General features: G+C 37.7%; 2 protein-coding genes across 6 annotated transcripts; one reads left to right on the plus strand and one right to left on the minus strand.

The window, feature by feature from the left end:
- Positions 1-4592: 4592 nt before the first annotated feature.
- On the minus strand, positions 4593-11765 carry Tmem70 (transmembrane protein 70). Its single transcript, XM_027947345.2, has 3 exons — positions 11432-11765; positions 9776-9881; positions 4593-5166 (listed from the first exon to the last, which is right to left on the minus strand). Exons 1-3 carry the CDS (start codon positions 11639-11641, stop codon positions 4709-4711), a joined length of 774 nt encoding a protein of 257 aa, XP_027803146.2. The 5' UTR covers positions 11642-11765; the 3' UTR covers positions 4593-4708.
- Positions 11766-18099: 6334 nt separating this feature from the next.
- On the plus strand, positions 18100-40443 carry Eloc (elongin C). Of its 5 annotated transcripts, none has more exons than XM_027950537.3 (4): positions 18100-18203; positions 31501-31553; positions 34036-34179; positions 40023-40443. In XM_027950537.3, the coding sequence occupies exons 2-4, from the start codon at positions 31550-31552 to the stop codon at positions 40211-40213; spliced, it is 339 nt and encodes a 112-aa protein (XP_027806338.1). In that variant the 5' UTR covers positions 18100-18203; positions 31501-31549; the 3' UTR covers positions 40214-40443. The 5 variants fall into 5 exon arrangements, with proteins under 5 accessions (XP_027806338.1, XP_027806332.1, XP_071458382.1 ...); XM_027950531.2 differs by lacking the exon at positions 18100-18203 and adding an exon at positions 18292-18371; XM_071602281.1 differs by lacking the exon at positions 18100-18203 and adding an exon at positions 19608-19686.
- The last annotated feature ends 28950 nt before the right edge of the window (positions 40444-69393 follow it).

Here is a 69393-nt window from a genome sequence, read left to right on the forward strand (position 1 = left end):
TTCAAGTAAAAGAGAAGGTCTCTCAAGTTAGTCAGAAAGAGGAAAAGATTCAAGTAAAAGAGAAGGTCTTTCGAGCTAGTCAGATAGAGGAAGAAAGCTTAGAGCAGAAAAAGCCATCAGGGGAAAAATTACAACAGGAGACTGCTACTAACACCTTTCTATCACCAGAGGGCGTAAGTGTCCAACCAACAGCACCACCTCTACAGGAGACTGCTACTATCACCTTTCTATCACCAGAGGGCGTAAGTGTCCAACCAACAGCGCCACCTCCATATGCTGGGAGGCCCCCAACCCCTGCAGTTGATAGTTGGGATCCTGAGACAGGATCTCAAATATTAACATGCCCTGTATTTGAGGCAGGAGGGCAGCAAATTCACCATGCTTTAAATTTCAAAACAGTGAAGCAGCTAAAGAGGCTGTAACAACCTATGGTCCTCAAGCACCCTTCACTGTAAGCATGGTCGAATCCATTAACAACTTGAACATGATGCCAGCAGATTGGGCTAATATGTGTAAAGCTGTGCTAAATGGAGGTCAATACCTGTTAAGGAAGGTTGCCAATGAGGAATTTTGCAAGGAGACGGCTAGGCGAAATGCCGCAGTCTGGCTGGGCACAATTCAGGAGCCACTTGTCAAAAGAAACGAACTTTATTTTTAGAACCACATATGCCAAACAAAACGGCTCCTCAGGAAAAACCTTCAGAGCCCAACTGCCACCACCTGCTTCCCACAAGCCTCTCAACCTCCCCCACTCCTCCTGCTCTTGAGGCCGATTGGCTGGGTCGCGAGGGCGGAGCCAAAAAAAGTCCCCCAATGAGCAGCTCCGTAGTCTGAAAGGGCGGGGAAACAGCCCAATGAGCATCACCACAGAGGAGCCAATCAGCTAGAAGTTGCTGGGGCCGCTGTGAGCCAATCATCAGCTGGCAGTCTGAAAGTTTGCTGGGGCCCCTTCGGCTGAGGCTCTCAACATCTCCCCCTCTCTGTTTAAACAAACCACTGCGCTATAACCCAGTCCCTCTGTCTACTTTTATATGTTTGAAATCTGCAATAGAAAGAAAAGCAACAACAAAAGTGCAAGGTATTCTGAAATAATTTGAATACTATTTTAGCAAATACATCCAAACTAAAGCTATCTTTTATACCTAATAGCCGTTTTGTTACCTTTTTTTTTTTTTTTTTTTTTGTACTGGGGAGTGAATATAGGGGCACTTAACCACTGAGCCACACCCCAGCTCTATATTGTATTTTATTTAGAGACAGGGTCTCACTGAGTTACTTAAGGCCTCACTAAATTGCTGAGGCTGACTTTGAACTGGTGATCTTCCTGCCTTAGCCTCCTGAGCTGCTGGGATTACAGGTATGCACCACCACACCTAGATCATTTTGTTACTTTTGCATTTCAAAATAGAGGGTTTTCAGTACAAGGAAAGTTTTCAGTACTACATTCAGGAAAAGGATTGCAATGATATATGTTTTTGTGAATAGGCTTATTATCTGAAATACCCCCAGATGTTAGCTGGAATCACCCAGCCTTTTGAGATTCAAATAAAACAGACTCACCACCCTTCCACCTGGACAATGGCAGACTCATTACCTCCCCAGTCTTTCTGAGATTATTTTGCCTGGGTGAGAGTAGAAAAGTCACATTAAAAAGTACATATATTTCTCCTTCCCTCAGCCTGAGTTCTTTCTGCTTACTTATTTTGATGAATTGTCATGCTGATCCTTTCTATGTTCTGTTCCCACTCCAGACCAGGCTCTTGAAGTCACCCATTTAGCCTAAGCTTTTTTATTTTCCCCTCCCAAACAAGTTATCTTCTTAATTATTCTGACAGCAGCTAATAAAACTGTTTTTCCCTGATGGCAAAAAAAAGATCACATGAGTGTAGGGTGTTTAAAGTTATATTCACACCTTGCCAGATTGTACATTACCTATTATTTTATTGTTGTTGTTATACTGGGGATTGAACCCAGGGATGTTTTACCACTGAGCAAAAACTCCAACCCTTTTTAATTGTTTTTATTTTGAGACAGGGTCTCACTAAGTGGCCTCAAACTTTTGATTCTCCTGCCTCAGCCTTCCCAGTTCACTGGGATTACAGGCAGGTGCCTCTGGGTCCAGCTTTCATGGAGTTCTTTTGCTCAGTTCAAAATAGAAAATTACAAAAAGGTAAAAGTACAGCTCTTTTTGATTTACCAGATCTTAGTTTTACTAGTTCAAAGGCTCTTTGACTCAATTTGGAAAAGAAATTGCAGAGGCAAGTAATACCATCTGAACAAGGCTTTATTGGGGTTTTGTGCTTGAGCACAAGGTAGACAGTACATGGTACTAGGTTGCTAGTTAAGAAATATGATATGTCAAGAGCTTTGTAATGTTTCAACAACTAATAATAATAATTTTAAAAAAAGAATACAAGGAGTAAAGTTTATCCAGACCAAAAAACAAAACAAAACAACAACAGGGAGGGGAGGTTACGCAGGCACACAGTCAGCTGTTGCACATGTCAGGATTTCTACACACCTATCTCATCCGTTCTTTGTTTGCACTTGACTTGTTGATTGACACTTCTGCATTGGGTTCCTCTGCACTAGAGGTGCTCACTACCGCCACCCCAAGAAGGTCACATACTGGTCAAGTTCAGGCTTATTTTACTGTGTGTGGACTGTGGGAAAATTTGAGGGAATGGTCATCAGTTCCTAAACTACTGTCATTGGGAGAAACAATATTCTGAAAGTAACTTGCATTAGACAGGAAACCATGGGGGAATCAGGCCCTCCCTGCTGTCAGTTCCTTGCAGTTCACTTCATGATGGACACTTACAGAATAGTAGTGTGTCCAATGAATGTTTCCTGGTTTTGTATCTTGTGAAATGTGTCTTTGCATTTTTATTGAGGTAAATAGAAATGTTTATATTTGTATAAATTATAAATATCTTGGGTTTATTACAGTAAAGGCTTTTGTACCAATTGAGAAATTTGGTTCTCAAAACAAGTTGAGAAGAAATCAAGAAAACCTTAAAATGTTAACCAATTTTTTCCCCTAGGTGGAAGTAGGAATGATTTTGGGGTTTGTTGTTGTGGAGGGGGTATGTGTTTTTGTTTGCTGACTTTCTAGTATATTCACAATGAACATATGATGATGGCATATTTTTATAGAAAGATACCCCATTATCTGCTAGATTAAGAACAAGCATCTATCTAGGCCACAAAGGACTGAAGAACAATCAACCAGAGGCCCAATGTGAGTACAAGATGGCACAGAGGAATAGGGTGTGGGGGATTTTGAATCTGATGAGCTGGCCAATAGGCTCTAGGTCACAGAAGGATGACTTTTCTGCCTCAAGCTATTCCCTATGAATAAGCTTCTGGCAACCTGAGATTTGAAACTTTTTCTTGAACTAGTTATGCCTAGTCCTGCTGCCCCCATCAACCTCCCTCGTATACATTCCAGGCATAGTTGGTTTTTTTTTTTTTTCCAATACTGGAAATGAAACTCAGGGGTACTTCACCACTGAGCTACATCCCTAGCCTTTTTAATTTATTTTGAAAGAGGGTCTCATTAGTTGCTGAGGCTGCAATCCTCCTGCCTCAGCCTCCTGAGTCACTATGAATAGTTGTGCACCACCACACCTGGCCAAGATTCAATTTAAATTTACTATCATGGTTGGCCACAAGACAGCTATTAGCCAACTCCATAAAGATAGACTGAGTGTTTTGCTCCTGTTACTCTAGTATCTAGCAAAGTACCAGACACATTCTAGGCACTTAAACATCTACCTATCTAAATAGCATGGTTTGAAGCCTCTTGTTCCTTGATGAATCCTTTGCAAGATTCATTTAACTTCCATTTTACCATTAGAGATAAAAATCTTAAAATGCAAATTCTAGATAAAGTTAGCATAGATTGCTATTTTATAGAAGGTATTATCCCTCTATTTAGTATCAATGATTTTTCTATTCTGATAAAGTGTGCCAAGGAAGAAGAGCACATGTGGAAAAACAGATGGCACTGAAGACAGCCCTACTTAGGTTGCCATTTGGGAGCTGACCACAAACTCAACCGTTCATGGATGCTCATGATGGGCCACCATGGAAAGGGAAGCAAAAACCTGTATTCTGAACCAAAGGAGACAAACTAATACTGCTTCCCATAATTTGTGAGTTTTTCAAAAAGGAAAAAAAAAACATTCATATAATTAAAAATTCCAAACACAAGAAAAATATCTCTCCTTATTGCTTTTGACATCTGATTCCCCATTTAGAGGCAACCACATATAATCCAGGTACACATCAATAGGTACATAAATATTCACATTTTTCCCTCCATTACTGGGACTGGACCCAGGGACAGTGTACCATTGAGCTGTATCCCCAGTATCTCTCTCTTTTTAAACATTCTATTACTAAATTGCCTAGGCTGGCTTTATACTTATGATCCTTCTATCTCAGCCTCCAGAGTAACTAGGATTACAGGAGTGCACCACCATATCCAACAAATATTCACACTTTTTAAAACAAAAATGATACTCTGCTTTGTTTTACAAATATAGCTTATTTTATTATAAAGGAACATCATTCTCTGAAAATTAGAATCTGGTAGTTCTAAATTATTTTTATTAATCACTAACAACACAAAAGTAAAGACAATCTTATCATACAATGAAACAAAAATCACACTTAAGCACAAACATAAAAACAAACAACAAGCTCATTTCTCATCCTCAAACTGCTTCTTTTCATTGGTTTCTTCTGTGTCAAAAGTGAATGGTTTGTCATAACCCATTAGATGGTTATAGTCTTCAGGGTTTGGAAAGAGCCCTGGATTAACTAACAATGATTTTGTTTTAGCATAAAATGTGGTAAAAAGATGTGTGCTGTCTGGAATCTTCACATCATTCTGGTGAAATACCGTACTCTTTTCTGAAAGCACAACGCTGTAAGTAATGGCTTTGTAAGTGTCCGTTGTGGCCTCATGGTATAGCCGAATAACATAGCCTTTTGTAACAAAGTGAAGCAGCACTGGAGTGATCACTGTAAAGCTTCCTATGATGCCATAAAATAAGATTTGCAAAGGCAGACTTCCAAATATAATATTATTTTGTGCTAAAATGTATGGTAGAAATGCAAGGCTGAGCATACTTGTAGAATAAGAGAAACATTTCACACCTAAATAGAAAAAGAAAATGGGAGAGGGTTAATACATTTAAATTTTATAAAAGAATCAATCTATCCTAGTAATTCTTCTACCTTTTCTTCCTATATCACCACTGAAACATCAACAAAATCAAAATACAAAATAGTGCTTATTTTATGATGGGCTCTGTCTGAACACTTTACAGACTTTTCATTTTTTATTCATGAAATTCACAGAAAAGCCCTATAAGATGGATGTACAATTGTCATTATCAGCCCATTTAAAAAATACAATTATGTCTGAGGTCATAGCTCATGGTAGAGTACTTGCCTAGTGCATGTGAGGCCCTGGGTTGATCCCCAGAATTGTGAAGAAAATAAATAAGATAAAAAATGAGAAAGATGAGCCACTTCTGCAATGATATATACCTATGAAGTACCTGGACTGGGATTCAAACCCAATCAAGTTGACTCTATAGTCCATACCATTGGCCATTATAATGCACTGCCTCACCAGGTAAGAAATCTGCTTTAGGGTTATATAGCCTCAACCATTAAAAGATTTAATATTCCTCAAAGAACTGTTTTATACTATAAAAGTTGATTCAGACAGCTGGTTTTCAAATAAAACTCTACTAACAAGTAAAACAAAAATTTTTAACATGGGCAATTCTATCAAGCTACTTGCCTCTTCTTCCTGTATCATAAGCATATCATTACACCTGTAATCCCAGCAGACTGGGAGGTTGAGGCAGGAGGATCATGAATTCAAAGCTAGCCTCAGCAAAAGTGAGGCACTAAGCAAGTCAGTGAGACTCTATCTCTAAATAAAATACAAAATAGGTTCGGGGATGTGGCTCAGTGGTCGAGTGCCCCTGAATTCAATCCCCAGCACCATAAATAAATAAATAAATAAACAAACAAAAATACCACTAGGGTTTAAGAAACATATTAGCCTGAGCACCGTAATGCACACCTGTAACCCCAGCTACTTGGAAGGTTGAGGCAGGAAAATTTCTAAGTTAGAGGCCAGTGTCATAAACTTAGCAAGACCCTGTCGTAAGAAAAAAAAAAAGGGCTGGATGTAGCTCAGTGTAGAGCGCCTCCAGGTTTAATTCCAAGTACTGCCAACACAAAACCAAAAATCATACAGTAAGATACTATTTTGGGCTGGGGTTGTGTCTCAGCAGTAGAGCACTCATCTAGCATGTGCAAGGTGCTAGATTCGATCCTTAGCACTACATAAAAAATAAATAAAATAAAGGTATTGTGCCCAACTACGACTAAATATATATATATATATACATTTTTTTTTTTTTTAAAGATGCCGTTTTTCCCCAAAATTGGCAAAAGCCTGAAGTTTCACAACATACTACTGGTAAAGCTTTAGCAAAGTAGACACTCTCATACACTGCTGTTGGCTGGAGGCTTAATTATTGTGCATCAGTAATTTAAAAATATTTCCTTCCATCTTCCGACAGGCAGTTTGCCATGACACTGGTACACAAGGGAGAAATGGGGACCAAGTTGCCTCCTATATAGAAAAGTCTCTTCAATCCTTCCAAAACACCTTTTTTCTCTATTACTTTTGTCACACTGTAGTGGGTTAAACAGTTGCCCCACCACCACCACCACATTCATGTCCACCCTGAACTTCAGAATGTGACCTTATTTGAAAATAAGGTCTCTGCAATTTTAAAGATTGAGATGAGATTGTGTTGGACCAGGGTGGGCCCTAAATCCAATGGCAGTGTCCTCCTAAGGACAGAAAATGATGAACAAGGGACAGAGAAAAGGCTGTCATGTGAAGACCAAGGCAGAGAGGAGGTACACAGCTACAAGCAAAGGAATGCTGCGATGCCAGGAGCCGCCAGAAGCTCGAAGAGGCAAGGAAGAATTCTTCCTTGGAGCCTTAAAGAGAGCAAGGCCCAGTCAATACCTTGATTTTATTTCTAGCCTCCAGAACTAGAAAGATAAATTCCTGCCGTTTTTAAATCATCATGGTTTTGGTAATTATGAAAGTCCAAGGAAACTAATACACATGTATACTTTATTTTGTAGGAATGAAGTAATTGCTATTTTCTAAATATATTCTGGCTTTCCCACTTTTGTACCTTTGCTTGTAATACTTCTGAGCCTGGGATTCCCCCCTTTCACAACTCTTCATATTCAAATTTTACTTGTCTTAAAAGATCCAACTGGAATTCCATCTTCCAAGTTCTTTCTGTTATATTCTTCTTCAGTCTTTTTTTTTTTTTGAGTTGGGGGTGGTACTGGGGATTATAGTCAGTCACTATCACTGAGCTACATCCACAGCCCTTTTGTTTCATTTGTGGAACTGAGATTGAACCCAGGGGAGCTTTAGCACCAAGTTACATCTCCAGCTCATTAACAATAACTGAGAACTAAAATGTCCTTCAAGCCAGGCACAGTGGCACACGCCTGTAATCCCAGTGACTTGGGAGGCTGAGGCAGGAGGATCAAGAGTTCCAAGCCTGCCGCAGTCCGGCTGCAGCAAACTAACCAGGGGGGACGAATAGCTTGTGTACGTTGATACAGCAGGAGTGGGAGCCGTTTATTGCAGGACAGGAGCAGTATTTATACATTCCACACAGCTTATCTAATTAGCATAAACTCGATACAGCACTGAACCAATAAGAAATCTCCACACTTAATGGCTCGCTTTTGTTACTTTTCAAACCACTCCCTCTGGCATTTTGCCAGGCACCATCCAGACTTGTTTACGAACTTTAACATTCCCCTGGCAAAATGCCAGGTGTTATTTTGACTTGTTTACAGACTCTAACACAAGCCAGCCTTAGAAACTTAGCAAGGCCCTAAGAAACTAAGCGAGACTCTGTCTCTAAATAAAATACAAAAAAGAGCTGGAGATGGCTCAGTAGTTAAGTGCCTCTGAGTTCAATCTCCAGTTCCAAAACTAAATAAATAAATAAATAAATTGTCCTTCAAGTGTCAACATTTAGAATTTTAGGAAACCTTCAAGAATGGTACAACAACCTGGCATGATGGTGTATGCCTATAATCCCAGTGAAATGGGACACAGAAGCAAGAGGATCACAAGTTAGAAGCCAGCCTCAGCAATTTAGTGAGACCCTGTCTCAAAATTAAATAAATAAAAATGGCTGGATATGCAGGTTAGTGATGAAGCACCCCTAGGTTTAATCCCCAGTACCAAAAAAAGAATGGTATTACTATCTTAATGTCTCTCCCTCAATTTCCATATAATATTAATCTCAGAGTGACTTCCTACTAATCATAATATTGAAAGAACTCAAATTACAATTCTAATGGATAGTTACACTCTTCCACAAATATTACAACCTACACATACCAAAATTAACTACTGTTTTATGGTTTCCAAAAAAGGAGTCAAGTGGGAACAAAATATAAGTTAATAAGCCTTCCTATATTTGAAGAAATAGCATTCGTATTCAGACAGAAAGATAACACAGGGATCACTGTTAAAACATATCTCAATGACATCAATGTAGGTATCCCGAGACAAGACACTAGACTGAATGATCTATTTATGAATTAACTTCAGAAGAAACTACATAACACTGATTGTTCTACTAACTTTAGAATACTACTCAATTGTGATTATAATCAGTTCTTATTCCTAAAAAGTTCTAAATAATGCAAACTATACTTTGACACCATCATCAAATGTGGGTACTGAAATCTTGTGACCATACTAGGCTATAAATCAATCCTGCAGATATTTCTGATTGTACTTTAAATCATAATATTACTAAGTTTTTCCCACCTGTATTTTGTGCTAAATTATGATCTAAGGAAAGTGCTTTAAACCTGTAGTTATTTAATAGTCTTTTCCTCCTCCACAAGTACTCTCTACCACTTGGGAAAACCACTAAATAAATGTCTCTGTTGCTAATTCTAAGATAATCTGAACAAATGCATAATTTATATAATTTCGAATTACAAAAGCATTACATAGGCTGAGGTTGTGGCTCAGTGGTAGAGTGCTGGCCTAGCATGTATGAGGTACCAGGTTTGATTCTCAGCACCACATATAAGTAAATTAATTAGTTAATTAATTAAAGGTCCAACAACAACTAAAAAATATAAAAAATAAATTTTAAAAAAGAGCATTACATGCTTCCTCCACCACCACCACCTCCAATGCTGGGAATTAAACCAAAGGCCTAAAGCATGGTAAGCAAGCATTCTACCACTGAGGTATGCCCCCCAACCCCATGCTCATTTTAAATGTCAAATTTAGCCACAAAACAAAAATGGAAAGTTCCCCTATTATACTCCCCCCCAAAAAAAATTCTTAGCAGTAATCTTCCACTTTTCTCTGCACATTCAAACATTACACTTTTTGTTATTTGTTAAACATCTTAAGAGAGGACCAAAGAATGGAAGTGTGAATGTCATAAGATCACAAAGTTATAATAAAGCCTTCAAACATATTTTTTAAATCTCTCTAAAATGCAGAGATCTCAACCTCTACATCTTATCAACAGGCTTTAAGGGAAAAATTATCTAATTTTTATGGTTTGTAATTAAGAGATGCTAAAATAATACCCAACATATAAAAATGTTCTTTATAATAAAAGAAAAAAAAAAAGGAACCCCCTCATTTTTGATTACCCACCAAATACTGCACGAGCCAGATTCCCAGTATAAATCAGCCTTCCATCTTCTGATTTGTCAAGTTGTGTATGTAAGTATCGAACATACCTATCCCAACAAACAGGTATCTATTGAAACAAGAGACCATTATGAGTACAGATTAAATTGCATCTTGAATCAACTTCTAATTTTTTAAAGGTTATTTTAATAAAAATAATGAAGAGTAGATGAGAATCTGTCAATAAGTTTACAAGAATAATTCTCCCATATAGTCTACAGAGCTAAAGAAATCAAATTGGTTATCAGCGCGACTTTGCTTAAATTCAGTCAAAAGGAGAAGGGTGCTGAGTTGAGAGCTTGGTAGGCTTTCATCCAGTTCTCAGTTTGACCTTAAACAAGTAAAAAGTTAAACAGGATAGTTTCTTAATGAAAACATCATTTTCATTTGATTTAAATGCATTGGTTTTTTTCAGAAACAAAATAAGTAAAATTATTCGGGCACAGTGTCGCACGCCTGTAATCCCAGAGACTAAGGCAGGAGGATCGCAAGTTCAAAGTAAGCCTCAGCATCTTAGTGAGACCTTGTCTCAAAATAAAAAATAAATGTGGCTCAGTGGTAGGAAGGGAGGGAGGGAGGAACGGAAGAGGAGGGGAGGGGAGGAAGGAAGAAAAAGAAGGAAAAGAAATTAATTTTAATACAATAATCTAAGTAAAACACTGCAAATTCTATAGTATACATAGTATTTTTTTAAGAGCAAGTCTTTTCCTAAAGGCCTTGTAAATACTTTGCATTTCTTGTTTCTTAACATGGAAAACATTTGCGAAATCCTTCATCAAATATCACCGAACACAAGAGTTCCCCACACAGTGCCCACACTTCAAAATGTAAGACATGCCCAATTCCTTTATGCTAAAATTCTATTCGATTCTAATCTCTTAGGTAGTTCTACGTTTCAACCAGGCTTGCCAATTTTGACATTTTATAAGTGAAGGAGACAATTTATTTAGATTAAAATTAAAGAATTAATGTACACACCTCATCTTTCTCCTGAGATAAAAGCGGAGCCACCTATGCGGGCTGGGGTTGTGGCTTAGTGGTAAAGCTCTCGCCTAGCACATGCTGAGTTCGAGCCTCAGCACCACATTAAAAATAAATAAATCAATCAAAAGTATATTTATTAAAAAAAAAAAAATGAAGCCACCTAGCCTGGGGATGCAGCTTAGTGGTGGTAGAGCACCCGCGAAAGTAAGGTCCTGGGGTTCGATCCCCCATGGGTAGGGGTGAGAGTGGTCAAGCCACTTAATCTAGAAAATAGAACACAGGTTACTCGAATTCTTTCAGTTCAATTTCTAGGTGCTGCATCCAGTTTCTTTACAAATTAACTCTTTCCAGCTTCTGCTTATGAGCAGAAAGGGAGCTAATACCAAATTGTCATCAGAAACCGTCTGGATCAGCAATCACAGGTAGAGAGTTTTGGAACCACCCAGGAAAGAATCCACTCTCCACTTCCCACGGTGCTCCCAGACTCGAGGAGGCAGCTAACCGCGGGACAGAGCCCCGCACAGGAAGGGCTCCTGCCACATTCTAGCCAGCAACAGTCAAGACACCGAGGTCACGGAGAGCCGCGAAAGCTCCCCGGTCCGAACTCTACATCGCCCGAGCCCTCGGACAGCCGACCTGTACTGGCCCAAGACGCCGGAGAAGGGGGTGGGCTCCTTGCAGCCCCGCGCTCCCGCCGACGACCGGCCCCAAGGGCCTGCTGCAGGAGATCGCTCGCGAGACCGCCACACTGGGCCTTCGGAGCATGGCAGCCGCCCACCATGCCATCCTCTTCCCGCCAGGCCTCAGCCCGGCCGCCCACTGGCCGCCCAAAGATAGCAGCAGCATCCCGCGGACGGGAACTGGCGGCGGACTGCTCCGCAGCACAGGCCAACGGCGACCAGACGCTGCTCTTTACAGACTGCAACTTCGGTTTGGGGAGCACGCCTCAACGCGTCGGGACGGACCGGCATCCGCGCGTGCGCAGAATATGAGGCCGGCTTGCAACCTTACCCGCCCCACGGGTTCCGGCCAATTGAGCTGAGAGTTGGGCGCGCTCTCCCGGGCTCGAGATCTACAAAGCCAATCTGTGACCTGCGTCCCTTTCTTGGGGTTTGACCCTTATTAGAGTAGTGCCGAAGGACAGAGGGGAGAGCCGCATAAGAATGACAAAGCCTGTCCTTCATTCTTTTGGACATCGTTTTCTAGGTCCTAAAAAAATTGTTTGCTTTGAGGAAGTGATTCTTTCTGCTTATGAGCAGAAAGGGAGGAATATGATACGATTTGAACAAAAGTGAATAATTTGATTTAGCCATTGAAATGACAGAAAAACGAGACATGCTCATGTGATATTGATACTTGTTATCAAAATTTTTGTCAGAATCCACATCATATACACAATTGTTCATGACCCATAACATAGATACACATAAATAAATAAATAAATGATTTAATAATATTATTTACAGGATTTAGGTAGAAACAGAATTGAACTCAGGAATCCACGATGTTAACAGTGTAACATAATATGATTGAGATATACTGGTATATAAATCGCTACAGAAAAAGGAGCTCATGATTAATTTGGCCTCATAATGTCTTCAAATCGACTTCACATTCAGCTTTCTTTAAGAAGGATCTGGTAGAAATAACGGTTTACCACTGTTTCAAAACGAGGGCTGTTTTTAGCCGGGCAGGGCACAGGCCTGTAATCCCAGCAGTTTGGGAGATTAAAGAGGTAGGATTGCAAGTTTGGGGTCAGCTTCCACTATTTAGCGGGACCCTCGGCAATTTGAGATCATATTTTATTTTATTTGAGAATTTTTTTTTTTTTTTAATATTTATTTCTTAGTTTTCGGCGGACACAACATCTTTGTATGTGGTGCTGAGGATCAAACCCGGGCCGCACGCATGCCAGGCGAGCGCGCTACCACTTGAGCCACATCCCCAGCCCCTGAGATCATATTTTAAAAAGTAAAAAGAACTGGGGATGTAGCTCGATAGTAAAGTGCCCTCGGTTTCATTCCCCAGTACAGGGGAAAAAGGAGAAATATTTTTGATTCAGCATCTTGTTTGCTTAAGAGAGGAACAAATTCACAGTCGAAAATAAAATGTGATCTCCGTGACAACTCCAAAAATATTTGGGGGTGAGGAGTGGAGAGGATCTCTAGAGGGATAAAATGATGCTACTTTGTGATAAATTTTCCTATAGTTATTTTTTTATCTCCCCCTCCCCCTCTCCTCCCCCTCCCCTCCCCTCCCCTCCCCCTCCCCCTCCCCTCCCCCTCCCCCTCCCCTCCCCCTCCCCTCCCCCTCCCCCCTCCTCCTCCTTCTCCTCCTCCTCCTTTAATGGTGCTGGGGATTAAGGCCAAACCCTCCCACATGCTTAGTGAGCACTCTGCCACTGAGCTATACCCACAATCCTGCCACTTAAAAAAAAAAAACAAAAACAGTTTAGTGTTATTCATATTCATTATCCAATATCTTACTGATACCTATTTAATTTTTTTCATACAAAAAGTGTTTTTAATGTTATTGAATTTGAATTCATATCATTTGTCAAGCTTACTTTCTTCCTACAGATACTGTTGGTTGAAAATACTTGTTCTATTTCTCAAGGTTTCTAATTAGCTAAAATGAGATTATATTCTGAAAACTGTGCTATACAGTTATATAGGGTTGTTATTTATGGTCACACAGATTTTCCATTCTTATAATTTAGAGATATTTGTTGAATATAAGCTATTTGAATGGAATTTTAGACTGCTTCTAAGGTTGCTTAAAAAGAAAATAGCCTCTAGGCTTCATGTGGTGGCACACACCTTTAATCCCAGCTACTCAAGAAGCTGAGACAGGAGGATTATAAATTCAAGGCCAAACTGGGCAATTTAGTGAGACTCTGACTCAAAAAGTTGAGCCAGGAACAGTGGTATGCGCCTGTAATCCCAGCAGCTCTGGAGGCTGAGACAAGAGGATCAAGAGTTCAAAGCCAGCCTCAGGAAAAAGCTAGGTGCTAAGCAACTCAGAGAGACCTTGTCTCTAAATAAAATACAAAATAGGCCTGGTGATGTGGCTCAGTGGTCCAGTGTCCCTGAATTCAATCCCTGGTATCCCCAAAAAATGGAAAATAAAAATAAAAAGTTGAAAGGGCTGAGGATATAGTTCAGTGATAGAACTCTCACCTAGCATGCAGGAGGATCTGGATTCAATCCTCAGCACTTGAAGCAATTAAAAAGAAGATGGAAACCTATGGAAAAATTGAAAATGGACGTAACTTTTAGAAGGTATGACCTCCACTGTTGTAACATATGTAATGTTTGTGAGGTTTTGTTTGTTTGCTTGTTTCTTCTAAACTAAAAGAGGAAACATAATTGAAAATGAGCCCATGGAGCCCACAGCCTTCTCTTTGTTACTGAGCCAGGCCCATTTTGCCTGATGGTCAGTATAACCCAAATACAATGGGTTTCCTCTTGGTGAATACAAAGCCAATAAGCACAACCAAGAGATAAAAGAGAGAAGAAGGACTTATTACTTGCAGCAAGTAAGAAGAGCACAGGGGATACTTCCCAAAGCAATGTCTTTCTCAAGACAGAGGGTATGGGAAAGACTTACGCGTTTTCATCTTGAAAGGACTTATCATCTGTAGAGGCAGGCACATTCCTGAACAAACTTAGTTGGTGTAATAGTTTGGATTGAGAATGTTCTTTGAAAAAATCATGTGATAGGCAATGATTCAGAGGTGAAAAGACTATATTACAAGAGCTGTAAACTCCTGAGGGGATTAATGCATTCGATGGATTAATAATTTGAATGCAGTACCAGCTAGTAACTGTAGGCAGGTGGGGCATGGCTGAAAGAAGCAGATTACTGGGATGTGCTCTGACGTCTTTATTTTTATATCTCTATCACTATGTCTTTCTCCTTCTGAACTGACATGAGCTGTGCAGCTTTCCACCAAGATGTTTCTGCCTTGCAGTCAGCCAGCCATGGACTGAATTTCTGAAACTGTGAGCCAAAATAAACCTTTCCTCCTTTAAATTGTTCTTGTCAAGTATATTTTGGCCACAATCATGAAAAACTGACTAGCACGGTGGAGACTATGCTTCATACACTGCATGTTCAAAGATGGCAGATCAGATCCCCAACTACTCAGTAGAGAATTTATCATCATGGGCTGGGTATACAGCTCAGTTGGTGGAATGCTTGCCTCACATGTACAAACCCTGGTTTCAATCCTCATGCACCACAGAGAGAGAGAGAGAGAGATTAGCATCATAATCATAGTGAGAACTTTTTTTTTTTTTTTGTACCAAGGATTAAACCCAGGGGTACTTTACCACTAAGCCACATCTCCCAGTCCTTTTAAAAATATTTTACTTAGAGATAAGATCTCACTGAGTTGCCTAGGACCTCACTAAATTGCTGAGGCTGACTTTGAACTTTCAATCCTCCTGCCTCAGCCTCCCAAACCACTGGGATTACAGGCATAAGCCACTCTGCCTGGTTACAATGAGATTATGATGACCAAGTTTTATTCTAGGTCACCTAAAAGAATGACTCAGTGATTTTGGCTAGTTTAAGCAGGTTCCTTGTGGTTTTCTCTGGAGGGCATTTTCTGAAACAAAACAAAACAACTCTTAATGAATGTTAGCAGTCATTTAAAGAGGTAGCAGCTTCTTCCCTTGCAAGCACAGGTTCTTGCCCCTAAAAGTTCCTGCCTAGGGCTGAGTGCAGTGGCACAGGCTTGTAATCCCAGCAGCTCTGGAGGCTGAGGCTGGAGGATCACAAGTTCAAAGTCAGCTTCACCAAAAGCAAAGTACTAAGCAACTCAGTGAGATCCTGTCTCTAAATAAAATACAAAATAGGACAGTTGGGGATGTGGCTCAGTGGTCAAAGGCCCCAGAGTTCAATCCCTGGTACTTCTCAAAAAAACAAAGTTCCTGCTTAGCAACTAACAAAACAATTAATTTTGCAAAAGAGTTTATTCACTAGGTGCCAATCATGTGGAAAGAGGAAAATTAGACTCAAATCTTCCTCTCCAAAGATAAGATCTAGAATTGTGTTAGTCAGTTTGTTGTCACTGTGACAAAAATACCCGGGAAAAACAACTTAAAGGAGTAAAGATTTCTCTTGGTTCATGGTTTCAGATATATCCTTCCAGGGCACACCTCAGTAATCTATTTCCTCCAACTAGGCCTTACCTCTTATAGTTTCCACCACCCTCCAATAAATCCATTCAGCTATGAATCCATCATGATGATGTTAGAACTCTTATGATCCAATCACTTCTCAAAAGCTCCACCATTGATCATTAGGGACCAAGTCTTCAATACATGAGCCTTTGGGGGTCATTTCATATCCAAACCTTGAGAAAGGTATTTATAGGTTCAAAAAACAGAGTGGTCATGAGGCTGGGGTTGTGGCTCAGTGGTGAAGTGCTCGCCTAGCATGCATGGGGCACTGGGTTTGATCCTCAGCACCACATAAGTGTAAAAGAAAGATATTATGTCCACCTAAAATTTAAAAAATAAATATTAGAAAAAAAAGAAAAAGGGTGGTCTTAGACATGGGGAAAGGCAATTAGGGGCAGGGAAAAGTGAAGTAATCAGTGGTCTATGAACATGTAATCAAACTCCATAACTCTTCATTCCGGAGAATAGCAGCATTCAGGTGATCTGTGAGTGCTACCCTTCTGTTATCAAAGGTCACCCATGGACACCTGCACAGGCCTACACAAAGGGTTAGTGGTTTTAACCAGTTGGAGATAGACAAAGGCATCTTTACAAGTTCCTGGAAAACAATTTAGGCAATTATTATCATTAAGACCCATGTATGGGGGGGGGGGGCTGGGTTGTGGTTCAGTGGTAGAGCACTTGCCTAGCATGTGTGAGGCTGTGGGTTCCATTCTCAGCACCACATATAAACAAATAAATAAATAAAGGTCCACCAATAACTAACAAAAATGTTTTTAAAAAAACCATGTATCAGAGGTGTTATTTATAACAAAGCTAATGGGAGTATACTGTTTAGTTATGGGACCTATAAAATTGATGATTAAAAGCAAGTAACTAAAAAGCAGTGAAGCTAGATTGTTTATTACAGTTTTCCCTCAGTTTCATCTGCACCCCAATGCCCCCCGCCACCCTCATGAAACTCCATCTTGAGCTACTAACACGGCCAAAATCTTTATTATTTCTGCAAAGGCTTTGAAAAGTTAATATAGGGCAGCATGTTCTATTCTGGAGATTAATTCTAAAAATACAATATCTTTTTCTGACCAAAATAAATTTTAAAAAGCCTTTTAGGGCTGGGGATGTAGCTCAGTGATAGAATGCTGGCCTGCATGCATAAAGCCCTGGATTTGTTACCCAGCACTGACACACTTAAAAAAAAAAAAAAAAGCCTTTCAGGCAAAAGTCATTAATCAGTTCAAAAAGAAACTGAGTCGCCCATGTATCTAGTTTCCTTTTGTGGGTATTATTATACAACAGTGCCTCGCTGAGTAACTTGCAACGTTGAGTGCCTTAGCCCTAACATCCTCTTCATGCCACACTCCATAAAAGCAGTAGAGGGTGAACTTAATTTAGCTGTTTCAGCCTTCTTGGAAAGGTGCCTATATCTAACCACAGGAAAGCAAGTAAAAAGGAAAGGCTGTTCGAAAGAATGCAAGATGAGGGCATTCGGAGACGGGGTGGGCAAAGCCCGGGGATGGGGGGCGGGGATGGGAAATATGGTTCCTAAATTGAGCATCAAAGCCCAGGACTTTCCGTGAGTGAGCTCAAAATCTACAAACCCAGGAGACTAGACATCGGGGCGGAGAACGGCTCCCAGAGTGGGAGTGGGGGTGTGGCTAGTTTTCAGTAAACACAGAGCGATAACCGGGAAAAAAGGAAATGAAGCTAGCGGATTAAGCGAGCCGTTGAGATGCTCGTCAACACGCCCTGCAACTTTTCAAAAGGCAGATGCTGCTTCATTAAGAGCACGATTTTATTAGCATGGGAAACCCACTCCCACGTCTCAATCTTTCCGTTGCACTATCTTCCACTTCCAAGCGTACCCACAAACCAGAGGCAGACAAAACCTCTACCACTACCGAAATCCTAACGTGCAGCACAAGAAACTACAAGTTCCAGGATGCACCGCTGCCTGGGGCCAAACACCAACAACAGCAACCCTCCAGAAAAACTACAAGTCCCAAGGTGCAGTTCTGCCTAAGATTCCCGAGAGCCTTTGCAGAAATTGGATTAGGTTGGCGCGGCATGCTGGGAATCCAAAATATCTAGAATCGTACTGGTGGAGGTTTGCCAGTGACGTCTCTTTGGAGGGCCTGAGTTACTGAAGGGGAAGGGAAGGGACGCTACGCACTTCCTGCAGACCCGTGGGCGAAGGACGGCGTCTCAAGCCTCACCAGGTACTAATCTCCCGCCCGTCGCAGAAAGCGGCAATGACCCGGCGGAAGTAATTCCTTCGACTGCCCCGGAACTCACAGGGGCAGGCAGCTGGGGGTGGGGGGGTGGCCCTGGAGTAGGGGCTGTGGCGGTACGAGGGGACTCGGCTGCGGTGGCTGCGAGGCTGACGAGTGAGTGTCGGGTTGGGGCGGGAACCGAGCTGCTGGTACGCGTGGAGAGTGAGGGAGGCTGGAACTGGGTGGTTTCACAGTCCCACTTCTCACCCCTTCCCATCTGGGCGGGGAAGGAACGGAAGCTCTTAACCTCCCGGGCCTCCCCAGCTCTTGGTTTGGGGGAGGGGAGAGGAGGTTGGCGGGACCTTTTCTGGCGCCCCTCGGTGGGCTTGGAAAGATGTTGAAGGAGGGGAGGCTCCCGGCGAGATTGGGCCTTCGCTGGGCTGAGCGCGGGAGGGTGGAGTTAGGAGTATGGCATCCCTCTCGTCTTTTTCTTTTTTCTTTAATCATGTGCGTTCAGTTCGTTCTTGTCTTGAAGTCAGTCTCTAGTCCCAGGAGTGGGTCCTCACTCTTCCAGCAGCGGGACCCCGAAAAGAGTTTATCTTCCAGGCAACTCCTTGGATGATCTCTGCCTGACTTTGGTTGGTTGGGGTTTTCGTGCATCTACATCCCAGTCTTGCCTGAAAGAAGGTATCAAATATAGTGTCCAATTGATTTCTTACTGAAATCTCTTTAGTAGCATTTAACTGTGGAATTTGGGTCATTTAGTGTGAACATTTCTATTGAGCATCTCTTTCAGTGTGGAAAGTAACTGAACTCTTTAGTCTTATTTATTTATATGTGGTTCTCAGGATCGAACCCAGTGCCTCACACATGCGCTCCACCACTGAGCCACAACCCCAACCCAATCTTTAGTCTTTATAAAAAACAAACAAAAACTTATTTTTAAAGTTCCAGATTTGCTTTTTGATCTCCAATTATTTCCTTTTTCGTTAAGTGGCCTAAAATGACAAATATCTAATCTCACCTACGTTATAATCATGTTGAAAAATCACAGTTCACATGTGAGTTAAAAAATTATTGGTATACAATAATTATGTATATTAGTGGGTTTCACTGTGACATATTTGTACGTGTACATAACATGATTTGGTTAATTTCATTTCCCAGTATCTCTCTTTGCCCTGCCTTTTTCCTCCTGGTGGTCCTTGTCCTCTCTTTTACTGGTCTCCTTTCTATTTTTACCAGATTCCTTTTTTTCTCTCTAATATCTATGATATAACATAACAGCTCTTGACTTTCTTGAGTCTGGTTAGTTTGCTTAACGTGATGTTCTGAAATTCCATCCATTTATCAGCAAATGACATAATTTACTTATTTTTTTATTTTTTTTTTAGAGAGAGAGAGAATTTTTAATATTTAGTTTTCGGCGGACACAACATCTTTGTTTGTATGTGGTGCTGAGGATCGAACCGGGCCGCACGCATGCCAGGCAAGCGCACCACCGCCTGAGCCACATCCCCAGCCCAATTTACTTATTTTTTAAAGCTAAATAAAACTCCATGATGTGTATGCAGTGAATATATGCCACATTTTCTTTATCCATTCATCTGTTGAGCCTGGTTACTGTGAGTTGCACTCCTATTGCTATAAACATAGGAATGCATGTATTGCTTCAGTTGACTTTAATTCTTTTGGATAAATACCAAGAAGTCACAAGTGGATTTATTCTTTCTAAAGATATAATGGCAAGGAAACAGCTGTGATTCTTCCCATCATGGATATTTGTTGTGATGATTCAGGGTTCTACTTCATTTTCATCTTGTGTTGATTTATGTATTTATTTTTATTTAATTTTTTGCAGTTTTGGGGATGGAACCCAGGGTTTCCCATATGCTAGGCAAGTGCTCTACTATACCCCCAGCCTCCTATTTAAATTTTTAAAAACTCTTTTTTTGTTAAATGTGAAGGTTTAGCCAAGTGTGGTGGCACATACTTGTAATCCCAGCATCTTAGGAGACTGAGGCAAGAGAATTGCAAGTTTGAGGCTAGCCTCTACAATTTAGTGAGGCCCTGCCTTAAATGATAAAGGGTTTGGTGATGGCAGGCACAGTGGCACATACCTATAATCCCAGCAACTCCAGAGCCTGAGTTAGGAGTATTATAATTTCAAGGCCAGCTTTAGTAACTTAGGGAGGTCCTAACCAATTTAGTGAGACCCTGTCTCAAAGGATGAAAAGGGCTGGAGATGTAGCTCAGCAGAGAACTCCCAGTTTCAGTCTCAGTACCATGGGCATGGAGAGTAAAGTTTTGTCTAAACTATCATTCAAAAATTACACATTTATTTCAAAAGGAGAGAATCTTTATCACTACTAGATGGTACTTCTGTAAGAAAATTAAGCAGTAGTTGACACCCAGAAATTATAGTCAGCCCCATATATCGAGTTCTAAAGTAATATTAGTTTAGTGCTTTTTTTTGGTATAATTTTCAAATGCTGCAAATTAAATTTATGCTCTTATGTGTTTATGCATTTCAGCTAACCTGCCATCCTAAATGATTTATTGTTCCATTATTATATAAGGTCAGACATAGCTCATCCAGTGGTGCCTCAAATTTAAAAAAATATTTATTGAGAATCTACTATTATTGTCACTGTTTCAGGCCTGCCCTCAAAGAACTTGAGAAAAGAGAGTATATGTATAAGTAATCAAATAATAGTTTCAGGTAGTGCTTAAAGGAAATATATCAAGATTAGGGGTTAGTGTAACTGGGATGGGAATGTCTAATTTTGATAGACTAATCAGGGAAGACCTCTCTGAGGAGTTGGTGTTTTAGCTGTCTTAAGGAAGACTTAAAGGAAGAATTTTTCAGACAGCAGCAACTGCAAATGCAAAGATCTTGAGATGTGAGTAAACTTGACCTATTCAGAGAATACTAAGAAGATCAAGGTGAGTGGAACATAGTAAAGGAGAAGTAGTGCAAGATGAGGTGAGAGAAGTTAACAAGAAATAAATAAGATTGGGGCCTTATAGTCCTCTTTCTATCTGTAATGAGAAGTCAAAGCATTAAAGGGTTTTGTGCAGGAAAGTGATACTGATTTATGCTTGAGATGGTAGTTTGCTGGGTGGAGAACAGACCAGCTGGGAAGAAAATGGGGAAACAATCTCATGAGTAGACTTTGTAGTATTCTATTTGAGATATGGTAGCTTGAACTAGAGGTATAGAGTTAGAAATAAATGAGAAATGGTCTGATTTGGAATTTAATTTGAAGCTGGAGTCAAATCAGTTCACCCTGGGACAAAAGAAAAAAAACAAAACTCAATGATCATATGTTTTGCCTGAGCATCATTTGAGTACCATTTACCAAAATGAGGAAGACTGGAAAGGGACCATGGTTTCTGGGAGAAGTCTCAGGAGTTCTATATGGGACTCGTTGAGTTTGAATATTAAGGTAGCTGAGAATATGTGAGAAGGCAAGTTAGAGGTTCATAACTTGCACTTAACAGAGAAACCAGTCTAGGAAGTTAATCTGGAAATCCTGTTTTATAGGTGATATTTAAATCTGTGTACTGGAGGACATCAAGCGAATGTTAATAGAGAATAAGGCAGAAAACTACAAGTGATAAAAGTAAAAAAAAAAAAACAGGAGAGTATAGCATTAGGAGCACTAAGGGAAAAAAAATATCTCAAGGAAGGGAGAAGGCAGTTGTGTAAAGTTGCAACAAATAAGGTGAGGATTAAAAATTGGCCACGTGACCATGCAAAATTTGATACGACGAGACTCTTGAGCAAATTGATAGGCCAAAAGTCAGATTGGAGTGGGTTTAGGAGTGGATGGCAACCTAGGGGTATAGTTTAGTGGTAGAGCACATTTTCCAGGCCCTGGGTTCAGTCCCCAGAACCAAATGAAAAAAAGAGGATGGTGAGTTGGAGGGCGTGAGGATATGAATGACAAAAGCAAGTCCTTAGGGGAAAAGGTATAGGACTCAGTGCTTAATGGAAGAGCTGACTATGGGCAAGATGTATATTTTTTTTTCAACTTTTGAAACAAAAACATGAATAGTATATGGTGTATAGATGCAGGTAAGTTGTAGGTAGGAAGATAAGGTAATTGAAGTGATTTATTTCAGTGTATTTTTAGCCCATCATTCTAAAGGTTCTTCTAAATGATTTTATAACGTACAGAATCTATGAGTAGATGTACACAATATATTGGAAATAACTGCTCATAATTTTTGCAAACTGAAACAAAGGAATCTGGAGATGTTTAAAAAGGTGATTAGGCAGTTTACAGGGTGAAGCAAACACTCAGAGGGAACATGCAGTGCTCTGTAAATTCTGTATTGTAGCTGGGCTCGCACATGCCTGTAATCTCAGCAGCTTGGGAGGCTGAGGCAAGAGGATCAAGAGTTCAAAGCGAGGCTCTAAGCAATTCAATGAGACCCTGTCTCTAATAAAATACAAAAAAGAGCTGGGGATGTGGCTCAATGGTTGAGTTAAATCCCCAGTACCCTCTCACCCCCACCTGCCCCTCCCCCCAAAAAAAATCTGTGTTGTGTGGAGATAAATGCTTAATAAAGATGGGAAATTGAGTTAAAGGCAGTTGTAAGGGCAAGGTGAACTTAAGATGGACTCAGGCATTAAAATGGTAGCGCTAGAAGGGACTTGTTGACACAATCTAGTTTATTTCCTTCATTTGGGAGACAAGAATCAGAAATCCTGTCCCTTAACCTAATATGGTCTCAAGATAGAAATTAAGGGTTTAGGATTCTTTTGCTTCTTATCCATGAGCCTCTAGGACTGAGGGATTTAAGATTAAGAACTAGAAATGGTTGTTAACATTTTTTAACAGTTGAACAAAAATTCAAAGAAAATTTTTATAACTCATAATAAAAATTATGTGAAATTCAAAATTCTCTGCTGTAAATAAAACTTTGTGGAAACACAATCATACTCATTTGTTTACATCTATCTTGCTGCTTTTGCCTTCTACTCATAGAGTTGAAGTAGTTGTGACAGAGAGCTTATGACCTGGCCTGCTAAGTATAAAATATTTACTTATCTGTCCCCTTACAGAAAAAGATTGCTATCTCCCACACTAAAATGTAATTTCCAGACTGGGAAATAAAGACTAAAATAATGTCTTTATTTTGTCCACAGATTATCTGAAGCATCTAGAAGAGTGTGTGTGTGTGTCTATACACATATATACATACGTGTTCATATGTAGATAGGCATAGATGAGTGAGCCTCTGGTTTGGAAATAATCATAGAAGTTAGTGTTTCGATGTGTTTGCTCTGTGCTAGGCACCATTCTAAGTGCTTTTTACATAAACTCATTCTTTAAGGCTCTGGGGTAGACTCTGTATTCCCATGTTATAGAAACTTAGGCACAGAAAGGTTATATAATTTCCCCCAAGGTGACATAGCTAGGAATCTGCAAAGGTCAGTTGCGTTTAAGCACTATTTTATGTGGAGGGCTAAAATCAAGTCTTCAGGGATGATAGAAAACAATACTAGAATGGTTAGGTAGGAGAAATGAAAGAGGATAGTGTTACAAAGGACTGTGTATCTTCCCCTGTGTTCTTAAATTAGGCATAAAAATCCATATCTCAGCCTGTGTTCCTTATCAGTCACTCTTTTGTTTCATAAGGCCCAACTCCCCAATCTCTGACCTCTTTTCCTACATTCTCTCCTTGACTCACTCCTCTGGCCAAACTGGTGTCTTGGTGTTCTCTTCCTTCAAAGATTCATTCTTTCAGGCCTCAGATAACCATATCTTACTCCCTACTTTGTATGGGTCTCTGTCAAGTGTTGGTGAAGCCTGTCTTTACCACCCTGAATACAATACCAGCCTCATCTCCTCTCTGCCCATTCCCTACTTACCTTACCCTGCTTTACTTTTCCCCATAGCTCTTCTTCTATCTCACACGTTATTTTAATCTTCTGTCCCCACCTTTCTTTCCATGAGAATCTTCTGTTAATGTTTTTCTCTGTGTCCCCAATGCCTAGGATAGTACTTGGCATTCTAACCCTCAATAACTACTTGTTGAAGGAGCTGGGTGTGGTGGTGCATGCCTATAATCCTAGTGACCCAAGAGGCTGAGGCAGGAGGATCCCAAACCTGAGACCAGGCTCAACAACTTAGACCCTGTCTCTAAAAATAAAAATAAAAAGGGCTGGAAAATAGCTCAGGGATAAAGCACCTCTGGCGCAATCTCCTGTACCACTAAAAAGTCCTGGTGGGAGGAATAGAATTTAGTGGTAGAAAGTGAAAAGCACTTAGAATGGTCCCTAGCATGCATGAGGTCCTGGGTTCTATATCCAGCAAAAGAAAGAAAAGGAAAGGAAAGGGGAAAAAAAATTCAGTAAGTTGAATAAGCATTTGTATGAGCCAAAGAACCCTTAAATATGAGTCCAGGAGGATTCATCTTTGACATCCAGGCCAGTATTTGAGCTATTCTGTACCACAAAAGTTCCCAGGACCTATCTACCCCACCCAACTCACCTGTATGATCTGGGGCCACATTAATGAGTCTTAATTTGAAGTCAAACATAAAAGTTATATCAGGCATCACAGATGAAGATAGAGTGGGGAGCTAGCAATGTTTTCTGTGATAGGTTAGTGTCACCTTATACTGAGCTGTGGAAAATTCTAACGTATATATTTAGACACTGAAGGTCCCAGGGGAGAATCCAGATAAGAGTAAATATTCGAGAGTTTTGTAGTTAAAAGTAACATAATTTTCCAGTTCTCAGGAAACAAAACAGTATAAACCCTGAGTTGTTGTAGAACAAACTTGTTCATCTTTAGCTCAATAGAATGATTTCTTATCCTTCGAATTATGAGTTGTAATAGGTTAAATGGAAAATGTTTGGAGCCTGCTTCAAAGATCTTTAACAATGGTAAGTACTAATTAGTAATTAAAGGTAACTGATATCTAGTTATTAAGGTAGAAAATTCTAAGGTACAGTTTTAGTCAACCTCGGACAACTTAACCCAGATATCTCTGCAATGGTATATTCTTATTAAAGTTCATACCAGCCCATGTGGTAGGTATTAATATTCTTATTCTTTAAGCTGAGATGGAACAATTTAAGTCTACAGAGTGGCACTGTGGGGATCTAAACATGCAGCCACCTGGTCTCCCTTAACTGATGGCAGAAGAGTGGACCCAGGCAAGCACAGGAGTGGGGATCCAATTTATGCTATAAGGTTTCAGTAAGAAATCCTCTAGCCTAGCATGGTGGTACACACCTAAATCCAGGCTACTGGGGAGACTGAGGCAGGAGGATTGCAAGTTCAAGGCTAGCCTGGGCAATTTAGTGTCTCAAAATAAAAAGGGCTGGGGAGATAGCTCAGTGGTAGAACACTTCTGGGTTCCGTCCCCAATATAGCAAAAAGAAAAATAATATCTGTTGAAGGAATGAATTTGTAAACTGGTTTCCAACAACACTGAGTTATGCTGTATGCCCACCATCCAAGCTGTTTGACTTTGCTCATTACTTTGCCTGGATCACTCTCCCCTTACAGTCTAGCCTGATAAAAACGTCTTTATCCATTGAGACTCATCAAAAGCTATTTTCCTTTTATGGCTGTTCACTTAACAAATTTTCTATTGCAGCCTTGTACCTCAGAATTACTTGCTTTGAAACAAACTCCCCATCCTCCTCTGGTAGAATCTACATTTTTATTAAATCTAGGGTAATGTCAGTATGTCTTTGGAAAGGTTAATCAGACAGAAAACCTTCCTGGATTGAAAACATCTTTGGAGTTAAGAGACTGCAGCTTCAGGGGCCGGAGTCGGGGCTCAGTGGTAGAGCGCTTGCCTAGCACATGTGAGGCACTGGGTTCAATTCCCAGCACCACATAAAAATGAACAAATAAAATAAAGGTATTGTGTCCGCCTACTAAAAAAAATTTAAAAAGAGGGAGAGAGAGACTGCAACTTCAGTGGGCGAGGTGGCCCACGCCTGTAATCCCTTTGGCTCAGGAGGCTGAGACAGGTGGATCTTGAGTTCAAAGCCAGCCTCAGCAATGGCGAGGCTCTAAGCAAATCAGTGAGACCCTGTCTCTAAAAAAAAAAAAAAAAAAAAAAAATACAAAATTAGTGGTCGAGTGCCCCTGAGTTCAATCCCCCATAACCCTCCCACCCCCTCCCCCCAAAAGAGATACAACTTTAGAAAAGCCATCAATAATTTTTTTAAACTTTTTCTTTCACCTTATATTTTTTAAATTGAGGTATAATGTACATATAGGGAAATGCTCATTTTCTCTCAGTTTGTGAGTTTGCTTTTTGATTTCTTCATGGCGTGTGGGTTTCTTCTATTTTTTGTTTTTTTAATGGGTGTTTTTGCTTTTTTTTTTTTTTTTTAAGGAATCCAGTTTTTAAAATTTGTGCTTTCTGTATCTTTTATGAGAAATCTTTGCCTACATGAATATTATGAAAATGCTCTGTTTTCTTCTAGTAGCTTTATTATTTTGCCTTTTACATTTAGCTCTGTGAAATATCTCAGATTTTTATGTATGGGGAGAATAACAGTTCTTTTCCAGATTGCTGTCTAGTTGTTCCTGAATCATATGTTGAAGAGATTTTCCTTTCTAGCCATTTTGTTTTTGTTTTTGTTTTTTCCTATACATATGCTTTGATTTACTTACTGGTATAAGGATTCAGAAAAGCCATACTTATTTTTGCAATTTGCTATGAAACAGACGTAACCCACCAAAACATAAATAATTAGTGACCATCACATCATTCACTTTATATCTAAGGACTACTTAACATGACTGTGTCTGTTATAGGGTTCATACTTTGCTTCTTTTTATTTTTTGAGACTGTTCTTGCTCAGTTGCTGAGGCTGGCCTCAAACTTGTGATCCTCTTGCTTCAGTCTCATGAGTGAGTTGAATTGCAAGAGTGTGACTCGAGATCATTACATTCTTACATCAAGTTAAGAATCATCAGGTCAACCATTTGTCAGCTTTTCATTGCTGTGACAAAATACCTAAAAAAAAAATCAACTTTAAAGGAGGAAAAATTTATTGTGGCTCATGGTTTCAGTCTGCGGTCATTTGGCCCCATCTCTCTGGGCCTGTTTTGAGGCAGTGCATCATGGTAAAGGAGTGGTAAAGCATTGCTGCTCACCTCATGGCATCTAAGACCAGGGAGAGAGAGCAAGAGAGGAGCTAAAGACAAGCCCAAACTTAATGAAAAGCCATCTCCAAAGTTTCCACAACCTCCCAATAGTGCCACCAACTGGGGAATCAAAGCATTAAAGACATATGAGCTTTTGCGGGGCGTTTAAAAAATCAATTTTAAATCATAGATGAAATACATGAATAGATACTCCATTTAGAAGAATATTTCAGACAAGCCTACATTCTCTATTGGCTATGTCTCTCTTTACCAGTCTTTATGCCAGTGATAAGGATTATTATCAGTTTGGAAACTATCTTTCAAGACCTTTTTCTAGTCATATACACTTTAGAGCATGTATTCACACATTCTTTTTTTTTTTAATTTTTTTAAAGAGAGAGAATTTTAATATTTATTTTTTTAGTTTTCGGCGGATACAACATCTTTCTTTTGTATGTGGTGCTGAGGATCCAACCCGTGCTGCACGCATGCCAGGCAAGTGCGCTACCGCTTGAGCCACATCCCCAGCCCCAACACATTCTTATTTATCTGCAGATTAGAAGGTGAGAAGCCACTTCTGTTACCTAAGGGACATCAAATTGTACTTATCATTCTAACATACTTTTTTAAAAGTCAGTGGTTTATTTTGTGGGCCTTTTGTGTCATTATATGTAGACTTTTACCTTATTCACAGCCCCACAATATTTCAAACTATGGGTATAATATTTTCATTTAGCTCATGCCCTAATTGATGAACCTTTTAAAGCATTTTAGTTTTCTCATGTGTACATATTGTGGTAACTATTCTCCTTGCCTTTGCACACAGTGCTAGTGTTTCTGTAATGTAAATGCCAAGAAGTAAATTCCACAAAGATTTTTAATTGATACTATTGATGCTTTCCAAGACTGTATAGCCATTTCTTTAGTGTTATCCATCCCTGCCTCCTCCACTTAATTTTAGATGGTTTTAAAAGTAAACTTTGCATTTTTTTGTGATTAGTTTTGGAACCAAGCAATTTTTCTTATTTATTTATTTTGTGGTGGTGCTGGGGATTGGACCTAGAGTTTTACACATGCTAGGCAAGCAAGTGCTTTACCACTGTGATACATCCCCACGCCTGACCTCCATCTTTAACCTGTTTAGTTCATATTCCCAGAACTCAGCTTAGTTATCCAACAAATATTCAAACTGAATTTTTTTTTCCTCTCCAAACTTACATTTCTACAAGTAATTCACGGGTCACAAACTTAATTACGTTTCACATATTTTTAAATTCTCTCTAAGAATTAGGAAATTTTAATTCTTAATGTTGATTTAGTCTTTTCTCTGTTAGTGACAGTGAACCTTTCCCTCCCTTCTTAATCTCTGTTGTATAAATGGTAAAACTGATTTACTATATTAAGTCTGTAGAGAAACTGTTGCTACCCAAAGGGCTTCTAAGATGACTGCATGGTTGCTTAGCTACTGCTAGTTAAATAAACATTTTAGATGTTTTACTCTGGAAATTGTCCAGATAGAAAAGTTGAAACTTGAAATTCTTGTACTTCAAGTCTTTCTAGAATTTTTTTCTTTTTTAAATAAGGATTACAAAGTACTGTAAAAAGAAGATGACATTGATGAATATTTTAATTGCCTATTATTATAACATGGCATAATACTATTTTTAAAGCTTAGAGAACTACCTAAGGATTTATATCAGCAGCTCTCAAGAGAAGTAGAAAATAAGTTTAACTGGAGCCAGCATTAAGAACAATAATTCTGTAGAAGAGCTGTTATTTAAATAAGATACTGTCTGTAAAGCATTTATTGCAATCTTTACCAATTATTAAAGACCCACAATTTGTTGGTTAAAATATAATATGCCAGTTTTGCCCTTTTTCTCTGTTTTAGCTCACATTAAAACTAGTGCTTTAAATGTGTTCCTGTTTAAAGTGTTCAAGGCTAAGGTAGGTTTGATTGGGGGGTTAAGGTCTTACAATGTAGTCAAAGCTGGCCTCAGACTCCTGGGTTCAAGTGATTCTTCTGCCTCAACCCCCCCTAGTAACTAGTACTACAGACATATGCTTCCACCATCAGCTCAAGAGATTTGATTTCTACCACTATGTCACTATGGGAGCAAATCACTCAAGCTTTCTGAACATCTTCTTTCCTAAACTGAGGGATTTGATTGGTTATCTCCCAAGTTCTTATACTAAAATGTCATGTTTCATTTTCTTGATTCCTTAAGGCTAGAATTAAAATATTGCTCAGTAAGTTCTTAGAATATGTGTGTGTACATGCGTGCATGTGCTAGGGATCAAACCCAGGGCCTTATGGCATTCTAGGTAAGCACTCTGCCACTGAGCCACAAACCCAGCTCCAGGATATACTATTTTCCTATTGGTGACAAATAATATTTGTATAAAAAAGACCCTTTCAAGAAATGCTGTCATGTTGTTAAAATACAAATTATTGGGCTGCGGGTATAGCTCAGTGGTAAGGTACTTTTCTAATATGTGTGGGACCCTGGGTTCACTTCCCAGTACCACATACACACAAAGTATAAATTACTTGAAGGGCGGGTGCTGGGATACCGACCTTTTTTTTTTTTAGGAATCTGTTATTTTGGGAAATATTAAGATTTTTCAAATTATATGTATTTTGGAGGGGGTGGGTACTGGGGATTGAACTCCGGGGCCCTCAACCACTGAGCCACATCCCCTGCCGTATTTTGTATTTTATTTAGAGACAGAGTCTCACTGAGTTGCTTAGTGCCTCAGCCTCCTGAGCCGCTGGGATTACAAGCATGCGCCACCATGACCAGCTTCAAACTGTATATTTTTACCATTTTGTTGTTAAATTTCAGATCTTAGGTAGCCTATATACAGAAAGAATGGAAGACTAAGATTATGTAGATGTACACACTTAATATAAGTAGAAGACAAGTCTTTTTTTTAATATATTTTTTTTAGTTATAGTGTGACACAATGCCTTTATTCCATTCGTTCATTTTTACGTGTGTTGAGGATCAAACCCAGGGCCACGCATGTGCTAGGCGAATGCTCTACCACTGAGTGACAGCCCCAGACCCCAAGTCTTGTCTTTTTAAATTTTTGTGGAAGCTTCTTCCTATTGGGTATATCATGTTTTCATTCTTTGAAACCAATATTTGCTTACTGTCTACCACTATATAGTAAATGGATACAGAGCTTCTGGTATCCTTACCGTGTTGAGTAAGGAGTCATTGCCTGGCTGGCACATGGACATGTAGGAAAGCACAAGGTTCAGTATCCAGGGTATTTATTGAGTTCCCAATATGTAGACATGATTGATGGAATCATGACCAAAAAGGCTGAACTCAATCCTCAGCCCCCTCCATCTGAAGTCTTTTTCCAAGGTCCTCAAATTCCTCCAGCCTGAGTCCTCTAGTTAGCTTACAATATCTAGAAGCCTTCCAGTCAATTGGTTAGCATAAAGTAGGTGAATAATGAATAACAAAGACACTGTTATCATTAGGGAAATTTTAAGGGTTTAGAGGCTACTTTCCAGAAAGGAGGGACAATGGCCTGCCAAATCCTTCTGTTCTACAATAGACCCATAGTTTTCTTTAGATTATTGGCTGAGCTGGGGATGTGGCTCAAGCGGTAGCGCGCTCGCCTGGCATGCGTGCGGCCTGGGTTCGATCCTCAGCACCACATACAAACGAAGATGTTGTGTCCGCCAAAAACTAAAAAAATAAATAAATATTTAGATTATTGGCTGAGACCTTTACTCAAAAAAAAAAAAAAATAATAATAATAATAATAAAGAAACACTGCCTTATCTCAGTGTAGCATTTTTCTTTATCATTATGATGCATGTTTGAATTTTCATATGCTGTACTTTTTTAAGCATATGTATTAACTCAACATGGCACATACTTTACAACCTCCCCTTAGTACCACCAACCCCCAATTTAGAATGGTTATTTATTATACTTCTATTTTAAATAATCTTCCTACAATTCAGAATCCCCATCTGATCAATTCACAAAACATTTTGATATCCTTTACTTGGTTGATAGAAGTGTATGTTGGAGTTATAACCCCCATGCATAAGAAGGAGAGTCCTTAAACTGTTAACACCAAGAATGTGTTAAATAACAGTGAGCAAAAACATTAATCTTATTGTGGTGTTGTTAAATTTTCAGGAAACTACTCACGTTCCTGTGGAACCAAACTAGAATTTATAAGAACATAATGGGTAAGTTATGTAAAGATAATTTTGTGTTTCAATTAGTAGAAGCTATTTTTTCTTCTCAAAGACAGACCTTCAGAGTCATTGAATGAAAGTAAGAAAATGGTTAGAGTAAACTGAAATTAGTTGTTTAAGTTAAGACTTGTGTTTATTGTACGTTCCTGAAAGGCACATCAGTAACAATATTGTGCCAGATCAAATTGGTAAAATGCAGTGAGTAATTGTACCTTAAGAAATTTGAGGGCTCATGGGGTTGTGGCATGGCTCAGTGGTGGAGCGCTCATCTAGCATTTGCGAGGCCCTGGGTTCGATCCTCAGCACCACATAAAGACAAATAAATAAAATAAAGGTATTTAAAAAGAAAAAAAAAAAGAAATTTGAGGGCTCAGGAAGTAGTTCAGTGGTAGAATGTTTACCTGGCATGTGTGAAGCCCTGGCTTGAAAACCCAACACTGCAAAAAAAAAAAACAAAAAAGGAAAAGGAAAAGAAATTTGAAACTTCCCCAATAAATATAAAATGGTTTAACTTGGGGGTGGGAATTAGAAACATAAATTGAAATAACTGATAGCTTTTTAGTTTTGTTCTTAGACATTGACAATAACTGTTAAAATTCTGTATGCTTGAATAGTCTTATCATTTAGAAGTTATTTACATCTTTATAAGTTCCCCAGACTTTATTACGAAAAATTAATTACACTATCATAGCTTTCATTGGATACTTAATCTTTTGTCTCAATTTGCTTTCTCTGCATGTTTGTTTGTGTTTTTCTGTACTCATTTAAGACTTATAGAATAACACTTCACATCTAAACACTTAAGCATTTATCTCCTAATTTAGTCCATATTCGGAATTTCCCAACAGTTTTAGTAGTATTCTTCACAGCAGGTTTGCTTATTTTAATCTATTAATCCAGTCAGGGATCACTTATTGCATTAACTTGTCTCTCGTTCTTTTAAACAATTCCCCACTTTTTGAGGGGTGGGGAGAAGGACTTTTCATGACTGTTTTGGAGAGTAGGCCAATAGTTTAAAGACTATTTTTCAATTTTAAATTTGTCTGTTTCCTTGTGATTATATTCAGAGTAAATATTTTTTGCAGTAATAGGTGATTTTAATATTTATTAATCTTAGTTTTAGGGCTTTCTGAGTTAACTATTAACAAATCGGTAAGTGGATTTTTTAAAGATTTTTAAAAAATTTTTTTAAAAATTGTAGATGGACACAATACCTTTATTTTATTTATTTTTATATGGTGTTGGGGATTGAACCCAGTGCCTCACACATGCTAGGCAAGCGCTCTATCACTGAGCCACAACCCTAACCCTCCTATATTTTTAAAGTAAGCTTTAAGATACTTTGGTATGTTAGTAACCATAAAAGATAAAGTTCTAGGATAGTACAGAATTGTAAAAGGTATGTATGTGAGAAAAGATCTTAAGGGGATGTACCAAAAATATGTATATATGTACCATAAAAAAAGTTAAATTGAGTGGACTACCGTGGCTGAAACCAGTGCAGTAGCAATGGGGATAACTGGTAGTATGCATTCTCTGTTTTCATCTCTACTTTGAATTTTTTTCTTTTCTTTTCTTTTTGCTGTGTATGGGACCAAACCCAGGGCTTTTGAGCATGGAAGGTAGGCACTTTATCACTGAGCTATAACACCCAGTTCCCTCTACTTTGAATTTTTAAAGACTGATTCTGTCTAAATTCATTATGTTAAAACCATGCAATAATTTAAATTGGTCAGTAAATGTCTTTTAAGATTGTTTGTATGGGGACAGGGGTTGTTGCTCAGTGGTAGAGCACTTGCCTCACATGTGTGACGCCCTGGGTTCAATCCTCAGGACCACATATAAATAAACAAATAAAATAAAAGTATTGTGTCCATCTACAACTAAAAATATTTAAAAAAAAAAAAAAAGATTGTTTTTATGTATCAGGAATAAAATGCCAAGTAAAAGAAGGCTTAACTTATAGAATTTGGGACTTGGCGTATAAACACTATGCATCTTATTTCTAGAAAAGTATATCAGGAAATAGGGTTAAGTCATTTATTTAATATTTTATCTTTATCTTCGCATTTGATTGTGCTGCTTTGGCAACCAAAAAAAATTTTTTTTGTCAGTACCTCCTTGAAAAAGATTGGTAAGTTTTCATCTAATATATCCTTTGATCTAGAGTTTATGCTGACAGTGGAAAATATTTAGAGAATGATAAAACAAGGTGTTAAAAACTTTAAAGTTGGAGCTGAGGGTGTGGTTTAGTAATAGAGTGCCTACCTAGTATGAGCAAGGCCCTGGGTTCAATCCCCAGCACTGAAAAAAAGGAAAAAAACTTTGAAGTCTCAGTGGCTGTTACCTTCCAGAAATGTTTATTGTCTTGAACTTCTCAAATATTAAAACTGTTTGGTTTTAGTATACTAGTGTGATTCAAGAATCATTTCAATTAAATTTAAAAAAATAATCATTTTACTACCAACTTTAGATGGAGAAGAGAAAACCTATGGTGGCTGTGAAGGCCCTGATGCCATGTATGTCAAATTGATATCTTCTGATGGTCATGAATTTATTGTAAAAAGAGAACATGCACTAACATCAGGAACAATAAAAGCCATGTTGAGTGGCCCAGGTAAGTAGTTCTTTTCCTTAATGTTTGATAAATGTATTTTTTTAAGTTTAATCAAATGAGTCCTATTTAAAGAAAAAGTCTTCTAATGTTATTTCCTGGTTGTGTTGTACTGGGAAAAAAATTAGTGTGTGCCATTTTCTATTTTCATTTATTTACCCTATAAATTTCAACAAAAACAAATTGATTACATGGTAATAGGAAGGTTTGTTTTTTTTTACATTTAGTTTCCATTGTCATCTTTTACTGTAGATTCTAGTGATTTTGTTCTAGTTTGATAGAAAGGTTATTTCTAGAAGTTCAACATCTCCCAGATCTCTATTTTTAACATTTTTTTCTTAAAAATAAATTTAAAATTAAAAAAAAAAAAAAAACGTAGTATAGAATTAACTGTTTTAAAGTGTACAGTTCATTGCCATTTACTGTGTTCACAATGTTGTGGAGCCTAGTTGCAGAACATTTTCATCACTCTAAAATAAAACCCCATACTCACTAAGCTATCACTACATATCATTCTTCTCTTCTCACCTTTCCACATCAGACAACCAATATGCTTTCTAATTTTCTTATTCTGGACATTTCATATAAATGTAATCATACGCTATGTGACCTTTTGTATCTGGCTTTTTTTCACTTGACATTAATGCTCTCAAGGTTCATATATGTGGTAACATATATATTACTTTAGTCCTTTTTATGGTTGAATAATATTCTATTGTGTGAATATAGAACTTTTTAAAATCTGTCAGTCTTAGTTGATTAATATTTGGGTTGTTTCTACCTTTTGGCTACTATGAATAGTGCTGCCTTAAACATTTGTATGCAGGTCATTTGTTTGAATACTTGGTTTCCGTTCTTTTGCATGTATATATAGGAGTAGAACTGTATGATCATATAGTAATTCTACATTTAACTTTTGGAGGAACTATCAGATTCCTTTCACAGAAGCTGAATCATTTCACATTTCTACCAATAGTATACTAGAGTTCCAGTTTTTATGTATCCTGGCCAATATGTATTATTGCCTATATTATAATGTATTATTGCCTTTTTGGTTGTCGGTTTTTCTAGTGAGTATGAAGGGATATTTCACTGTGGTTCTGATTTGCATTCCTTAATAATTAATGATGTTGTATTTTTTTCATGTATATCTTCTTTGGAGGAATGTCAATGTCTGTTCAAGCCTTTTTCCCATTTTTGGTGTTGAGTTTTAAGAGTTGTTTGTTTGTTTTTAAGTTTTTATTGGTTTTGTTTTGTTTGACCAGGGCCTCCCCACCACCGAGTAGCATCCCCGATCCCTTTTTATTTATTTTAAGACAGGGTCTCGATAAGTGCCCAGCCTGGCTTTTAATTGCAATCTTTCTGCCTCAGTCTACCAAGTAGCTGGGATTATAGATGTGCACCACACTCAGCCTGTAAGAGTTGGCTTTTTGTTGGTTTTTGGTACCGAGGACTAAACTCAGGGGCACTCGACCACTGAGCCACATCCCTGGCCTTTTTTTTCGTATTTTATTTAGAGATAGAGTCTCACTGAATTGCTTAATGCCTTGCTTTTTGCTGAGGCTGGCTTTGAGCTCTTGATCCTTCTGCCTCAGCCCCTCAAGCTGCTGGGATTACAGGCCTGCACCCATGCGCCCAGCTGTTTTGGTTTTCTTTTTTTGTTTGTTTGTTTAGTACCAAAGGTTTAACACAGGGGAACTTTATACAGAGCCACATCCTTGCTCTTTTTTTATTTTTTATTTTGAGATAGGGTCTCATTAAGTTGCTGAGGTTGGCCTCTTAACCTCCTGCATTTGCTGGGATTATTGACCTATGCCACCATGCCCAGTTTTGTTAGAGTTCTTTATACATTCTTGATATTAGTCCCTTATCTAATACATGATTTCCAAATAAATATTTTGTTCTGTTCCATGGGTTGCTTGCTTGCCTTCCCCCTATTTTCTTCTTCCCTCCTTCATTTTCCAGTCTCGCACATGCCAGGCAAGCTTTCTACCACTAAACTCTTAAGTCTTTAGTTTTTTTGTTTTTTTTTTAATAGTGTCATTTGAAGCGTATGTTTTTTTTTTTTTTTTTTTGATGAAGTATAATTGTTTGATTTTTGTTCTTATGTCCTTTCTGCAACCATATCCATCAACATGAAGATTTAATTAAGTTAGATTTCCCCTGCATTTTCTTCTAGGAGTTTTATGGGTTCAGCTCTTATAATACTTAGGTTTTTTGTTTTAGATTAATTTTTGTGTATGGTGTTGGGTGAGAGTTAAACTTCATTCTTTTGCATGAGGATATCTACTACTTGTGTATTGAAGAAACCACTCTTTTCCCTCTTGAATGTTCTTGGTATCCTTGGTAAAAATTGGTTAACCAGAGATGTGCATGTTTATTTCTGGGCTCTCTATTCTGTTTATCTATATGAAAATTGTTTCAGTTGCTTGAATCCCTTATTCCTTATCTATATTTTTTTACTATGAAAATTTTAAAGCAAAACCAGAAATGCAATCGTGTAATATACCTCCATGTGCCAAACTTCAGTAGTTATTAATATTTTGCCCATCATATCTTGTTTTACCTACTATCCCTATTTTGGGAGTATTTCAAGAAATTCCCTGACATTTTGTCATTTCACTTGCAAACTCTTGTGGCCTTTTTTTGTTTGTTTTTGTGTTTTTTTGTGGTGCAGTACTAGGGTTTGAATCCAGGGCTTCTTACATGCTAAGCATATGCTCTACCACTAAGCTACATCCTTGGGCCCCGCGCGCACCCACCCCCCTTTTTTTTCCGTTTTGGACCAGGTTACACTAAGTTGTACTGGCTGGCCTTGAACTTTTAATCCTCTTCCCCTAGCCTCCGAGTAGCTGGGATTATGTATGTGCCACCATTCCAGCTATATCACATCTTTTACAAGTCAGGATTGACTGGTGGGTTCCAGGGTTGTCAAGCTGATTCATGCATAAAAATTCCCTAATCTGACTTTCATATAATGGCTTTAGAATTCATTGTGATTATTATTGAGGTTTTACTTCATTTGGGATTAAAAATAGTGATTTACTAATTCTGTGATTTCTTCTGCATTTATTAGCTAGAATTCTATTTAAAAAAAAAAAAAAACTATTCAGTTACCTTGAAATAAAGTCTGTGTGGGAAAAGCAAGATAATTGCTTGAATTTTTTTCATTGTACATAAAATTTTTCATTTATCAATGAATTGATTCTCCTTCACCTTCCAAATAGTATAGTGTTTTGTTCTTAATTTTTGAGTTTTGATATATCATTTGAACTTTTGACTTATTATATTTGATGTTTTCTTTTGGATGTAGGGTGATGAAGCCTTATCATTGTTGTCCAGGCTGGCCTCAAACTCCTGGGCCCAAATGATCCCACTAACTCAGCCTCTCAAGAGCTGGGTCTGCAGACATATGCCATTGTGCCTGGTTCTGTCTTTCTCACTGATGCTAAAATTCCTTCATTTTTGTGCCAGAAAGAGCTACCTCAGTGTGACTTACAATAGTGTTTTGTTGTTTGTTCTGTTTTTCAGTGCTCTGGGACTCGATCAAAACCAAGGCGTTGTGTGTGCTAGGCAACCACTTTACCACTGAACCATATCCCAGCCCAGTTCCTATGTCCTTTGGACATGATGTCCTTAGTCTTAGATAGCTATATTATTTTTTGTAATATTTCCCAGGTTTGTCATATACAGTATTTCCCAGTCCTGAATGTGCTATTTTCCCCAAGAGCCATGTTTTCTTCAGCTAGAAAATGGTATTTAGGGACCGCAGTCTAGCTTTTAGGGGTACTTAATGCTCCTGGGTTGAATCAATTTTAGGCTTTCTACTGGACAATGCTAAGAAATAGTTTAGGGGGTAAGAAATCATAAATGCCAACAAAATTTTATTTTAAAATTATGATGAGAAAGCCTTTGCTTTTGTTAAGCTTTATTTTCTTTAATTTAAAAACACGAGTTTTAATCTTTGAGGGAGCAGGAAAATATTTAGCCCAAAATTAATATTTGTATAAAAAGGAATGAAGTATTGATGCATGCTACAATGGGAACATACATCTAAAACTTGCTCGATGAAAGAAATGAAAAAGGTCACATTATATGTAATGATTTCACTTATATGAAATGTCCAGACTAGGTAAATACAAAGACAGAAAGCAGATTGGTGTTTGCTAGATGTTGGGGGTAATGGGGAATGAATGTTTTGAACTAGATGGAGGGTACAGTTGCATAACACTGTGAATGTATAAATGCCACTGAATAGTACACTTTAAGATGTTTGATTTTAAGTTATATGAATTTCACCTTTAAAAAATTGTCTGGTATCAAAAAGTTAATAAGTACCTATTGATAATATATTCAAAAGAGGGAATTTAAATTTTTGACACACCAAAATTTACTTTGCTAAGTCCTACTCTCTTTCTTCTTACCTCACTCCAACCAGTGGAAACCTACTGGAAACTTTTTAAAATACTACATTCTCAGAAAGTGTATTTTTTTAAATATTTATTTTTTAATTATAGGTGGACATAATATCTTTATTTTATTTTTATGTGGTGCTAAAGATCGAACACAGTGCTTCACGCATGCTAGGCAAGTGCTTTACCTCTGAGCCACGACCCCAGCCCTCAGAAAGTGCATTTTGAGATTTAAATGCTTTTTATATTCAATATACATGATAGTGCAAAATCATTAAAAATCTTGTCCCTATCAGTAAAGGCTAAATGATGTGACTTTCATGTGGCTAAAAATTCTGTAAGGAATGGGACTTGAAAGGTAGCTCAATTGGTGGAGTGCTTACCTTCCATGCACAAAAGTGTTCAGCCCCCAGCACTACCAAAAATTTTTTTGAGGAATGACTGAAAACTGATAATGAATTATTAGTAAATACTCACAAAGAAAATGATTAGTAAATACAGAGAAGTGTCTTACGAGGAAATCCCATTACATGATCATATTTTAAAAAAAACTGAAAGAGGAAACAATCAATTTTCTTGCCTGAAGATTTTTTTAGAATATATATTTCTCAGGCTAGGGTGTAGCTCAGTGGTAGAGCATGTGCTTAGCATGCACAAGGCTAAAAAGCATCTATCTTATGATTTTATTCTTTATATGCTCACTCTCATTACCAAAAGAGCCAAATTAGAAAATCTATGATTTGCCCTGACTTTATTTTTACATGGCAATTCAATACTGCATAGGACTCCTGATGACCTGTAAAGACTTGACTCCTGATTTAGCTTTTTCTTTCTTTTTTCCCCTTCAGTAATCAGACCACCAAGATTTTAGGAAAAGCTATTTTAAGTCTCTAACCCATGAGGACAGAATTAGAATCTTAAAATTCAGTCTTATGAATCTCAAAACTCTATCTTTAATAGATTTTTGTTGTTTATATTCAAATCAGAGTTAAATAATTTGATGACAATTAGGATTTTTTATTATTATTATTCTTTTAATAATTATTAGCTTGCTAGGACTGCCACAACAAAGTACCACAGACTAGATGGCTTAAACAACAGAACTTAATTCTCTGACAATTCTGGAGTATAGAAGTTGAAATTAAATTCTCAGTAGGCAGGGTTGAATTCTCCTAAGACTTCTTTCTTTGCCTTGTTAGATGGTCATCTCCCTATGTCTTTACATGGTCTTCTCTCAGTGTCTGTGTCCTTTATCTCTTGTGAGGATACCAATTATTGGTTTACCACCAATTTTAATTTAATCACCTCTTTAAAGACCCTATCTCCAAATATATTCACATTCTGAGGTACTAGGAGGTCTAAGACTCCAACATAGGAATTTGAGGGGGAACACTATTCACAGCCCATAACATACACAATCCTTTTGTTTTACAGGTCAGTTTGCCGAAAATGAAACTAATGAGGTCAATTTTAGAGAAATTCCATCTCATGTGCTATCAAAAGTATGCATGTATTTTACCTACAAGGTTCGCTACACTAACAGCTCTACCGAGATTCCCGAATTCCCAATTGCACCTGAAATCGCATTGGAACTACTGATGGCTGCGAACTTCCTAGATTGTTAAATAAAATAAATTATAATAAACTGTTAATTTTTTTTCAGTATTTAATATTTGTAGTTCAGTTAGTAATTTTTTCATATATAGCATGTTGCCTGTATGCAATTGAACTACAAATTTAATTGCAAAGCAGATTTTCTTCTGTTCTTTTGCATAGCAATCAAAGTTAAAATTTGTTTCATACATCAACAAATTAAGGACATTTTCACAAACTGAGAAATAAACAATTATGCCAATTTGTAGGTGGTTTTGTTTATCCTTTGGATGTGACTTTTAAAATTAGAACGATGATACAATAAATGCTGAAATATAGGCATAAACGAACATGTTCTACAGGTAAATAATGGGGCTATGTATTTTTGTTTTTAGTGTTTTTTTAAAAAAAAAACTTATTCTGATCTATAGCCACTGATAGCATTACTAGAGTTATGCAAATAATTACATAATAAACATGTTTATAACTTAGCCAAAAGTTGATTTTTGTAATTCAAAGAATGAGAGTTGAAATTTCTTATGTGTTTTTTGATAAACCGCAGTATTATTTAAGTGTATCTTGTGTTTTGTTTATTGCTACAATTTAAGAACTTTATTTAAAAACAATTTGGAAGATCACTAGGTACAACTAGTGACTGTTTGAACTGTAAGCCATGGTCAACAAGTTAAACTTCGACTTAGATCCTGTTCATTGTGCATTTGGGGCAATCCAAAGTACTGTACTTTCGTTAACTTTCAAGCTTCCTTTGCAATTTTCATTCTTCATAGATCCCCGTGAATATACTTCTTGTTTAAGTATGTTTTAAAATACTTACTATAAGTTTTATCTAGATCTTAAAGCGAGATTTTTTTGAACAATACCAGTCTTCCTCCATCAAATGTTATAAAGTATGAAAAATGTTGAGCAATGTAGTAAAAAAATCTTATAATACACTTAGATGAATACATGAATTATCTTCTATTAATTAAAGTATGTTCCTATAAATATGGTACCTTAATCAGTGGGTTTTATGAAGTCAGACTTATGAGGAAGCATTCAGCTTTTAAGCAAACAAAGAACATGAGAAACTGACAGCATTTTTGTGTAGGCTTAGGAGAAGATTTACTGAAGTTGGGGGTAGTATTGTCTGTTTTAGTACAACAAAACTGATTTTGAGGCCTATAAACTTAAGTCTTCACCTTATTGTTAAGACTAGCTAAATATAGTCCAGTTTTTCTGAAAAACTGCAAAAAGCGTAAAATAATTTTTTCTCTTAGAAAACCTAAACATTGTACTTTACAATTTATTAAATGCAGTTAAAAAACATATTTTTAGTAATCTAAAACATACATACATACTTTAGAAGATATGTATCAAGTACAAGATCTTCTGGGGCTAGGGATATAGCTCAGTGATAGAGTGCTTTGAGGCACTAGGTTTGATCCCCAGCAAGGTGGGAGGCTGCTACTTAGTAGCCAATAATAGCAATCATAAACCTGTATAATGGTTTCTAAAGGTGAGAGCTGGAAATAAAGTTTGACCAGTTTTTGTGGGTTACTTTGTGTTAGATCCAGAAGTAACCTGAAGTTTAGAACATTAAAATAAAACTGGAATGAAGACTAGACAAATCTGTGTATCTTGCAGCAAATGGTACTTGCATGTTAATAAAGACTGATTGACTAAAAGGTATGATAAACACTTGATGTTTGATCTTTTTAGCCTTGATGTCTCTTTTTTTTTTTTTTTGTGAAAGATTCACAAGATTCTGCAATGAAACCTTAGTCCTGAAACAGTAATTAACTTCATATTATGTGCAAATCTCCCCAATGTTTTTTTTTTTTGCACAAAAGATATTACTATAAAATGTTTTATTCAATTTTTATTTGATTTTTTTTCTGTCTAGGTTATGCTTTTTATTTTTCATGGAGTTATTATCAAGTTAATTTCCTTACTTTTGAAAGATGCATACATATAGAGACATAGAATTTATTATATGCAGTAAATTCAGTTCGTGCTAATAGAGAAACACATTGAGACATCTTGTTCTGCATAGGCCTGTCATCTCGGTGCAAGTCATTTGCTGAGCTTATTCATTTATTTAGAAAGTACAAATATTCTAAGCAATAATATAAATTTGCTATTAAAAATTGAAGTGTTTAACTCAAGTAATATCTAAATAGAACAAATTTCATACAAATTAACAAAGCTAGAAAGTATTTAGATATAACAGTTCTAAGTTGAGCTCTGATTCACTGTAAATTTGATTAAATAAGGTCTTATACTCAAGATGCCATTGGCTTTATATGTACATTTTGTGTTTTATTTGCAATATATAAATCTGGTTTAATATCAAACCAATCATATTTTATATTCCTGTTAAACTTAATGGTTTGTGGTTTACTTAATGGTTTGTTGGTTTAAACAAATATTTAATAGTATACAACTATTTTGGTATATTAGAGCACCAACCTGGGAGTTAAAAAAGTCTAGATCCTGTGCTGATTAGTCACTTGAGTTTCAACAAGTCTTCAGGCCTCTGTTTCACATCTGTAAAATTAGGATGTTGTACATCTATAGAGTGATGTTTTACCACCTTATTTTTCTAATAAACAAGACTATTGTATAAAACCAAGACTATAACATTATAGATGCAGATTGGAAGAATTTTGAACTAGAGAGAAAAAATTGAGTTTTTGCTACTTCTAGATTATGCATAAAATATTACACATCAGTACTAAAACTAAGGGGCTAAAGATGAGGCTCAGTGGAGGAAGGCTTTATTAGCATGTGTGAGATCTTAGATTCAATCCACAGAACAACTAGTAACAAAAGTACTGTAACTAGATTAATTTAGAATCTTTGTGGGGTTTTTTTCTAGCCTGCTATATGTTTAAAAAAAAAAAATCCAGTTTTAGCTCTGGTTATCAGTAATTTTCTAATATGAAGGAAAAGTATGTTCTGTGATTTTCATACCAGTATAATTAATGCCAAGATCAATCTGAATTCAATTTTCTTTTTTCTTTCATTGTTTATTTTTGCAGTGCTGAGGATTGAATAGGGCCTGGCACATGCTTGGCAATACTACTGAGCCACATCCCCAGCCCTCTTCCTTCCTTCCTTTCTTCCATTCATTCATTCATTCATTCATTCATTTTAGTACTGGGAATTGAGCCCAGGGTACTGCTACCAGTGACCAACATCTACAGACCTTTTTTAAACTTTATTTTGAGATAGGTAACTTGTGATCCTCCTGCCTCAACCTCTCCATAGCTGGGATTACAGCCTGTGCCACCTTGCTTGCTTTAAGTATTCTATTTGCCTATGAACTACAAAAGAGAGGAAAAATGTTTTTTCACTCATGTACTAATTTATCCTGAATTGGGTACATCGTGTATGATATCTGTGTCTACTTCATGTATCTCTTGCTGAGCCCATTAGACCTCCCCCTCCTCCCTCCTCCCTCCCCCTCCTCCCTCCCCCTCCCTCCCCCCCTCTTTTTGAATGCCCAAGTCCTCACCCATGCTAGCACACAAACTCTACTACCAAGCTACACCCTCCAGCTCCCCCCAATTTTTTATTTTTGTATATTGTTCTCATACAGAATATGGGTAAATCAGACTTTTCCTCTCTTTCTAGTACTAGATACTTGGAATTGCTTTTATATTTAGAATTTTTAAAAAATATTTATTTTTTTAGTTCTCGGCGGACACAACATTTTGTTTTTTTGTATGTGGTGCTGAGGATTGAACCTGGGCCGCACGCATGCCAGGCGAGCGTGCTACCGCTTAAGCCACATCCCCAGCCCCTAGAATTTTTTTTTTTTATCTTGCTGTGTTGCCCAGTCTGGCTTCTGACCCAGAATTCTCTCCTCAGCCTCCTAAGTAGCTGGGGTTACAGGTATGCATCATTTTTGTTGTTTGTGTTTTGTTTATTTTGAAATGGAATCTCAATATGTTGCCCAGGCTGGTCTTGAACTCCTGATTTCAGTTGATCTTCCTGCTTCAGCCTCCCCAGTGCTGGGATTATAGGTGTGCACCACCACACCAGGCTTTTCAGTTGTTATTAATACAAAAATGTTTTATTACATTTGAACTCAATATATTTTATATACTAAGTCCTTTATGATAGGCCCTATTGCTTCATTATTTAGAAAAGCATATATAAAATGGCAGGTTAGGATAAGAAAATCAAATTTAATGACTCCTTGGTGCTGGAGATTGAACACAGGGCCTCACACATGCTAAGCAGCATTCTACCACTAAGCTACATCCCCATCCCTTGTGGTGTTTTTGTGTTTTATTTGAGACAGGGTCTCCCTTAATTGTTCATCCTGACCCTGAACTGTTGATTCTCCTAGTAGCTGGGATTACAGTTGTGCACCATTGCACCCAGGTAAATTTGGTGACTTTTTAAAAATCAGAGTTGTCTAAAATTATTTTATCAGAGCCTTTAAATTTTTTGGCATCATAAGGTAAAGCTTGTGGTTAATCCTGCCTATGCATGCCAGCTGGCCCAGATCTGTGATTAATTTTTTTTTAAGTAGTAGGATTTTAATTCTAGGCATCTAAATTTTGATGTGTACTTATCAAATTTATATTTTTTAAGTCAGTGTATTGTCATTTCTGCTTTAGAAAACTCAAGTCTGTATCAGTCTCCAGTATGATTTTGAATTGGAAAGTATAGTTTTTTAAGATCATCAAAGGCAAAATTTATCACTCCATAATTTCATTTGTTTTTGAAATGCAAGCTTCATTAGTTTATTGCCACCATCCAAATCAGCCAGTATTTTTTCTTCTGATTTTTGACTTAAAAAAAAAACAAAGGATCTAAGAAAATATTTAATGATGATCCAAGATCACAAACTGATTTGCAGTAAGATTCTAGATTCAGATTATCATTTGAGTTAATTAGAACAAATATGGTGCTTAGATTCTAAAGAATTACACTCAGTAAAGTCTTGGAAGTATTGAAGAACGCAATATGCAAAATACTGAAATGATGTAATTGAGGTATAGGGAGTTGATACATGATGTATGCCTATAACATAAATGCTTTAAAAATTACATTTCTCTCCACATGAACATCATCCTTCATTTAGTAGGGCTGTTGAAAATGTTTCTGGAACTGCCCTGCTTTTAGGATTTATGATAAATATTCTTATAATACACGATTCCCCCTCCTTTTTATTTTTTTAATTTTTTGAGACACTGGGGATTAAACCCAGGACTAGGAAAATGCATACCACTAAACTACAACCCCCTTCCCATTCTTTTGAAAAGTATATAAAGGAATTAGAGTAGTTTTCTCATGTAGGCAGTAACCTGGTCATATCAGAACCAAATTTAAAGCTGTAAGCTTGACCTGGGAAATAAAAGGAGTTAACCAAATTTAATTATTATTTATTTTATTTTTTTGACATCATGGATTGAACCCAGAGGCACTTAACCACTGAGCTATATCCTCAGCCCTTTTTATATTTTATTTACAGACAAGGATTCACTGAGTGTTATTTAGGGCCTCGTTAACTTGCTGAGGCTGGCTTTGAACTCCAGAAGCTCCTGCCTCAGCCTCCTGAGGCACTGGGATAGTGGGTGTGCGCCACTGCACCTGGCCCAAGTTGTTTTTAACATCTTCAGATATTTATAGCATACTTGTGGAAACACTAATTTCACAGGGCAAACTTGACCCAATATTTTTTGTTAAATTCAATTACCAAACATTTGCTTTTTTAATAAAGTAGCTGCATCAAAGTTGCAATTCAGGGCTGGGGATTTAGCTTAGTTGGTAAAGTGTTTGCCTTGCATGCACAAGGCCATGGATTTAATCCCCAGCACCAAAAAAAAAAAAAAAAGTTGCAATTCAAATGAGTTTTTATCTTGTACTATATCATGTCTTGTTACTTTGCTCAGAGTAAGTTAAGGTTTAAATGTTGTGCTTCAAGTATATTTGGTTTTTATTGATTTTGTTTGTTTTTGCAACACCACATTGAAAGACAAATTTCCTGTTCTGGGCAAGAATAGAACCTGATAAACTATCACCTTAAATACTAAAGATTCTGTCCATTGAGAACCTATCCCTGAAGAATTGTGTCCATAAACCTACATGGACTGTTGGAATGGCTATACTAGAGTCATAAAATATCATCTAAAGACTAGACTGTAAAATAACAGGAATAGGGATGGGATGTTTTTTTTTTGTTGTTGTTGTTGTGTTTTTAGGCAGTGCTTATCTCATTCTCCTAGTGTATCTAGCATAGCACTATACACATGGTGAGCATTCAGTATTTGTTGGAACTAAATCAAGCTCATTAGTATATAAAGGTAGTGTCTTAATTATATTCAGTTGGATCTTTAAGTTTTACATCTTAATTATCCATGTGTAAATACTGAAAAAAATATTTGGCCCTCAATCACCAAACTGGGGATATCTGCACATCATCCAGTCCCCCCACTTGCAGGGAAAAGTACTAAATTGGCAGACAGGAAAGCCATGCTCTAGATTGTTGGTTGCCAATCTATATTCTTGGTGTTCTTTCTTGAAAAATGATAGTGGTCTCTGAACAGACATTTTTTCAAAAAAGATACTCACAACATATGAAAACACGCTCAAGTCATTATTCATCAGGGAAATGCTAATAAAAGCAACAATGAGTTAGTACTTTATACGCACTAGGATTGCTACAATAACCAATGTTGTCCAGGATGTGTAAAAACTGCATTGCTGATGGGAGTGTAAAATGGTTGGTTCAGCTGCTGTGGAAAAGTTTTGCAGTTCTTCAAAAAAGAAAATAGAGCCTCATGTGTGCATGACCCTAGGTTTGGTACCCAGCACTGCAAAGAAAAAATAGGTAGAATTACCATTAAGTATAGACTCAAAAGTTTCTATTGAAATTTTAAACAGAATAACTAATCAAAGAAGAAAAAAGTTGGGATTAAATTCCAAAAGTTTAAACAAAATGCCAAGAAAATAAGATAAAAGAATTAACTAAAATATAAACAACTGGAAAATAGGATTTAGCAAAGTAAGAGAACATTTCTAAGAGCTGGTTAAAAATAATAGAAGAATTTGTGAGACAAATAGAGAAAAAAATGAACAAGCAAAAATGTATTGTTATGAAAAAAGAAACTGCCCAACATTTGTTATGAGAAAGGTCATATCCAAAAATAGAGAAAAGTTGTAAGAATATTTATGCCATACCAAAAATGTTTAAAATGGGACTAAGTGCCGGGCAGCAGTGACTCACACCTGTAATCCCAACATCTCTGGAGGCTGAGGTAGAAGGATTGTGAGTTCAAAGGGAGCCTCAGCAACCAATCAGTCCCTAAGCAATTTCGGGAGAACCAATCTCAAAAAGAGCTGGCAATGTGACTAGGGCTAAATCACCTGGTTACTAAGTGAATAATCGCCCCTGGGTTCAATCTCTAGTAGTAATCAGTGGGATTATTGGCATGTGCCATCACGCCCAATTTGTGATTTTTTTAATCTTCAAGGAACATGATTCCCATACTACTCTAGCATATAGGGAAAGATTGCCAACTTCCAAGTTGATATTACAAAGCTAGTGTAATCCACCACCGCCACTCAAGCATATGGAAGCAGTGGTCCTGACTAAAATATGAGCAAATGAAGTCCAGAGTGTATTCAAGAAATACAACACCATAGTGATATTTATTCCAGGAAAGCAAGGATGGTTTAAGAAAATCTATTCATTTAATATGCCAAAGGAAAAAAGTATCTCAATAGGTTATTTAAAATCCATTTGGTAAAATACAATCTCCACACTTTAGTTAAATCTAATACACTAGGGGTAGGAAAGTATGAAAAGGACATTATTTTAAAATAAGCTCAAGCCAATCATTAACTTATGCTGAAGAAAAAACATCAGTCAAAGGTATTCTCATTAAAAATGAGAGCCACCATAAGAATACTTCAGCATTTCTTAGAAGTTTCCACACAATGTTGCATTTTTTAAAATTAGGTATAAATATTGGAAAGGAACAGACAAAATATCTGCAGACAATGTGGTGTTGCTCAGAAAAATACCAAAAAGGTGAACTGAAAAATTCTGAAATCTAGAAGGAAGTAGAAAATGTGGATATTTGTGAAAAGTTCTTGTATTAGCTGAGCTACCTAGCATAGCAGTCTCCATCCTGGATGTGTGAAATATCCCATTATCCGAATCTAGGTGAAGATAGGACCCAAGCAGGCCGGGGTTGTGGCTCAGTGGAGCACTTGCCTAGCACATGTGAAGCACTGGGCTTGATCCTCAGCACCACATAAAAATAAATAAATAAAAATAGCGTATTGCATCCATCTACAACTATATATATGAAAAGATAGGACCCAAGCATCCTACTACTGAATTCCAAAGAGACTTCTTCCCTGATTCTTGACTACTAGGGCAAAAGAATATGATGAAGAAATCTAGGGTGTGGTGGCCGACGCCTGAAATCTCAGTGACCCGGAGGCTGAGGCAAGAGAATAGCAAGTTCAAGGCCAGCCTTGGCAGTTTAGCACAACCCCTGTCTTGATAAAGAGGCTGACAGGGTTCAATCCCTAGTACTAAAAGAAGAAAAAAAATGTGTGTGTGTGTGTGTGTGTGTGTGTATGTGTAATTATTAGAAGGATGTGGAGGGCTGCATCTCTCCAATAATTATCTCTTCTTTTTACCTAGACAGTTCCAGTTGATTTCAGTTGCTTTCCATTGAGCATCCCCAACCCTATTTTGGATTTCACTGAGTCGTTTAGCGCCTCACCATTGCTGAGTCAAGCTTTGAACTCTTGATCCTCCTGCCTCAGCCTCCAGAGTCAGAGAACTATGATTCTTTTTTTTTTTTTTTTTTTTTTTTGGTGCTTGCCGAGAATTGAACCTAGGGCCTTGTGCATGTGAGGCAAGCACTCTACCAACTGAGCTATATCCTCAGCCCCAGAACTATGATTCTTAAGAAATTAATAGTGGGGCTGGGGTTGTTGTTCAGTAGTAGAGTGTTCACCTAGCACGCACGAGGGATTGGGTTTGATCCTTAGCAACACATAATGAAAAATAAGGATATTGTGTCCATAATATTTATTAAAAAAGAAATTAATAGTGACAATAGATTGCAGGTTGATAAACCCTTAGGAAAATGAGAGAATCTGATTTTGATTAACATGTCTAGCTTGAGCTGAAAGTAGTAGCACTTCCACTGCATTTGTAAGGGATGTCTGAATGCCAAGAGCTCAGGAGGGTTAAATATTTATTCAAATTATTTCTTAGAATAGAGTGTCCATTGAGGACACCACATTGATTCTTATAATACCTCTCTAAAAACAAGATGGAGGACATGAAGAATTAACAGTAATTTTTTGGTGTTCTAATTAGTTATACAGGACAGTAGAATGCATTTTGACATACCATACATAAATGGAGTATAACTTCTCATTCTTCTGGTTGTACATAATGTAGAATCATACCAGTCATGTAGTCATATATGCACATAGGTTAATAATGTCTGATTCATTCCAAATTCCTTCAGGCCCCCATAACCCTCCTCTCCCTTCACACCCCTCTGCCTAATTCAAAGTAACTCTGTTCTTCCCTAGCATGCACACACACAAACACACACACACACACACACACACACACCGTTATTGTGAATTAGCATCCACATATCAGAGAAAACATTTGGCCTTTGTTTTTTGGGGATTGGCTATTTCACTCAGCCTGATATTCTCCAGCTCCATCAACAGTGTGATTTTATAGCCTGAGTAGTGAAATTATTGCTTTCAATGGTACTGGATAGATTAAAGAAGGAAGATCATCTCAAATGGTTGAATCTCAGTGCAAGATATGGTCAGAATCATCCTAGAAAAAAAAATTTGGGGGGGTTCCATTCATCTTTTATTTATTTATTTATTTTTAAATACACGACAGCAGTGGAAAACATTATAATTCTTATTACACAATTTTTCTTATCTCTGTATATAAAGTATGTTCATGCCAATTTATGCCTTTATACATGTACTTTGTTGTGTTTTTTTGCATTACTATTCTTAATACACATATATACCACAATTTTTTGTATCTCTGCATGTAAAGTATGTTGACATTCAATTCAAGTGTTCATACATGTACTTTATATAATGATGTCCATCACATTCCACCATCCTTGCTAATCCTCATTCTAGAAATTTTTTAGTATTCTGTTCTTCAGCCACAAAATGCCTTCCAATAAAAATAAATCAAGTTTGATCCAATAGGTTCCTGAATTTAAATGTCAATTGACAGTGCTTACCATGTTAAATTCAGGATATTAATAGAGAAAAGAGTGGAAAACCTCAAAGTTAAATAGGCATCATTTTCCCAAGCCTTGATGACATTCCACAGCTAAATATGCCCTTCCATCTTCTTAGAGTGGAATAAGAAGAAGCTCCCTTACCTGGTGTTAACTTGCAGGAAGAGCTAATTCTTGCCTCCGCCTGCCAGTGCTTCAAATATAAATGGAATATAGATGATACCCTAGGAATATAGGATATCGTAGGAATTCCCTAGATCCAGCATCGAAGTTAATGGAGAAAGTTTAGGTCCTACCTCTGGTAAATAAGTTCAGCCAGGAGACTTAGTGACTCAAGAAAAGGGAAACATGATAACAGAGATTGAAAATCAGGGCTGGGGTTGTAGCTCAATGGTAGAGCGCCTGCCTCTCATGTGAGAGGCACTGGGTTCAATTCTCAGCACCACATATAAATAAATAAATTAAATAAAGGTCCATCAACAACAACAACAAAATTTAAAAAAATAAAATAATAAAATGCCTTTAGCCTTCTGATCAGATGTAGAAAGGACAATGACAGCCTCTCCCTATATGTCCTTTCCTGCTATGTCCTGTGTATATTTGTATTTACGACTCCCCTTCCCCCATTTTAATTACCATTTTTCCTCCTCCCCTCCATCCACTACATTATTTAGGCCTTATGGAAGAGTATTTGGCCTTGAGAGGAACACAGGAGAACTAGAGAAGAAATGGATATGATGTACAGATTCCAGACTCATTGTTTTGGTACTGGCTTGCAGACATTGAATCCAGGGATCCTCTGAGTTACATCCCCACCTCCCTGTTAATTTATTTTTGAGATACTGTCTTCCCTAAGTTGCTTATGGCCTCAATACGTTGATGAAGCTGGCTTTGAACTAGTTATCCCCATGCCTCCTGAGTTGCTGGGTTTTCGGGCACACACCACACTGCACCCAGCCCATAATATCCCTTGAACTGTAACCTCGTTTTCCACACCAACCGTCATCACCCTATTTGGACTTTCATTGCCTATTGCCTAGACTGTCTAGGGGTTTGTAATAGCCATTCTTCAGGGAGTGTGTGTGTGTGTGTGTGTGTGTGTGTGTGTGTGTTGATGCTGGGGATCCACATATAGGGCCCTCGGGCAAGCTGGGTAAGTGTTCTACCACTTTAGCACACCTCCAGTCCTCATTCTGCTTTTTCAAGTACATGCCAGGCTGTTCAAAAAATTAGCATTTGTTTTATCTTAACTGTCTGCACAACACCTCAAAAAGTGATCTATTGGATAGTGTCTTGTTTTTTTCTTTCCTTTCTTCCTATTATTTTTTTTAAATTTTATTTTGTTATTTTTTAAAATTGGGGCTATTTATTGTATATATAGGAAAATACCAAATCATATGTGCACAACTCAATAAATTTTCACAAAATGTATACAACTGTAAACCCTAGTCATACCAACAAATAGAACATGATCATCACCCCTAAACCTCTCCTGTGACCGCTTTCTCATCACTGCTCTCCCCCAAAAAATAACCCCAGACATCATACCACAGATTAGTTTTGACTTTTTTTTAAACTTTATATAAATGATACTTTATATGTGTGACATTTTTTGCTTAGCATTGTTTCTGAGATTCATTCATACTAATTTAGAAATGATTTATTCTCATTTCTGTAAAATGTATGAGTATGTGTGTAACATAATTTATCCATTCTGTTAATAGACATTTAGATTGTTTCCAATTTTGAGCTGTCATACATAATGCTGCTATAAACATTTTTGTATGTGGTTTTAGGTGCTCAAATTACATGCATTTTGTGTAAATACCTAGAAGAAAAATGGCTGGTTCAAAGAATGCCTATATATTAAGCTTTATAAGTTGCTTATCCAAAGTTGTGCCAATTTATACTTTGCTATCAGTATATGAGAGTCACAGTTACTCTACATCCTCACCAATGCTGAGTATTGCCATTTTTATTTTAGCTATTCTGAAAGTGGTATAGTGGTATTGCATTTTAGAGTTTTCTTATTACATAAATCAGCTTTGTGCTACTCTAACAAAATATGAGGCAACTAACATAAAGAGAAAAGGTTTGCTGGCTCACACTTTGGGAGGGTTCAAAGCCATGGTGTCTTTTTGGTTTAGTTCTGGCAAGGGCAGTGGATTGTGGCACATCATTCCAAGATCACTTTTAGGAGCAAAAAAAGTCACATCTCCAACCAGAGAAAAGAGAGCCACTGGAAGAGACAGGAGCCCTATAGTCCTCTTAGAGGACACGCCCCCAATGACCTAATGAACTCCCACAAAGCCCCACCTCCTAAACATTCCATCACTGCCCAATAACACTGCCCAATGTAATCAGCTTTACAGAGCACCCTTGAGAAACGTTAAAAAAAAAAATTAGCCATGGCAGTTATTGACTAATGAAATAAAATAAGTGTTCATTGGTATTTTGCATATTCTTCAAAAGTTTTTATTTTCTGGGGTTGGGGTTGTGGCTCAGTGGTGGAGTGCTTGCCTAGCATGTGTAAGGCACTGGTTTTGATCCTCAGCACCACATAAAAAAATAAGTAAAATAAAGGTATTGTGTCCATCACAACTAAAAAAAAAAATTAAGTTCTTATCTTCTGAAGTGCTTCTTTTGCCCAGTTCTGAATTGAGTTGTCTATTTTTTTTTCTTGACTTATAGGATTTTTAAAATATATGCTACATATACTTATTGTGTGCTGTCTGTATTGGAAATATCTCAACCTGCAGTTTGCCTTTCAGTGGTGTGTGTGTGTGTGTGTGTGTGTGTGTGTGTGTGTTTCTGAGGATCAAACCTAGGGCCTCGCTCATGCTAGGCAAGTGCTCTCCCAGCAAAGCTACAACCCCAACCTTTGCCATACACTTTCAAGTTGAGTCATGCCAAGTCCCTGGTACAACTCTAGTTGAATTGTGTATTTTAGAAACTTCATCCCCATTACTGTATGGTGAATGGAATGAATTTTGCTACTCTCAGTCTGGTATCTTATGGGTCTTGAATATATGTGTAGCATTACAATTTGTCCTGTTCCCTGATTCCATGCTTGATTGGTTTGACTTCACATCTGTCACAGGGTCCTGATTCCAATTCATTTCCCCTATCAATTATAGTGCAGACCTGAACTCCCTGCTTGGCTGGGAACCAAACATCATACCTGAATATTGCCCCAGTGTTATTCATGAGGCTAAACATGTCGTCATAGAACCTGTAATCAGAGCATGGGAGCTGGTTCAAATTCTTGAAACAAGGAATGTGTCCCCATTATCAGCCATACATGTGAGCACTGTGTAGAGATATGGTGTCTACCTCTGACACAGGCTCCACGGGCACTGTTTCCAGTCTGAAGTTCTGTGTCCCTTTGGAAGTCGTCATAGGCTTCAGATCACTTCTGTGGAGCCAGCCCCAGAGCCAGGCCTTTCCTGCAGCCTCTGCCCGACATTTCCCTTTTCTTTTTCCAACCCATCGTTCATGTTCTGTCCTGTTCTATAATCAAAATGGTACATATTTCAGTCAGGCACAGTGGTACATGCCTGTAATCCCAGCGGCTTGGGAGGCTGAGACAGGAGAATCATGAGTTCAAAGCCAGCCTCAGCAACTGGAAGGTACTAAGCAACTCAGTGAGACTCTGTCTGTAAATAAAATACAAAAGAGGGCTGGGGATGTGGCTCAGTGGTTGAGTACCCCTGAGTTTGATCCCCAGTACCAAAAAAAAAAAAAGGTCCATATTTCAACATCTATGCTGTATTTCTACCTAAACAAGCAGTTGGGTTATCCTAGACATCATTTACAAACTCTCTAACTCCACCATCCCCATGAAAAGATGGTTTGTTTCCCATATTTTGTCACCTCCCCAATCTCTGTTCTCTCATTTGCTTTTATTTGTATATCATTTTTGATTGTCACAACTAGCTTTGGATCATAATAATTATGTATGTCTATATAATTTTATCATTGCTGTTGCCCTTAGATTGTAGAACACTGAACAGTGTTTTTATTCCTCATAAATCCTAGTAAAGGTTCTTGTACATAGCAGAGTTTAAACATAGGAAAAAAGACAATTGAATATTGGCTCTACTACTTATTTACCTGTTGTGTGATCTTGAGCAAGTCATGTAATTTCCAAGTCTGGTTTTTTCAACAGCAAAAATGGGAACATAAGCTAGGCATGGTGGCACATGCCTGTCATCCTAGTGGCTCAGGAGGCTGAGGCAGGAGAATCACAAGTTCAAAGCCAATCTCAGCAACTTAGAGAGGTTGGAAGGTACTTAGAGAGATCCTGTCTCAAAATAAAACATAAAAAGGGCTGGAGATGAGACTCAGTGATTAAGCACCACTGGGTTTAATCCCTGGTACCAAGTAAATGAATAAATAAATAAATTTAATAAATAAAATGGGAACAGCTGTTACTCAGTATCCTCAGGGGATTGGTTCTAAGATCCACTTCACAGATACCAAAATCTGAGGATATTCAAAGCTCTTATATAAAATGGCATAGAATTTGCATATAACCACAAACATCTTCCTGTATAGTTTAAATTCTCTAGATTACTTATAATGCCTTATATAATGTAAATGCTATGTAAAAAGTTTACATGCTATACTATTTAAGGAGTAATGATAGGGGGGGAAAATCTTCACATTTGGTACAGACATTTTTTCCTAATATTTTTGACCCATGATTGGTTGAATACATGAATGTAGAAACTGCCAATATGGAGGGTCAACTATATGCCCAGAACTGGAATTGCTTCACCATATGGTAATTATATTTTTATTTATTGTAAAACCATGATACTGTTTTCCACAGTTAGTTATTTTTTATATATATAAAGGTAGTAATAGCTATGTGTTGATTCTGCCTTCCACTTTAACACATTATCTTATTCTGCTTTAGCATTGAATTCTCTTGGGTTGTCAGGTATGATTAATATAAACCACAAATAAAGAGTTTTAAAATTTTCTAATTCTTATGCAAAATTAAAATAATTAGAATTGTTTTTTTCTTTGATTGAATGGGCTAATACTTCATATACAACATTAAACAGTAATAAAAATAGATACCTTAGGCCCTAAGTTTGATCCCTAGCACCTAAAAAAGAAAGGAAGAAAGAAAGAAAGAAAGAAATGAACATGGGGGCATGTTTCACTTGTTATGATCTTAGTGGGACTCTTGCTAGCATTTCCCCATTCACTTAGATGCTGGTTGTATGACTGAGATTATATATATAACTTATTATGTTATCTTTGGGGTATTTTTAATTATTTATTTATTCTAACCTATTATATATGATAGCAGAATGCAATTCAATTCATATTACACATATAGAGCACAATTTTTCATCTCTCTGGTTGTATACAAAGTAGATTCACACCATTTGTGTCTTGGGGTATTTTTTGACACCAACAACCACTTCTCTTATTCTCTGGACACCAACTGGGTGTTCAACAATTCAATTCTGACATTATTTATCCTGAGTGAGGTTAAAGTGTCAGTCCCACAAGACTGTTCTGCTTAAAATGTCAGTCACAAGTCCCCAGCTTCCTGTCTTTCTTTTAGCAAAATGGCTATAAACCAGGTGTTTCTATGACCACCCCCATCTGGTTTGCAAATTTGCTGGAATAGCTCAAAGAACTCAGAACACGCTTTACTTATGATTACCAGTTTATTATTATGATTATATTTTAGCAAGGATACAAATGAAGAGCCAGATGAATAAGTATATAGGGTAAAGTCTGGAAGGATCACTTCTGTCCTCTGTAGTTCCAGTGTGCCACCCTCCCAGCATGTGGATGCATTCATGAACTCAGAAGCTCTCTAAACACCACCATTTAGGTATATAATCAATTATTGATCGACTTGATCTCCAGCTTCTCTCATGTCCTCCATTCCCCCCGGTTTTGGTGTGGGACTGAAAGTACTATCTGCTATATTTCTAGTGACCAGGCCCATCCTGCCAAGAGTCACGTTATTAGAACAAAAGATACTCCTATCTCTCAGGAAATTATGAGTTTTAGGAGCTTTGTGTTAAGAATGAAGGACAAAGACCAAATATATTCTGCACAGTCTCTGAATTGTGATAACTTTACTTTTATAATTTTTCAACTTTATGATAGTGTGAAAGTTGTTCAGATGCAATAGAAATGAGGCTGGTGATATAGCTCACTGGTAAAGCCTTGGCCAAGCTGTGTTCTATCCCCAGTCCTGGAAAGGAAGACAGGGTGGGCTGTTGGGAGTAAGGAAGGAAAGAAACTTCTTTAAATTGTGAAGCTTGATCCTTTCCTGAACTGGTGATATGCAGTATGGTGCTATGTTGTAATAATGGGCAGTGGGCAGCAAGTTACAGCTCCCAATTAGGAAACAACCCATGCTCTACAGTATGCTGTTCAGCTAAGCCATGATGTTTGATAGGTTAGATGCGTTAGATGCATTTTTTTAAAATTAGGACACATTCAACTTATGATGGGGTTATTGGGACATAACCCCACTATCATTCAAGAAACATCTACATTTCTCATTGTGCCACCTTTTAATATTTTCTGTTCCATTAAGTTTTTCTTCAGAAACCATCAATTATGCTTATATATTTAATGACATATTTATGGCTTTCACATTCATCATTTCCTCTCTAATGTTCTATTTATCTGTTTTTTAAAAAACTATACCCAGTCTGTGTTGAAATTTGTCTGGTTGCCTTAATAATGTGTTTTTACAGTTGGTTTGTTTGAATCAGGATCCAAACAAGGTTGACATATTGCATTTGTTTAATATGTCTCTTAAGTATCTTTTAATCTGTGACATTTTCCTTCCCCCTCCCTTTTATGACATTTAGGGAAGAAATGGGTCATTTGTCTTGATGAATTTCCTATAATCTGACCTTGGCTATTTGCAGCCTCACCATGTGGTTTAATAAGTTCCTCTATTTTATATCTCTCTCATCCTGTATTTCCTATAACTGATCATGAGATATAGAACTTGATTCTATATCTTGGTAATCTCTTAGCAACAGCACTTCCTAATTTACTTCCTATTCTACTATCTTCAGGAGGCACATACTGACTCACTGTTTCTGATGTTCAAATTGATCAATAGGATCATGTGTGTCAGCATGATTAACTTCTACATTTGCCTTGGATATGTGAGTTACCCCCTTTAGGGCTCCCCGAGATACTGAAATCCACAGATGCTTAAGTCCTTTATGTGAAAGGGTGGAGTATTTGCATATGACCTATATGCATTCTTCCATATGTTAAATTCTCTCTTGATTGTTTATAATATCTAATACGATGTGAATGCTGTGTAATTCATTATTATACTGTATTGTTTAAAGAATTTTAAGTCTGTAAGTTTCAGTAAAATACAACTATTGTATGCCTAACTACATTGTACAGGAACAAGATATGAGGTGAACAATGTTCAAACAAGTACTAGAGAGAAAGACTGAATTTTTGTGCATTTGTAGGGGCTACAGTAGCATATGACTACACATCACTTCGTTTGTGTGGATTTAAGGTAGTGTTTGGCACTGACAAACCAAAGTTTCACTTTCAGGATTTTTTTTTTTTTTTGTATTGGGAATTGAACCCAGGGTTGCTCTACCACTGAACTATATCCCCAATATATATATATATTGTCAATGGACCTTTATTTAGTTAATTTATTTATATGTGGTGCTAAGAATCAAATTCAGTGCTTCACATACGCTAGATGAGTGCTCTACCACTGAGCCATAACCCCAGCCCCCAGAAATTTTTTTCCAAAAAACATTCACACTGTTTTTGCCTGGGATTACAGATGCTGAGCTCCAAATACTTTTTTTTTAAATTTTAATATTTATTTTTTAGTTTTCGGTGGACACACCATCTTTGTATGTGGTGCTGAGGATCGAACCTGGGTCGCACACATGCCAGGCGAGCGCGCTACCGCTTGAGCCATATCCCCAGCCCTCCAAATACTTTTGATCCATGGTTGAATTCATGAATGTAGAGCCTGGAGCTAAGGAGTACAGACTGTATTAAGCTCCTCCTCAGCTTTTTATGTGTTTTAACATCAACTGGTGTTCCGTATCAGTTTCCATTATTTCAGAAAGTTTGAAAAGTTTTATTCTTTAATATTTTCTTAACTTCCATGTGCAATAAATACATGCATACATATACATTGTATTTCTAGTTACATAACTATGTGTTTCATTTTATCAGGGTCCTTACTAGTTTTTCTTGCTAAAACCATCTTATCATCAGCCAGCAAAAGAACTTTCCAGGCTTTTAGCTGTAGTTTTTAGCTTCTCTAATCTTTTTAAGCTCTTTATTCTTTTTCATTTTATTTGATACATCCAATTAAATAAAAAGCATCAGCAACAGGATGAAATTTAAGCTCTCCCTCAGTGATTTTTCAGTTTCCACTGCAGTAATCCTAAGTGGGAAAACTTAAGGAGTCTGAAGAACATTCTATTTTAAATAACTACAGGATGGTAAAATTCTTGTTCTAGGAAGATGTGTCATGTCTAGCCGGTGGTTTTATAAACCCTCTGTCATATCCTAGGTGTATGTGTCCCTGGCTTTATAGTACTGTGATGTAAAAAGCTACTGGGAGCCTGAAGGCATCCACATCAAAAGCAAAGATACATCAACCACAAAGCCTTTCCTTTTCAAACTCTTAATATTTTCAGTTACCTCTTCCCTGTGGACTTTGATATCTTTCCTCTCCCCCCACTCCTCCTATTAGCCAATGAAAATGCTCAAACTTCTTTCTGAAACAAAACAACAAAACCTTTCCCTACTTTTTTTTTTTTGAGACAGGGTCTTGATAAATTGGCCAGGTTGGGCTCAAATTTCAATCGTCCCCCCACCTCAATCTCCCCAGTAGATGAGATTTCAAGTGTGTGCTACTATGCCCAGTCTTCCCTCGACCCCAGCCTTGCATTTGTCTTTAATATACTCTTACCTCTCTCTTTTCCTTAAGCATTTTTTTTGTGGGGGTACCAGGGACTGAATCTAGGGGCACTGAGCCACATCCCCAGCCCTTTTTTGTATTTTATTTAAAGACAGGTCTCACTGAGTTACTTAGTGCCCTTGCTTTTTGCTGAGGCTAGCTTTGAACTCTTGATCGTCCTGTCTCAGCCTCTAGAGCCAGTGGGGTTACAGACTTGCGTCACCACTCCGGGCGTCCTTAAAAGTTCTTGATATTTCTGTTTCTTCGTTTACTAGTTCGCTCCACAGTTCTTTCCAGAAAAAAGTAATTCGGTGTTTTTTGTGGTAATAAGAATCAAACTAAGCATCAAACATGGCTAGCCAAGTGCTCTACCACTGAGCTAACATCCCAGCCCCTCTCCACTTTTTTTTTTTTTGCCACGGGGGATTGAACCCAGGTGGCTCAACCACTGAGCTACATCCCTAGCCCTTTTTTATATTTAATTTAGAGACAAAGTCTCGCTGTGTTGCTTAGGGCCTCACTAAATTGCTGGTTTGAACTCACCATCCTCCTGCCCCAATCTCCTGAAATCCGCTGGTATTATAGGCATTAGCCACTGCTCCTGGCTCTCTCTCCACCTCTGAACTCATTAGATTCAAGTTTTCAATTCCAAAATAGAAAGATGGGACATAATGCAAGTTGGTGTTTCCTTAATTCCTAACTTAAGCATCATGTTCGTCTTTCTCCTAAGGTCTCTCTTGGGGGGATCTCTTTATTGTTGAGTTTTATTTTTTTTTTTTTTTGGTGCTGGGGATTGAATTCAGGGGGACTCTACCACTGAGCTACATCCCCAGTCCTTTTTATTTTGAGACACGGTCTTGCTAAGTTGCCCAGGCTAGCATTGAACTTGTGATCCTTCTGCTTTAGCCTCCCAAGTAGGTGGGATTATAAATGTGAGCCATCACGCCCAGCTTTCAGGGTAAAATTCTAACTCTTCTATTTATAAACTGTACAACTGGCAAATACTTACTAAATTACTCACTAAAGCCTCTTCCTTATGTGTAAAATAAGAATCATTTATGTACCTCATAGTGCTGTTTTAAAGATTAAATATGTGGTGCAGGTTAGGATATGCGACCATGAAAAATGACTGTAGAAGATCAGAATATGCCACCCTAAAATTGATTTCTTTTTTAAAATATTTTTTTAGTTGTTGATAGGCCTTTATTTTATTTATTTATATGTGGTGCTGAGAATTGAACCCAGTGCCTCCCACATGCCAGGCAAGTACACTACCGCTGAGACCCAGCCCCAGCCCCTAAAATTGATTTCTGAGCTGGTTATTTTGAGGAACTACATACATATAAACTCTGAAATGTTACCTTTTTGTGAAGAAAATTTACTTTTTTTTTTTTCTATTTTATTTTTGTGGCAGGGTGTTGCAATGTTGTTCAGCTGGCTTCAGATTCCTGGTCTCAAGCAATCCTCTGCTTCCCAGTAGCTGGGGACACATCACTGGACCTGGCTGACAATTTACATTTATAAAGGAATTTTTAGTAGTAAAGGGAAATACTCCAGGAAGAGAACTACTCTGCTACAACGTTTATCACCTGAGGTCATCTGCATAATAAGGCAACATTTACTCACCATGCACTTTCTCCTTTTTCCCTACCATAACGTATCTCCACCTCCTGGAAGCTCCATACCACCATTCCTTTCTGTTGCTCAAAATAATATATAAGCCTCAGTTATCTGGCTGCTTCTTCAAGTCTCATGTTTTTATGGAACTCCTATGCATGCATATATAAATAGAATTGTTTCTCTCCTGTTAATCTGCCTTATGTTAATTTGTAGACTATGCAAAGAATATATAAGGGTAGGAGGAAGCAATTTTTTCACTCCTACATAGGAAATACAAAATACCTCTCTCTGGGCCCAGATAACACATAAAAATGACAAGGTTTCTATTATGATTATTGTCATTAAAAGGTAGATCTGAGCCCGGCACTGTGGGGCTTGCCTGTAATCCCAGTGACTTGGGAGGCTGAGACAGGAGAATTGCAAGTTCAAGGCCAGCCTCAGCAACTTAGTGAGGCCCTAAGCAACTTAGCAAGCCCCTGTCTCAAAATAAAAAATAAAAAGGACTAGGGCTATAGCTCAATAATAAAGCCCTCTGGGTTCAATCTCTAGTATGTATAAATAAATAAATGGCATATCTGGGAAGATACCACATGTGGACAACCATGAGTTTACCTCTGCATACTAGGTAGGGTATGGAGAAGCAACAGCCAATCTTTTTTTTAAAAAAATATTTTTATTAGTTGTTGATGGGTATTTATTTATTTATTTACTTATTTTATATGTGGTGCTGAGAATTGAACCCAGTGCCTCACACATGCTAGGCAAGTGCTGTACCACTGAGCCACAACCCCAGTCCCGCAACAGCCCAATCTTAAAATTTTGTCTGTGGCAAACTGTTCAGGGGAAAGTGTCTTAGTGTATTCTGGCTGTTATAATAAAATACCATAAACTGGGTGGCTTGTAAGTAACAGAAACCTATTTCACACAGTTCTACAGACTGGAAATTCCATCAGAGCACTGGCATATTTAGCATCTGGTGAGGTCCCACTTAACTGGTTCATGCACAGCCTTTTTTTTTTTTTTTCTTTTTCTGTGTGTCCTCACATTGGTAGGAAAGGTGAGAGACTCTCTGGGTCCAAAGGCTGCACCTTCTAAAATCATCAGTTTGGGGCTTAGGATTTCAACATATGAATTTGGGGGGACTGAAACATTTAGACCATAGCATAGAGTGTCTGCCTAGACTCTTCTGTATTCATAAGTGGTATGAAGTTTGGAAATTTTGGCAGGGTAATTCTTAGGTCACTGCCATATACTTCTAGTTCAACACCTCACCTGTTCACCAGACAAAGACCATTGAATAACAGGAAAAAAACATTAAGGACCAGACCTTATTAGTGTGGTGCTGTGTAGTTCACAGAGCATCTTACATCCGTGATGTCATTCAGACAGCACCACAAACTATGTGTTGAATTGACGCTTTTTGGGTTTTGTGGGTTGTTTTACAGGGAATCAAACCCAGGGGCACTCTACCACTGAGCTATATCCTCAGATGCCCCCTCCTGTGTCCTGCTTTTTATTCCACATTTTTTATTGGTGCTTTATAGTTGTTCATAATGATTAGATTTGTTGTTTCATATTTGTACATGCACACAATATAACAATATAATTTGGGCACTATCACTGCCCAGCACTTTCTTCCTCCATCCCCTCTTTCCTCTCCAGGGCCTTTTCCTCTACTCTATAGATCTCTCTTGGATTTTCATGACATTCCCCCTCCATTTTTCTTTTCCTTTTTTCCTCTCTAGCTTCCATATATGAGAGAAAACATATGATTCTTGACCTTCTGAGTTTGGCTTATTTTGCTTAGCATAATGTTTTAAAGTTTCATCCATTTTCCTACAAATGGCATAATTTCATTCTTCATGGTTGAATAAAACTCCATTATGCATATATACCACATTTTCTTTATCACTTCATCCACTGATGGACACCTAAGCTGTTTCCATAGTTTGGCTACAGTGAATTGTGTTGTTATAAACACAGTTAGTTGGGTAACACATGTATCACTGTAGTATTATGACTTTAATTCTTCAGGTTAAATATGGAGGAGTGGTATAGCTGGGTCATATGGTGGATCAATGTTTAAACTCTTGAGGAACCTCCATACTTATTTCCATAATGGTATACTAACTTAAAATTCCACCAACAGTGTAAGTGTTCGCTTTTCTCAACATCCTTTTTTTTTGCTGTTGTTGTTGTTGGGGATTGAACCAGGGGCGCTTAACCACTGAGCCACATCCCCAGCCCTTCTTAAATTTTTTTTTTTAATTTTGAGATAAGATCTCACTAAATTGCTTAGGGTGTTTTTGATTTGCTGAGGCTGGTCTTGAATGCTCAATCCTCCTGTCTCAGCGTCCCAAACTGCTGGGCTTCACATCCTCTTTTGTATGTGTGTGTACTCACACTTGCTGGGCAAACACTCCATCACTGAGCCACATCCTCAGTCCTCCCTTTTTATTTTATTTGGTGACAGGATCTTGCTAAATTGATGAGGCTGAACTTGATCTTGGGATCTTCCTCCTGAGAATACCCAGCTTGTGCTGGGATTTTTCCCCCCTCATTTTGCAAATAAGAAAGCTAAGGTTTAGAGAAATTTAAATGACCAACTTCAGGACATAAGCTAACAAGAAGCTGAGTTTGTATACAAATCTAAGCCTTTTCTGACACATGGGAAGGAGAGAGAAGGCAAAAAAGTAGGAGGTAGAGACCTGGGGAGGGTTGGAAAAGAAATGGGAAAGCCAGACAGGAGATAAAGTCATAGGATGAGAAAGAACTGTCTGGTGGGGACAAAATCACTAGGACTGCCATTAATCCTAACAAGCAAAGGGAGGATGCATGTTTGAGCAGTAAAGGTCTTATGAGGAAGTGAAAAGGAGGCACTATGAATATGGTGACCAATTATGGAAATTTCTTAGAAGGTTAAGAATTCAGCTGAATAGCTTTGAAGAAACCATCAAGCCTCCATTTTCCCTTTCCTTCCTTTCCTTCCTTTTTTTCTTTTGGAAAAGGGTATTGAACCCAAGGGTGCTTTACCACTGAGCCACATCCCCAGCCCTTTTTATTTTTTATTTTTTGAGATAGGGTCTTGCAAAGTTGCTTAGGACCTCAAACTTGTGATTCTCTTACCTCAGCCTCCCAAGTCACTGCCCAGAACTCCCCATTTTATAAATGAAGAAGTCCACACCCAGGAAGATACCTGACCAACTATAACACCTACAGCAAAGCCAGACTGAAGGCCAGTCAGTATTAATTGGGATGTGTATGTTAAAATATTGAAATGCCTCTCTCTTTTTGCAATTTTGTTAATCTTTTTTTCTTCCTTTTTTCTTTTTTATTTTTTAACATTTTTTTTTAGTTGTAGATGGACACAATATCTTTATTTTTAAAATTTATTTATTTTAATGTGGTGCTGAGGATTGAACCCAGGGCCTCATGCATGTGAGGCAAGCACTCTAACTCTAAGCCACAACCCCAGCCCCTCTTTATTTTTTAAAGATGAACTCTAGATAGGGCAAACTCTAGATAGGGCATAGTGGTGCACATCTGTAATCCCAGTGGCTTCAGTGGCTAAGAAAGGAGGATTTCAAGTTTGAGACCCTAAGCAACTTAGCAAGACCTGTTTAAAATAAAAAATAAAAAAGGAGCTGGGGTTGTAGCCCAGTAGCCAAGTGCTTGCCTAGCACGTGTGAAGCACTGAGTTTGATCCTCAACACCACATAAAAATAAATAAAGATGTTGTGTCCGTCTACAACTAAAAATTTAAAAGAAATAAAAAAGGGCTAGGGATGTGGCTCAGTGGTCAAGTGCCCCTGGGTTCAATTCCAAGGAAGGAAGGAAGGAACAGGGTCTTCCTATGCTGCCCAGACTGGCCTTAAACTTCTGGGCTCAAGTAATCTTCCTGCCTCAGCCTCCCAATTAGCAGGGACTGCAGGTGCACACTACTGCACCTGAGGCCTATTTATCTCTCTCTCCCTCTCCTCTTTCTTGCATTGCTGGGAATCAAATCCAGGGCCTTGCACATATTAAGCAAGTGCTTTACCACTGAGCTATATCCTCAGACTCTTTTTTCTTAATTTATTATTTTTAAAAATGTGTTCTACTTAATCGTACATGGCAGCAGGATGCATTTCAATTCATCATACACAAATGGAGTGTAACATTTCAACTCTCTGGTTGTACAATGATGTAGAGACACACTATTCATGCAATCATATATGTACCTAGGGTAGTGATGTCCATCTCATTCCACCATCTTTCCTACCCCAGATTCTTTTTTTAAACAGCTTCATTGAGTTGTAATTTAAACATCATAAATTTCACCCATTGTAAGTGTATAGTTCAATACTTCCTAGTCAGTTTATACAGTTGGATAACCACCAGCACAATCTAGTTTTAGAACAGTCCTATCCCACCAAAAAGAAAACATCAAATACTTCTTAGAAATTAGTAAATAGTGGTTGTCCTCAATCCTCCAAAAGAACCTTCTTCCACAGCCTTTGAAACCTCCTGGACTCCCTATGATCTAACTAAAGATCCCTGGTCCACCTACCAGAGTTTCCAGGACCAGGACTTTAACCCAGCAATGAGCAGCCTCTATTCTGGATGGTTGGTACCTGCGCCACAGGTACAGTTAAATAACTTATAGATTACTCTTGGTAAGGATCAAGGCAAGTACTCAATTCATCTGGTACCCAGTTCTGAGCTGCTCGCACAACATACAGCCTTTCAGGAAGCCTCTGTCCTCAGATGGTGGCATTATTGGGAGGTGGAAGCCTTAAGGAGATAAGTTCAGTGGAAGGATGTTAGGTCTCTAGGGGCATCCATAAATCAAATTACAGTGTCAATATTGCAGCAATTGTCCCATGGTCCTTTTGTATTTTGACTGTTTTTTGATTGTTTGTTTTGTAGTACCCAGGTGAGCTTAGCATTGAGCTATATCCCCAATCCTTTATTTTTTTGTTATGGGGGATTGAACTGAGGAGCACTCAACCACTGAGCCACATGCCCAGCCCTATTTTGTATTTGATTTAGAGACAGGGTCTCACTGAGTTGCTTAGTGCCTTGCCATTGCTGAGGCTGGCTTTGAACCCGCCATCCTCCTATTTTTTTTTTTTTTTAGTTGTTGAGGACTTTTATTTATTTTATTTTATTTTTTTAGAGAGAGAGAGAGAGAAAGAGAGAATTTTTTAATATTTATTTTTTAGTTTTCGGCGGACACAACATCTTTCTTTGTATGTGGTGCTGAGGATCGAACCCGGGCCACACGCATGCCAGACGAGCATGCTACCGCTTGAGCCACATCCCCAGCCCGAGGACCTTTATTTTTATTTATTTATTTATATATGGTGCTGGGAATTGAACCCAGTGCTCACTCATGCTAGGCAAGCGCTCTACCACTGAGCCACAACCCCAACCCTCCTTTATTTTTTGAGACATATTTTGCCTTGTTAGCATTTTTGGATTTTGTGTTTTGTGCTTTTGCATCCCATTATTTTCACAATATACCTGTCTGTGCCTCCTATACTTACACAACCATTGTTTTTTTTCAACTTTCAGTGCAGTGTTCAATAAATGAGATATTCAATACTTTATTATGAAATAGAATTTGTGTTAGGTGATTTTGACCAATTATGGGCTAATGTAAGTGTTCTGAGCACATTTAAGGTGGAATTGGCTAAGTTCTAATATTTATTAGGTTAGTATATTAGACGTATTTTCAACTTATGATATTTCTAAAAATTCATGATGGTTTTATTGGGAACATCTGTAAAAGTTTTCCTAATTCACAATTTTGTCTACAAACCAGTCCCACAAAATAAGCCACATATGCAAATCATTGTTACTTTATTAATTTTCTCTGTCCTTTATTAGGAGAGTCATGTGAAATGACTGGGTTGAGTTCAAAATTTTTTTTACAATAATGCATTTTGCTTTGTAAATATGCTTTTTTAAAAGTATCTCTCTAAATTGTGATTATGGAATTTTTGCTATTTCATGAAATGAAATCCTGCATATACTTTATCTAGATGACATAAGAATGAAAAATTAGCTAAAGCCCTAAGTAGTTCTGCATAAATTACAATAAAGCCAAGTTATTTCCTTAATATATTTAGAAAAGTGATTTTTAAACTTAAAATAGAACAAAATTCCTATCACATTTTTATCTTAGACTTTTAACATTACATTTTTGACAACTCATTATAATTTTTAATTTCTTTTACTAGATGAATAGAATTTGCAATCTGGATGAAATTGAAAAGGTCATGCAGTCTGGCTTGCAAAATTTTGATAATAAACCCAGAGAGATTAGGATCCTTGCTCAAGCTTGCTAACAACAGAAATAGGGTAAGAATATAAACTTCAAAATATTTATTTAGTGCCTTTTCAAACATCCAATAATCAAGTTATTGGTTGCTGAACTGCCTTCATTTCTCTAGTGCGATCAGCCACGAGGAACAAACTACTCTATAGAGATACAGACTCAAGCAAGGGACTGTGTGTGTGTGTTGAGACCCAGGACCTTACACCTCACACATGCTTGGCAAGTGCTCTACTACTGAGCTACATCCCCAGCCCTTCTTGTTTTATTTTTATTTTGAGACCTGGGCTGGCTTCAAACTTGTAATCCTCTTGCCTCAGTCTCCTGCGTAGTTGGGATGTTCCTACAAGGAAATCCTCACAGAACTGCTCCTAACTTTCCAATCTAGTGAATCACTAGAACAAAAGCATCCACTAATCAAATTACATTATCAATATTGCAGCAATTGCCCTATGGTCCATTTGGTTTTTGTTTGTTTACTTTGTTTTTTCAGTACTGGAGATTGAACCCAGGAGTGCTTTAGCACTGAGCTACATCCCTAAACCTTTTTTTTTTTATTTTGAGGTAGGGTCTCGCTAAATTGCTGAGGCTGGCTTGAAATTTGTGATCCTTGTGCTTCATCCTCCCAAGTAGCTGGTATCTTAAGCATGTGCTACCACACCCAGCTCCAGTATTTGTTCGTTTCTTTCTTTCTTTTTGGAAGTGAATGGAGTAGGATTTATTTCCAGTGGTCCTTCTGTGGATCCTTCAGTGTTCTTAGTTTCCCATATTTCCTCCTTTTGACTATCAAGTCCAGTGGCTAATTTTGTCCTCCATGTCTCAGGCCTTTCCTCAGACTCATACACAGCTTATATGTGTCCTGATTTTACTTCTTACTAGAAATGGAAGTTGGGGCATTTGGTAAAATGAGAAAGAATTGCCTCATCTCAACCTGCTTGTCTTACTGTGGAAATTTCAAAAAATACCATTATGAAATATAACATAACAATTCATTAGTATCATTTAAGATCCATTCTGTTTCATTTTCTCCAGTTGTCTCAAAAATATCTTTTTTACAGTTTGAAACAGAATCCAAAAGAGCTTAACCTATTGCATTTAATATTTAAGAATCTTTTACCACAAATGATGCTGTTAAGATTATTCTGTAAAGATATGGAAAACTTTAACCTCATTATTGTTGAACTGTTTTCCAAAGTGATTTCTATCGATGTGACTCCTATACAGCTTGTGAGCAATTCACTTTCTCTTCCACTTCTGAAATTGTCTGACATTTTAACATTTGCCTATTTGATCATAAGCCCACTCTGTAAAGAAATGTGATGTGAATCTAGTCTTCATGTTGCACACTCAAGTGATTTATTTATTTATTTGGGAACCGGGGATTGAACCTGGGGTGTTTTGCCACTAAGCTACATCCCCAGACCTTTTTATTTTTAATTTTGAGACAAGGTTTCGCTAAATTACTGAGGCTGGTCATGAACTTGTAGTCCTCCTGCCTCAGCCTCCCCAGCCTTGGATTATAGGCATTTGCCACCACAGCTTGCAACTGTTTCAGATATAACAGTTCATGCTTAGTTAACATAACAATATACCTCTACACTATCCAAAAGTTACTACTTTAGTTCCCAAGTATGCCAGGATCTATTATATATTTTTGTTTTGGAACTGCGACTCAAGCCCAGGACCTTGAATATGCTAGGAATGTGCTTTACTATTGGACTACATTCCCACCCCTCTATTATATTTTAATGAAAGAGTGAAAAATATAGGTAATTTTGTGCTGTTTAGTATTTCATTCATGACTGATAATTGACTTTTTCCTCCTGTAAAGATCCTTTCAATATATATGAAACCCAAGGGACCAAATATTAGTTTTACTGTGAGCAATGTCAGAATTCCTGCAACCACTTTTCTTTTTTCTTAGCATCTGTCCTGGCATGCTATTTGCTCTGATGATGCCATAATGCTTTGTTTGTGGGATCATCTGGTGTCACTTACTCCTTTAGGTAGAATCAACTTTTAAGCAAAGTGACTCTTAGGATG

This window comes from Marmota flaviventris, chromosome 15, assembly GCF_047511675.1.
Source record: "Marmota flaviventris isolate mMarFla1 chromosome 15, mMarFla1.hap1, whole genome shotgun sequence".
Lineage (NCBI taxonomy): Eukaryota > Metazoa > Chordata > Mammalia > Rodentia > Sciuridae > Marmota > Marmota flaviventris.

Excerpts from the sequence above, each read along its gene's own strand:
- Tmem70 (XM_027947345.2), bottom strand. The coding sequence starts at position 11,641 with ATGCTGCTGCTATCTTTGGGCGGCCAGTGGGCGGCCGGGCTGAGGCCT. Across the intron at positions 9,882-11,431 it reads GGCGTCTTGGGCCAGTACAG|ATACCTGTTTGTTGGGATAG; the intron begins GTCGGCTGTCCG and ends TTGTTTCAATAG. Across the intron at positions 5,167-9,775 it reads TCTGGCTCGTGCAGTATTTG|GTGTGAAATGTTTCTCTTAT; the intron begins GTGGGTAATCAA and ends TTTTCTATTTAG.
- Eloc (XM_027950537.3), top strand. Across the intron at positions 34,180-40,022 it reads AGCCATGTTGAGTGGCCCAG|GTCAGTTTGCCGAAAATGAA; the intron begins GTAAGTAGTTCT and ends TTTGTTTTACAG.